Below are 72,089 nucleotides of genomic sequence, written 5' to 3'. Positions count from 1 at the left end.
AATGGAAGTGCATGACTTGGGGCGCAACCCCTTCCATCCGAAAACGTCCCCCCGCACTCCTGCGGTAACTTGGGCGAGGCAACGTCCGGACCGACGCCAGTGGCCGTCAGACATTCCTCCCCGAAGGGAGCCTTCTCCAGAGCCAATGGATGAGGAGCCATGTCCGTGTCAGACTTGTAGGCGCCGACCCCGTCGCGGACGGCGGTCCTGGGGGCGCCGTTGTTCCAACCGAAACTGGGACCAGCCCAGGGGCCGTAACTGGGACCAGCCCAGAGGCCGTACCTTCCATGTGGATGAACCTGCGGCGACTACTCCTGAGGACATGGAGACGGAGGACGACTGCCTGCAGCTGCATTGTGTGGCAGCTCCCCGTGTGGCCCCCATTAAGGTGACAGTACGGGTCAATGGTCACCCGCTTGAGATGGAGTTGGATACTGGCGCAGCGGTCTCCGTGATTGCCCAGAGGACATTCGACCGCATCAAGCAGGGTATACAGACCCTTACATTAACCGACTCACAGGCCAGGTTGGCCACCTACACGGGGGAACCACTGGACATTGCAGGAACTACAATGACCCCTGTTATCTATGGACGCCAGGAGGGGCGATTCCCACTTATCGTCATGCGCGGCCATGGGCCCAGCCTGTTGGGTCGGGACTGGTTGCGCCATTTGCGGTTGTAATGGCTGCACATCCTCCAAACAGTTTCTGAAGGGTTGACTGAGGTGCTAGGACGATACCCAGATGTATTCCAGCCTGGTTTGGGGAAAATAAAATGGGCCGTAGCCCGTATCCAAGTTGAACCAGGAGCCACGCCGCGCTATTTCCGGGCGCGCCCAGTGCCTTACGCCTTGCTCGAGAAGGTAGAAGGGGAGCTCACTCGTTTGGAGAGTTTGGGTATTATCAGGCCCGTCCGTTTTGCTGACTGGGCAGCACCAATTGTACCTGTAATGAAGCCAGATGCCACAGTTCGCTTGTGTGGCGACTATAAACTTACAGTGAATACGGTTTCCCGACTCGACCGATATCCAATGCCTCGCATAGAGGATCTCTACGTGAAACTTGCAGGTGGACTCGCGTTCACAAAATTAGATATGAGTCACGCCTACCTGCAGTTGGAGCTGGACCCTGCCTCCCGACCATATGTAACGATTAATACACACCGGGGCCTGTATGAATATACATGGTTGCCCTTTGGAGTATCCTCTGCCTGCACAATTTTTCAACATGTTATGGAGGGCATTTTGAGAGGTTTACCACGTGTGGCTGTCTACTTAGATGACGTTTTGATTACAGGGACATCGGAGCAGGAACATTTGGAAAATCTGGAGGCTGTCCTTAGACGCCTTTCGGAGGCTGGAGTCCGTTTACGTCGCACAAAGTGCGTATTTCAGGCAAAGGAAGTAGTCTACCTCGGTTATCGGGTGGACAGCGAAGGTCTGCACCCCGTCGCAGAGAAGGTGCGCGCGATTCAACAGGCCCCCGCCCCGACTGACACTTCGCATCTTTGTTCTTTTTTTGGTCTCGTAAACTATTACGGGAAGTTCCTCCCAATCTGGCAACTACGCTGGCCCCTTTGCACCTTCTGCTAAAGAAAAATCACACCTGGGTTTGGGGTCAGCCGCAAGAAACCGCTTTCCGGCGGGTAAAGCAACAATTGTCGTCGTCTGGGTTACTAACCCACTATGATCCTGGAAAGCCTTTGCTCGTCACATGTGATGCATCCCCGTATGGTATTGGAGCCGTCCTGTCCCACAAGATGGAGAACGGGGCCGAGCGACCGATAGCTTTCGCCTCCCGCACATTGACTGCAGCGGAGAAAAAGTACACGCAGATCGAGAAGGAGGGCCTGGCAGTGGTTTTTGCGGTGAAACGCTTCCACCAGTACATGTACGGCCGCCATTTCACTATCGTGACTTATCATAAGCCCCTGCTGGGACTTTTCAGAGAGGATAAGCCAATACCGCCCATTGCTTCTGCACGGATCCAGCGCTGGGCTTTGTTGCTTGCTGCATACGAGTATTCTCTGAAGCACAAACCAGGTACGCAGATAGCAAATGCCGGCGCACTGAGCCGATTGCCTTTATCGACCGGCCCCATGTCGACCCCCATGACCGGTGGGATGGTTGCAACCCTAAATTTTATGGACACCTTGCCTGTCACGGCATCACAGATCCGTGAGTGGACCCAGACGGAGCCAGTCCTGTCAAAGGTTCGGCACATAGTCCTGTATGGTGGGAAGCATAGACAGCACCCAGGCGAGTTGCGGGCATTTTCCTCCAAGCTGTCATAATTCGGCGTGGAAGATGGCATCCTCTTCTGGGGGACGCGTGTGATTGTCCCGGAAAAAGTCCAGGAGCTGATACTAACAGACTTGCACAATGGGCATCCAGGCGTGACCAAAATGAAAATGTTGGCCCGGAGTTATGTCTGGTGGCCAGGCCTCGACACCGACATTGAGAAGGTGGCCCAAAACTGCTCCATTTGCCAGGAGCATCAGAAGCTTCCGCCGGCCGCGCGCCTACATCACTAGGAATGGCCAGGGCGGCCTTGGGCACGCTTGCATGCAGATTTTGCAGGCCATTTTCAAGGATCCATGTTCCTTCTACTAATTGACGCCCAGTCCAAATGGCTAGAGGTGCATAAGATGCAGGGGACAACGTCCTGCGCAACAATTGAAAAGATGCGTTTATCGTTTAGTACGCATGGCCTCCCCGAGGTGCTGGTCACGGATAACGGCACTCCATTCACGAGTGAGGGGTTTGCGAGGTTCACGAAGATGAACGACATCCGCCATATCCGCACTGCCCCTTACCACCCGGCTTCAAATGGGTTGGCAGAGCACGCAGTGCAGACTTTCAAAAGAGGCCTAAAGAAGCAGTCTTCCGGATCAATGGACATGAGACTGGCTCGCTTTTTGTTTACATACAGGACCGTAAGTTCTGTAGCTCCCGCAGCACTCCTAATGGGCTGGAGACTTCGCACCCGCCTTAGTATGGTTTTCCCGGACATTGGCGCAAACGTACGCCGCAGACAAGAACGGCAGGGACAGGGATTTTCTCGGCATCTGCCGATTCGGCAGTTTGCGCCCGGTGACCCAGTGTTCGTTCGGAATTTTGCTGGTGGTGCCCAATAGATTCCTGGCGTAATCTTTCACCAAACGGGCCCTATATCTTTCCAAGTGCAAGCCCAGGGTCGTCCCCAGCGAAAACATGTAGACCATGTTCGGTCCAGAAGACTATCCCCTCAAAAGATTCCCCGCCCCCGGAGCTCATTTCAACAGCCGCAGAGACTAGAGACAAGGGAAGGTAGTCCTCACAATCTTCCACTGGTGCCTCACTCGAAGCCTGCGCAGGTCGTTACGGAACCGAATGGAGATAGAGACGCTGACATGACGGAGGCAGCAGATTCTGACTCCGAAATGGAGACACAGAATGCATCAGAGGGGGAATCCTCGGGTCCACGGGCCGTGGTTGTACAACCGTTGCGCTGTTCATCACAGAAGCGCCGGTCTCCGTCTCGTTACACGCCGCCTGATCCAACGCCGCGAGCAAATGGTGTCCGGCCTGCGGCCAAACGAGTCCGACGCCCTCCTTCGCCAGGATCTTCGGTGGATTCCTTGGACTTTGTGGGGGAGGGATGTTATAACCTGCCTACTTACCATTGGCTGGGGACTAATGACTATCCTGTGGGAGTATGAGCTTCCCCAATGAGGGGGACGGAGAAACCACTTGTAAACTCCTAGTATAAATAAAGCTGGCCTGTTCAGGAACCAGCAGGAAGGAGTATGTAGCAAGGGAAGTTACTGCTACTGTTATGTATATATGTTATAGTAAATAAATGTTATTACTTTGTATCCTTAAAACTCGTGCTGGATTCTTCGTGGCCCTTACAAAAATCTCCCAATCTCTCTCAGTGTATGTCTCTCAAACTCTCTCTCAGTGTACATCTCTCAATCCCTCTCTCAGTGTATATCTCTCAATCTCGCTCTGTGTATATCTCTCAATCTCTCTCAGTGTATATCTCGTAATCCCTCTCAATGTATATCTCTCAATCGCTCTCAATGTATATCTCTCAATCTCTCAGTGTAATCTCTCAATCTCTGTGTATATCTCTCAATCTCTCTCTGTGCACATCTCTTAATCTCTCTCTCAGCATATATCTCTCAATCTTTCTGTCTGTATATCTCGCAATCCTCTCAATGTATATATCGCAATTTCTCTCAGTATATATCCCTCAATCCCTCTTTCAGTGTAATTCTCTCAATCTCTCTAAGTGTATATCTCTCGTAGCCATGATGTGGAGATGCCGGCGTTGGACTGGGGTGAGCACAGTAAGAACTCTTACAACACTAGGTTAAAGTCCAACAGGTTTGTTTCGATATCAATAGTTTACAGAGCGCTGCTCTTTCCTCAGGTGAATGAAGAGCTAGTGATATCGAAACAAACCTGTTGGATTTTAACCTGGTGTTGTAAGACTTCTGACTGTATATCTCACAATCTCTCTCAGTGTATATTTCTTAATCTCTTTCAGTGTATATCTCTCTAACTCACTCTCAGTGTATATCTCTCCATCTCTCTCTCAGTGTATATCTCTCAGTCTCTCTCAGTGTATATCTCTCAATCTCTCTCTCAGTGTATATCTCTCAATCTCTCTCTCAATGTATATCTCTCAATCTCTATCTTTGTGTATATCTCTCAATCTCTCTCTCAGTGTATATCTCTCAATCTCTATCTCTGTGTATATCTCTCTAACTCTCTCTGTGTATATCTCTCAATCGCTCAGTGTATATCTCTCCAGGTTAAAGTCCAACAGTTTTGTTACAAATCACTCGCTTTCGGAGCACTGCTCCTTCCTCAGGTGAGATTAATTCACCTGAGGAAGGAGCAGTGCTCTGAAAGCTAGTGATTTGAAGCAACCCTATTGGACTAAAACCTGATGTTGTAAAACCCTTTACTATGCTCAGCCCAGTCCAACACCAGCATCTCAACATCACGTACATCTCTCAATGTCTCTCTCAGTGTATATCTCTCAATGTCTCTCTCAGTGTATATCTCTCAATGTCTCTCTCAGTGTATATCTCTCAATGTCTCTCTCAGTGTATATCTCTCAATGTCTCTTTCAGTGTATATCTCTCAATGTCTCTCTCAGTGTATATCTCGCAATCTCTTTCAGTGTATATCTCTCAATGTCTCTCTCAGTGTATATCTCGCAATCTCTCTCAATGTATATCTCTCAATCTCTCTCTGTGTATATCTCGCAATTTCTCTCAGTATATATATCTCAATCCCTCTTTCAGTGTATATCTCTCAATCTCTCTAAGTGTATATCTCTCATAGCCATGATGTGGAGATGCCGGCGTTGGACTGGGGCGAGCACAGTAAGAAGTCTTACAACACCAGGTTAAAGTCCAACAGGTTTGTTTCGATATCACTACCTTACGGAGCGCTGCTCTTTCCTTGGGTGAATGAAGAGCTAGTGATATTGAAACAAACCTGTTGGATTTAAACCTGGTGTTGTAAGACTTCTGACTGTATATCTCTCAATCTCTCTCAGTGTATATTTCTTAATCTCGTTCAGTGTATATCTCTCAATCTCTCTCGCAGTGTATATCTTAATCTCTCTTTCAGTGTATATCTCTCAATCTCTCTCTCAGTGTATATCTCTCTAACTCTCAGTGTATATCTCTCAATCACTATCTCAGTGTATATCTCTTAATCTCTATCTCAGCATATCTCTCTCAATCTTTCTGTGTGTATATCTCTCAATCTCTCTCTCAGTGTATATCTCTCAATCACTATCTCAGTGTATATCTCTCAATCTCTCTCTCAGTGTATATCTCTCTAACTCTCTCTCAGTGTACATCTCTTAATCACTATCTCAGTGTATATCTCTCAATCTCTATCTCAGTGTATATCTCTCAATCTCTCTCTCAGTGTACATCTCTGAATCTCTCTCTCAGCATATTGTAGAGGGTGCCATCTCCGCTACTCCACTACTGGGCCTATATCTGGGGTTTGAATATCTGTTCGCATGGGTCCCACCTTAAGGGATTTAAACTGCAAATAGCCCCTGAGGCAGCCTCCAGAATGGGACCCTGCACCTGGACCGGACCAGGGTCTGGGGCTAGAACTACCCCTGCGCTCCCTTTTTCCTGAGGCTGCTCCCTGGGTAGTCATACGGGTTCTTGTGGTGTGGGTGCGGGCAGGCCCTGGCCCGTTGCCATTGCCCCCTGTCCTGAGCCTTGCAAAAGGGCTAAAATTTTACTTATCTCGATGGTTCCCGGGGCAGCTGCTCCTACCGCCGGGGTCTGACTCTCTACTGCGGGAGCCCTCTCCTGCTTGCTAGGGTTTTTACATTCCCTCTTGAAATGTCCGGCCTTCCCACACCCGTAGCATACCGGTTTCTCGTCGGAGGTCCGGGTGCCCTCATGCTTCCACTCTCTCTTAGGGGCTGCTGGCGCGATTTCATGCACCCTACCCTTAAGGGGCTTGTCCTCACCCCTCTCCCCATTACGATATGCAAGGGTGAGTTTCCTAAGGACCTCTGCCTCATTAAGGTCCGGACTCTGCGGGTCGAACCAGTGTTCGGCCTTTGCCCTAATGTGAGGGAGACAGTTAGCTACGAGGGTCTTCAGCCAGTGGGCTGTTCTCTCATCTAAATTCTGCCTATCCGCGGGAGCCCCACACGCCTCCACATAGACAGTCCACAGCCTGTCTGCGAACATAGTGGGAGATTCCCCTGGTTGCTGCTTGGTTTCCCCCACCCTCATGAAAGGGCTCCCCAGATTCAAGCCCATTGCCTCCAGAACAGCAGTCTGTGCTGCCGCCCAGGTGTCAGGTCTTCCCCCATTCCCAGAGGTCACTGTCCTGCATAGCTGGGCATCTAGGGTTATCAGGAGCATCTTTATTTGCTCCCCTTCGTCGCAGTCATTGATGTTGGCAGCCTGTTCCACCTCCATAAAATGCAGCGACGGATCCCCCTTTGGAGTTAGTCTGGGAACGTGGGCCACCATCCCCCTGAGCGCGGATGCCCCATGAGGAACGATAATGTCGCCCTCAACCGGTCCCCTGTTTGCCATCCCCGCCGGGGGACCATACCTTCTTTGCCTGACAGGGCACATCTGCCCTAACTGGGGTTCCTGCTCCTCCTCCCCACTGTCCAGCTCTCCTGCCTCGTTGGGTAGCCCCCCTGTCCCCGGGCTAGCTACCCATATAGGAGACGCCGCTATCTGGGGATACACCACTGACCCCCCTTGGACCTGCCCCTGACCGGGCGGTCCAAACCCTACCTGCTGACCCGGCCCCATCACCGGCATCCCAGGCAGCGGTCTGTCCCCATCCCATGGGGACCCACATACGAAACCAGGCGGACACGCCGCCAGCTGGGGGTACCCTGCCGACCCCCCTTGGACTTGCCCCTGAACGTGCAGTCCGATCCCCCCCTGCCGGCCCGGACACAATCCCGGTGCCTCAGGAGGCGGTCTATTCCCCTTGGCCTTTGGGGAATCATCCGCTGCGAGGAGCACCTTGCCCCTAGGGAACCCCCCTGGACCTACCAGGTGTATCTGTCCCCTGAACCTGGACAAGGCCTCCTCCAACTCCGTTATTCGTGCCTGGCACGGCCCATGGGCACAGTCCCCTACTTCCTCGCGAGCCACTCGGTATGCTGCCTGGATGTCCCGGAACTTCCCCTCCAGCTTCCTACACTGCTCTGTACTCCGAGCATAGAGTTCCTGGAGCCTCCGTTCCTTTTCTTTACCCTCCACTATCTGGCAGTGGAGATAGTCCTTCTCACACCGGTTAGACTCGCTTTCCTGTTTCATTTCTGCCATTTCTTCCCGCAGTCGTTCCGCTACACTCGCGCTGTCCTGTTTAATTTCTGCCATTTCTTCCCGCAGTCGTTCCGCTGCGCGAGCGCTGTCCCCTGCGCTGGCCCTCACTTCTCTCAACTCCTGCTCTAACTCTTCGACCCTATCCTCTGTCTTGACTACCTGCTCGGACAGGCAAACCAGCCAAACTGCCTTCTCCAAGTGCCTTTTGTGCGCCTTGCTTTCTGTCCATGCAGCCGCTGCCATTACCGGTTGCTCCGCATTGATCAATTCTGAGACCCAAGGTTTGGTGAGGTTGACCTTTTGCCACAAATATGAGGATATTCTCTCCTCCATTTTGCTTCGTTCCCTCACCCCCTCTGCCAAGTCACATACTCCAAACCACCGGGCTCCTGCCGCGGTCGCCATTGTAGAGGGTGCCATCTCCGCTACTCCACTACTGGGCCGATATCTGGGGTTTGAATATCTGTGTGTGTCTCTCTCCAGCTGGCACTGAAACTTCAGAGGCCAGGGGATGTCGCACTGGGACACTTCCACTGAAGAGAGCACTGATTCAAGCCTGCCGTTTATTCCTAACCGACAGCCTGAGACTTATATCACACAGATCTCCAGACCCCTACCAATACCCAGGTGATTCTCTCTCTTGCCGGTGGTGCAACAGCCACCCGGTTCCTACTCCACTAGAGTAGCTTTCCCAAGAGAGAGAATAGGACACTGCTGTTTATTCCCTAACCAGCAGTCTGTCCTGAGTGAATCGCTCAAGATGACCCTCGATTCCTGAACCCGGAATTAAGGTGAGGAGTATTTTAACAATGACTTGGTCAGAGGTCGCTGGTGAAAGATTGAAGAATTTAAACGACTCCAATTGTCATCAAATCAAGGTTTATTGTAAAACCCAGGTCAAAATCATCAACAGAAGAAACACAATACAATCTTATGCTCTAATATACACTATGTCTATTCAAAAGTAATATAGCGGACACAACGAAAATTCTTATGCTTACACAGCTTTTAGCAATATCACAAGGCACAAAAACAAGTTCCCTTCCCCAAAGCCTCAACCACTATTAAAGTCAAGGGAGTTTCGTAAGCTGCTGCGGAGTACTTACGGTCACAGGCTGCAGAGGTCAAGTCAGGGGTGCAGAGGTCGAGCCACGAACGAAGAGACCCCTACTCGAAAACACAGCCCTTTTTATATAGTTATACCTGGCTTTGTTCTGTGATCGGCCAGCCCCTTTGCATTGAAAAGGTAAGTTTTTAAAGTTCCCGCTGGTCCCGCCCCCTTTTGAGCCGGTCAGAGCTGTATGTTTCCGGGTATTCCTTGCAGGTCCGCTTCTTCCAGCTAGGCAGACCTGCGCGATTTGAATTTGGCGCTGGCTCCGCCCCCTTCTTTCAGTGAGTTTCTGCCGGCAGCTTCTGTCAAGCTTGGAGTACCTCCCCCAGGTCCGCCTCCAACTTGGTTTTTCTGCCGGTAGCTTCTGTCAAGCTTGGAGTACCTCCCCCAGGTCCGCCTCCAACTTGGTTTTTTTCAGACCTGCGCGATTTGAATTTGGCGCTGGCTCCGCCCCCCTCCTCCCAGTGAGTTTCTGCCGGTAGCTCCTGTCAAGATTGGAGTACCTCCCCCAGGTCCGCCTCCAACTTGGTTTTTTCAGACCTGCTGATTTTCTAGGGGCTTTTCCAGCGCAATATGCTGGACTCAGACAGTCTGCTTTCTAGTTTAACGAGGTTAGGCTCTTCTGTGGAGAATTTCAGTGTCTTCCAGCTGCTCCGGAGATGGCTGCTATTCTCACCTCGCTATGTTGATGGGGTGTTAATTGGATTCTGCTCTGGTGGAGGCCAGGTCATTTACATTTGCATGGGGCTATGACCATCCCATTGTCCTGCTTGCATGCAAGCCTCCTGTGTATTCCCGTGCCCCTTTGTCTGTGTTTTGATGTTATCTTGTTGTCTGGCTCCTTCTTCCTTGTAGCTCCTAGGGGGGTGTTTTGGAAATATTTATGTATTTATGTCCCTACTCAGCTCAGCGGGCCAAGCCTGCTGGGAAAACTGGTTCTGTTCCCTTGGCTGGAAAGTCGGTTTACAGTCTCTGAATTTCTCCAAAAGGGCCGAATTGCCCGAAAACCTTACAATATCTCTCTCAATCTTTCTGTGTGTATATCTCTCAATCTCTCTCAGTGTATATCTCTCAATCTCTTTCTCAATGTATATCTCTCAGTCTCTCTCTCAGTGTATATCTCTCCATCTCTCTCTCAGTGTATATCTCTCAATCACTATCTCAGTGTATATCTCTCAATCTCTCTGTATATCTCAATCTCTCTCTCTCAGTGTATATCTCTCAATCTCTCTCTCAGTGTATATCTCTCCAACTCTCTCTCAGTGTATATCTCTAAATCACTATCTCAGTGTATATCTCTCAATCTCTATCTCAGTGTATATCTCTCAATCTCTCTCTCAGTGTACATCTCTTAATCTCTATCTCGGCATATCTCTCTCAATCTTTCTGTGTGCATATCTCTCAATCTCTCTCTCAGTGTATATCTCTCAATCTCTTTCTCAATATATATCTCTCAATCTCTTTCTCAATGTATATCTCTCAGTCTCTCTCTCAGTGTATATCTCTCTAACTCTCTCTCAGTGTACATCTCTCAATCACTATCTCAGTGTATATCTCTCAATCTCTATCTCAGTGTATATCTCTCAAGCTCTCTCTCAGTGTACATCTCTTAATCTCTCTCTCAGTGTATATCTCTCAATCTCTTTCTCAATGTATATCTCTCAGTCTCTCTGTCATTGTATATCTCTCTAACTCTCTCTCAGTGTATATCTCTCAATCACTATCTCAGTGTATATCTCTCAATCTCTATCTCAGTGTAAATCTCTCAATCTCTCTCTCAGTGTACATCTCTTAATCTCTATCTCAGCATATCTCTCTCAATCTTTCTGTGTGTATATCTCTCAATCTCTCTCTCAGTGTATGTCTCTCAATCTCTTTCTCAATGTATATCTCTCAGTCTCTCTCTCAGTGTATATCTCTCTAACTCTCTCTCAGTGTATATCTCTCAATCACTATCTCAGTGTATATCTCTCAATCTCTATCTCAGTGTATATCTCTCAATCTCTCTCTCAGTGTACATCTCTTAATTTCTCTCTCAGCATCTCGCTCACAATCGTTCTGTGTGTATATCTCTCAATCTCTCTCTCAGTATATATCTCTCTCAGTGTATATCTCTCAATCTCTATATCAGTGTATATCTCTCAATCTCTCTCTCAGTGTACATCTCTTAATCACTCTCTCAGCATATCTCTCTCAATCTTTCTGTGTGTATATCTCGCAATCTCTATCTCAGTGTATATCTCTCAATCTCTCTCTCAGTGTACATCTCTTAATCTCTCTCTCAGCATATCTCTCTCAATCTTTCTGTGTGTATATCTCTCAATCTCTCTCTCAGCATATCTCTCTCAATCTTTCTGTGTGTATATCTCTCAATCTCTCTCTCAGTATATATCTCTCAATCTCTCTCTCAGTATATATCTCTCAATCCCTCTTTCAGTGTATATCTCTCAATCTCTCTGTGTATATCTCTCGTAGCCATGATGTTGAGATGCCGGCGTTGGACTGGGGTGAGCACAGTAAGAAGTCTTACAACACCACGTTACAGTCCAACAGGTTTGTTTCGATATCACTAGCTTACGGAGCGCTGCTCTTTCCTCTGTTTTTGAAAACTCACCACTATTCTTAGAATTCCCCCTATACCAAAACGGGTATTCTAAATGGTGATCAGGGATTCTCACTCCCCGACTCCGATGCAAGCTTCAGTGGGTGCTATTCAGATCAAACTATATTTTCAAGTTATCCCCCGGTATAACCCATACCTTCACCGAAGAATTCATCCACATACCACTTAGTAGCATCGATCCTGGGTCCCGTAAGTAAGTAAAGTAGACTACTAACCACCGTTTCAGGTTAAAACTTTTAAGTTATTTTCTTATTATATATTTTTTTCTCTTTTTAAAAGATGCAATCACTGTCTTTACAGAAAAGTAAAAAGATCTTGCTTCTGGATCCTTCTGGTTGGGTGAAGGGACCTTCAGGCCCAACTTTACAATCAATCTTCTTTTTAAAATCTGGTCTTCTTTAGATGTATTCGCTGATGAGCTCGGTTGCTGTGTCCTATCTTTCCCATGTACCGAAATATGAGAGCTGGCTCTGCTGGCTATCTCTGAGCTGACTCTGTCTACTCTTTAAATTCTAATCTTCCTTAGATGTATTCGCTATTTTAGCTCGGCTGCTTTGCCCTGTCTCTTTCCCATGACCGAGCTGACTGTAATCTGCCTCGGATTCTCCCCTCTCTCTCTGTCTCTCTGAGTTCTGGTTCTGGTTCTCATTGCCCTGGTCCCTTGGTTTATATTCTCTTACTAACAATTCCCATAGCAGCCTCCCCGAACAGGCGCCGGAATGTGGCGCCTAGGGGCTTTTCACTGTAACTTTATTTGAAGCCTACATGTGACAATAAGCGATTTTCTTTTCATTTCATTTCATTCATTAAGTTTTTATGACGTTATTGTAAAGTAACTCTTTATTTTCTTTGATTGTAAATTGTAAAGTATCTTTGATCCAAACCTTCTAATCCAACTAAGTATTCATTTTGACATGACTTCATCTCATAGATCTGATTACATTGTTTCGTTTGTGATGTTCAATATGCTTTGACTTCAAGAGGTGTTACTTTTAATTCCTGTCATTTCTATCGTTTTATTTTCCATTTGTGTCCTCAGCTCAATTTTGATTTTGATTTTGGCTTTGAATAATGTTTCTCGTAGACATAGTCTCCAGTTTTCTTTAATTTACCTGGTATTAGCAAATTTTCACACCTAGAATTATCACCAAATTCAACTGAACCTCATCCATTCTTTTCCAGCTCCTTACTAAGTTAGTTACTTTCAATGAAGGTGTGAGCCATTGTCTTTGGCTTCAGTTTGTCTTGTTTGCTAAGCCTGCTTGACCAAGGATATCTCCATTTTACAATCCTTCCCCGACAGCTGCTGTTAACCCTTTGTGGGATCTTGCCCAGTATTCTCTCATGTTTCTCACAGACCAGATATTGCCAGACATCCATGTTTCAAATGACACATCTTTCCATATTTTCAATAACACCTCAGGTGAATGAAGAGCTAGTGATATCGAAACAAACCTGTTGGATTTTAACCTGGTGTTGTAAGACTTCGTCCTGTATATCTCTCAATCTCTCTCTCAGTGTATATTTCTTAATTTCTCTCTCAGTGTATATCTCTCTAACTCACTCTCAGTGTATATCTCTCAATCTCTATCTCAGTGTATATCTCTCAATCTCTCTCTCAGTTATATTTCTCAATCTCTGTCTCAGTATGTACCTCTCAATCTCTCTTTCAGTGTATCTCTTTCTCTCTCAGTGTATATTACTTAATTTTTCTCAGTGTACATCTCTTAATCTCTCTCTAAGTGTATATCCCTCAATCTCTCTCAGTGTGTATCTCTCAATCTCTCTCAGTGTAATCTCTCAAACTCTCAGTGTATATCTCTCAATCTCTCTCTGTGTACCTCTCTTAATCTCTCTCAGTATGTATCTCTCAATCTTTGTGTATATCTCTCAATCTCTCTCTCAATGTATATCTCCAAATCTCTCTCTGTGTATATTTCCGAATCTCACTCAGTGTATATCTCTCTATCTCTCTCTCTCTCAGTTATATTACTCAATCTCTCTCTCAGTATATCTCTCTCAATCTCTCTTTCAGTGTTTATCTCACAAACTTTAAGTGTATATCTCTAAACCTCTCTGTGTATATCGCAATCGTTCTCACAGTGTATATCTCTTAATCTCTCTCTCAGTGTATGTCTCTCAATCTCTCAGCATATATCACTCAATCTCTCTCAAGTGTATATCTCTCAAACTCTCTGTGTGTATATCTTTCAATCTCTCTGTGTGTATATCTGTCAATCTCTCTGTGTGTATATCTCTCAATCTCTTTCTGTGTATATCTCTCAATCTCTCTCCCAGTGTATGTCTCTCAATCTCTCTCTCAGTATATATCACTCAATCTCTCTCTCAGCATATATCACTCAATCTCTCTCAAGTGTATATCTCTCAAACTCTCTGTGTGTATATCTCTCAATCTCTCTGTGTGTATATCTCTCAATCTCTCTGTGTGTATATCTCTCAATCTCTCTCTGTGTATATCTCTCAATCTCTCTCTGTGTATATCTCTCAATCTCTCTCTCAGTTATATTACTCAATCTCTCTCTCAGTATATCTCTCTCTCAGTATATATCACTCAATCTCTCTCAAGTGTATATCTCTCAATCTCTCTGTGTGTATATCTCTCAATCTCATTTTCAGTGTTTATCTCTCAATCTCTCTAAGTGTATATCTCTCAATCTCTCTCAGTGTATATCTCAATCGTTCTCTCAGTGTATATCTCTCAATCTCGCTGTCAGTGTATATCTCTCAATCTCTCTCTCAGTGTATGTCTCTCAATCTCTCTGTGTATATCTCTCAATCTCCCTCTCAGTGTATATCTCTCAATCTCCCTCTGTGTATATCTCTCAATCTCCCTCTGTGTATATCTCTCAATCTCCCTCTGTGTATATTTCTCAATCACTCTCTGTGTATATCTCGCAATCTCTCTCAGTTATATTACTCAATCTCTCTCTCAGTATATATCACTCAATCTCTCTCAAGTGTATATCTCTCAATCTCTCTGTGTGTATATCTCTCTATCTCTCTCTGTGTATATCTCTCAATCTCTCTCTCAGTTATATTACTCAATCTCTCTCTCAGTATATCTCTCTCAATCTCTCTTTCAGTGTTTATCTCTCAATCTCTCTAAGTGTATATCTCTAAACCTCTCTGTGTATATCTCAATCATTCTCTCAGTGTATATCTCTCAAAATCGATGTCAGTGTATATCTCTCAATCTCTCCCAGTGTATATTTCGCAATCTCTCTCTCAATGTATATGTCTCAGTCACTATCTCAGTATATATCTCCCAATCTCTCTCTCAGTCTATATATCTCAATCTCTCCCTCAGTGTATATCTCTCAATCTCTCTGTCAGAGTACATCTCTCAATCTCTCTCTCAGTGTATATCTCTCAATCTCTGTGTATATCTCTCTGTGTATATCTCTCAATCTCTGTTTATATCTCTCAATCTCTCTGTCAGAGTATATCTCTCAATCTCTCTGTCAGAGTATATCTCACAATCTCTCTAAGTGTATATCTCTAAACCTCTCTGTGTATATCTCTCTCTCAGTATATATCTCTCAATCTCTCTCTCAGTATATATCTCTCAATCTCTCTCTCAGTGTATATCCCTCAATCTCTCTCTGTGTATATCTCTCAATCTCTACCAGCGTATATTTCTCAATCTGTCTCTCAATGTACATGTCTCAGTCACTATATCAGTATATATATCTTAATCTCTCTCTGTGTATATATCTCAATCTCTCCCTCAGTGTATATCTCTTAATCTCTCTTCTCTGTATATCTCTCAATCTCCTCAGTGTATATCACTTAATATGACTCTCAGTGCATATCTCTCAATCTATCTTTCAGTTAATATATCTCAGTCTCTCTCCCAGTGTATACGTCTCAATCTCTCTCTCAGTGTATATCTCTCAATTTCTGTCAGAGTATATCTCTCGATCTCTATCTGTGTATATCTCTCTCAGTATATATCTCTCAATCTCTGTTTATATCTCTCAATCTCTCTCTGTGTGTGTCTCTCAATCTCCCTCTGTGTATATCTCTCAAACTCTCTGTGTGTATATCTCTCAATCTCTCTGTGTGTATATCTGTCAATCTCTCTCTGTGTATATCTCTCAATCTCTCTCTGTGTATATCTCTCAATCTCTCTCCCAGTGTATGTCTCTCAATCTCTCTCTCAGGAGATGTCACTCAATCTCTCTCTCAGCATATATCACTCAATCTCTCTCAAGTGTATATCTCTCAAACTCTCTGTGTGTATATCTCTCAATCTATCTGTGTGTATATCTCTCAATCTCTCTGTGTGTATATCTCTCAATCTCTCTCTGTGTATATCTCTCAATCTCGCTCTGTGTATATCTCTCAATCTCTCTCTCAGTTATATTACTCAATCTCTCTCTCAGTATATCTCTCTCTCAGTATATATCACTCAATCTCTCTCAAGTGTATATCTCTCAATCTCTCTGTGTGTATATCTCTCAATCTCATTTTCAGTGTTTATCTCTCAATCTCTCTAAGTGTATATCTCTCAATCTCTCTCAGTGTATATCTCAATCGTTCTCTCAGTGTATATCTCAATCGTTCTCTCAGTGTATATCTCTCAATCTCGCTGTCAGTGTATATCTCGCAATCTCTCTCTCAGTGTATGTCTCTCAATCTCTCTGTGTATATCACTCAATCTCCCTCTCAGTGTATATCTCTCAATCTCTGTTTATATCTCTCAATCTTTCTCTTTGTATATCTCTCTCTCTCTGTCAGAGTATATCTCTCAGTCTCTCTGTCAGAGTATATCTCTCAATCTCTCTGTCAGAGGATATCTCTCAATCTCTCTCTGTGTATATCCCTCAATCTGTCTCTCAGTGTATATCTCTCAATCTCTGTTTATATCTCTCAATCTATCTCTTTGTATATCTCTCTCTCTCTCTCAGTGTATATCTCTCAATCTCTGTCAGAGTATATCTCTCGATCTCTATCTGTGTATATCTCTCTCAGTGTATATCTCTCAATCTCTGTTTATATCTCTCAATCTCTCTCTGTGTGTGTCTCTCGATCTCAATCTGTGTATATCTCTCTCAGTATATATCTCTCAATCTCTGTTTATATCTCTCAATCTCTCTCTGTGTGTGTCTCTCAATCTCCCTCTGAGTATATCTCTCAATCTCTGTTTATATCTCTCAATCTATCTCTTTGTATATCTCTCTCTCTCTCTCAGTGTATATCTCTCAATCTCTGTCAGAGTATATCTCTCGATCTCTATCTGTGTATATCTCTCTCAGTGTATATCTCTCAATCTCTGTTTATATCTCTCAATCTCTCTCTGTGTATATCTCTCAATCTCTCTCTGTGTATATCTCTCAATCTCTCTCTCAGTTATATTACTCAATCTCTCTCTCAGTATATCTCTCTCTCAGTATATATCACTCAATCTCTCTCATGTGTTTATCTCTCAATCTCTGTTTATATCTCTCAATCTCTCTGTCAGAGTGTATCTCTCAATCTCTCTGTCAGAGTACATCTCTCAATCTCTCTCTGTGTATCTCTGTCAATCTCTCTCTCAGTGTATATCTCTCAATCTCTGTTTATATCTCTCAATCTCTCTCTTTGTATATCTCTCTCTCTCTGTCAGAGTATATCTCTCAGTCTCTCTGTCAGAGTATATCTCTCAATCTCTCTGTCAGAGTATAGTTCTCAATCTCTCTGTCAGAGGATATCTCTCAATCTCTCTCTGTGTATATCTCTCAATCTGTCTCTCAGTGTATATCTCTCAATATCTGTTTATATCTCTCAATCTCTCTCTTTGTATATCTCTCTCTCTCTGTCAGAGTATATCTCTCAGTCTCTCTGTCAGAGTATATCTCTCAATCTCTCTGTCAGTGTATGTCTCTCAATCTCTATCTCAGTGTATATCTCTCAATCTCTCTCTCAGTTATATTTCTCAATCTCTGTCTCAGTATGTACCTCTCAATCTCTCTTTCAGTGTATCTCTTTCTCTCTCAGTGTATATTACTTAATTTTTCTCAGTGTACATCTCTTAATCTCTCTCTAAGTGTATATCCCTCAATCTCTCTCAGTGTGTATCTCTCAATCTCTCTCAGTGTAATCTCTCAAACTCTCAGTGTATATCTCTCAATCTCTCTCTGTGTACCTCTCTTAATCTCTCTCAGTATGTATCTCTCAATCTTTGTGTATATCTCTCAATCTCTCTCTCAATGTATATCTCCAAATCTCTCTCTGTGTATATTTCCGAATCTCACTCAGTGTATATCTCTCTATCTCTCTCTCTCAGTTATATTACTCAATCTCTCCCTCAGTATATCTCTCTCAATCTCTCTTTCAGTGTTTATCTCACAAACTCTAAGTGTATATCTCTAAACCTCTCTGTGTATATCACAATCGTTCTCTCAGTGTATATCTCTTAATCTCTCTCTCAGTGTATGTCTCTCAATCTCTCTGTGTATATCTCTCAATCTCTCTCTCAGTATATGTCTCTCAGTCTCTCTCTCAGTATATATCACTCAATCTCTCTCTCAGCATATATCACTCAATCTCTCTCAAGTGTATATCTCTCAAACTCTCTGTGTGTATATCTCTCAATCTCGCTGTCAGTGTATATCTCTCAATCTCACTCTCAGTGTATGTCTCTCAATCTCTCTGTGTATATCATTCAATCTCCCTCTCAGTGTATATCTCTCAATCTCTCTTTATATCTCTCAATCTCTCTCTTTGTATATCTCTCTCTCTCTGGCAGAGTATATCTCTCAGTCTCTCTGTCAGAGTATATCTCTCAATCTCTCTGTCAGAGGATATCTCTCAATCTCTCTCTGTGTATATCCCTCAATCTGTCTCTCAGTGTATATCTCTCAATCTCTGTCAGAGTATATCTCTCGATCTCTATCTGTGTATATCTCTCTCAGTGTATATCTCTCAATCTCTGTTTATATCTCTCAATCTCTCTCTGTGTGTGTCTCTCAATCTCCCTCTGTGTATATCTCTCAATCTCTGTTTATATCTCTCAATCTCTCTCTGTGTATGTCTCTCAATCTCCCTCTGTGTATATCACTCAATCTCTGTTTATATCTCTCAATCTCTCTGTCAGAGTGTATCTCTCAATCTCTCTGTCAGAGTACATCTCTCAATCTCTCTCTGTGTATCTCTGTCAATCTCTCTCTCAGTGTATATCTCTCAATCTCTGTTTATATCTCTCAATCTCTCTCTTTGTATATCTCTCTCTCTCTGTCAGAGTATATCTCTCAGTCTCTCTGTCATAGTATATCTCTCAATCTCTCTGTCAGAGTATATCTCTCAATCTCTCTGTCAGAGTATATCTCTCAATCTCTCTGTCAGAGTATATCTCTCAATCTCTCTGTCAGAGGATATCTCTCAATCTCTCTCTGTGTATATCTCTCAATCTGTCTCTCAGTGTATGTCTCTCAATCTCTGTTTATATCTCTCAATCTCTCTCTTTGTATCTCTCTCTCTCTCTGTCAGAGTATATCTCTCAGTCTCTCTGTCAGAGTATATCTCTCAATCTCTCTGTCAGAGGATATCTCTCAATCTCTCTCTCTGTATATCTCTCAATCTGTCTCTCAGTGTATATCTCTCAATCTCTGTTTATATCTCTCAATCTCTCTCTTTGTATATCTCTCTCCCTCTGTCAGAGTATATCTCTCAGTCTCTCTGTCAGAGTATATCTCTCAATCTCTATGCTAGAGTATATCTCTCAATCTCTCTGTCAGAGTACATCTCTCAAACTCTCTCTGTGTATCTCTGTCAATCTCTCTCTCAGTGCATATCTCTCAATCTCTGTTTATATCTCTCAATCTCTCTCTTTGTCTATCTCTCTCTCTCTGTCAGAGTATATCCCTCAGTCTCTCTGTCAGAGTATATCTCTCAATCTCTCTGTCAGAGTATATCTCTCAATCTCTCTGTCAGAGGATATCTCTCAATTTCTCTCTGTTTATATCTCTCAATCTGTCTCTCAGTGTATATCTCTCAATCTCTGTTTATATCTCTCAATCTCTCTCTTTGTATATCTCTCTCTCTCTGTCAGAATATATCTCTCAGTCTCTCTGTAAGAGTATTTCTCTCAATCGCTCTGTCAGTGTATATCTCTCAATCTCTATCTCAGTGTATATCTCTCAATCTCTCTCTCAGTTATATTTCTCAATCTCTGTCTCAGTATGTACCTCTCAATCTCTCTTTCAGTGTATCTCTTTCTCTCTCAGTGTATATTACTTAATTTTTCTCAGTGTACATCTCTTAATCTCTCCCTAAGTGTATATCCCTCAATCTCTATCAGTGTGTATCTCTCAATCTCTCTCAGTGTAATCTCTCAAACTCTCAGTGTATATCTCTCAATCTCTCTCTGTGTACCTCTCCTAATCTCTCTCAGTATGTATCTCTCAATCTTTGTGTATATCTCTCAATCTCTCTCTCAATGTATATCTCCAAATCTCTCTCTGTGTACATTTCCGAATCTCACTCAGTGTATATCTCTCTATCTCTCTCTCTCAGTTATATTACTCAATCTCTCTCTCAGTATATCTCTCTCAATCTCTCTTTCAGTGTTTATCTCACAAACTCTAAGTGTATATCTCTAAACCTCTCTGTGTATATCGCAATCGTTCTCACAGTGTATATCTCTTAATCTCTCTCTCAGTGTATGTCTCTCAATCTCTCTGTGTATATCTCTCAATCTCTCTCTCAGTGTATGTCTCTCAGTCTCTCTCTCAGTATATATCACTCAATCTCTCTCTCAGCATATATCACTCAATCTATCTCAAGTGTATATCTCTCAAACTCTCTGTGTGTATATCTCTCAATCTCTCTGTGTGTATATCTGTCAATCTCTCTGTGTGTATATCTCTCAATCTCTCTCTGTGTATATCTCTCAATCTCTCTCCCAGTGTATGTCTCTCAATCTCTCTCTCAGTATATATCACTCAATCTCTCTCTCAGCATATATCACTCAATCTCTCTCAAGTGTATATCTCTCAAACTCTCTGTGTGTATATCTCTCAATGTCTCTGTGTGTATATCTCTCAATCTCTCTGTGTGTATATCTCTCAATCTCTCTCTGTGTATATCTCTCAATCTCTCTCTGTGTATATCTCTCAATCTCTCTCTCAGTTATATTACTCAATCTCTCTCTCAGTATATCTCTCTCTCAGTATATATCACTCAATCTCTCTCAAGTGTATATCTCTCAATCTCTCTGTGTGTATATCTCTCAATCTCATTTTCAGTGTATATCCCTCAGTCTCTCTCTGTGTATATCTCTCAATCTCTACCAGCGTATATTTCTCAATCTGTCTCTCAATGTACATGTCTCAGTCACTATATCAGTATATATCTCTTAATCTCTCTCTGTGTATATATCTCAATCTCTCCCTCAGTGTATATCTCTTAATCTCTCTTCTCTGTATATCTCTCAATCTCCTCAGTGTATATCACTTAATATGACTCTCAGTGCATATCTCTCAATCTATCTTTCAGTTAATATATCTCAGTCTCTCTCCCAGTGTATACTTCTCAAACTCTCTCTCAGTGTATATCTCTCAATCTCTGTCAGAGTATATCTCTCGATCTCTATCTGTGTATATCTCTCTCAGTGTATATCTCTCATTCTCTGTTTATATCTCTCAATCTCTCTCTGTGTGTGTCTCTCAATCTCCCTCTGTGTATATCTCTCAATCACTGTTTATATCTCTCAATCTCTCTCTGTGTATGTCTCTCAATCTTCCTCTGTGTATATCTCTCAATCTCTGTTTATATCTCTCAATCTCTCTGTCAGCGTATCTCTCAATCTCTCTGTCAGAGTATATCTCTCAATCTCTCTGTCAGAGGATATCTCTCAATCTCTCTCTGTGTATATCTCTCAATCTGTCTCTCAGTGTATATCTCTCAATCTCTGTTTATATCTCTCAATCTCTCTCTTTGTATATCTCTCTCTCTGTCAGAGTATATCTCTCAGTCTCTCTGTCAGAGTATATCTCTCAATCTCTCTGTCAGAGTATATCTCTCAATCTCTCTGTCAGAGTACATCTCTCAATCTCTCTCTGTGTATCTCTGTCAATCTCTCTCTCAGTGTATATCTCTTAATCTCTCTGTGTATATCTCTCAATCTCTGTTTATAACTCTCAATCTCTCTCTTTGTATATCTCTCAATCTCTGTCAGAGTATATCTCTCAATCTCTCTCTTTGTATATCTCTCAATCTCTCTGTCAGAGTATATCTCTCAATCTCTCTGTCAGAGTACATCTCTCAATCTCTCTCTGTGTATCTCTGTCAATCTCTCTCTCAGTGTATATCTCTTAATCTCTCTGTGTATATCTCTCAATCTCTGTTTATATCTCTCAATCTCTCTCTTTGTATATCTCTCAATCTCTCTGTCAGAGTATATCTCACAATCTCTCTAAGTGTATATCTCTAAACCTCTCTGTGTATACCTCAATCGTTCTCTCAGTGTATAACTCAATCTCTCTCTCTCTGTATATCTCTCAATCTATCTCTGTCTATATCTCTCAATCTCTCTCTCTCTATATCTCTCAATCTATCTCTGTGTATATCTCTCAATCTATCTCTTCGTATATCTCTCAATCTCTCTGTGTGTATATCTCTCAATCTCTCTGTGTGTATATCTCTCAATCTCTCTGTCAGAGTATATCTCTCAATCTCTCTCTGTGTATATCTCTCAATCTCTCTCTGTGTATATCTCTCAATCTCTCTCTGTGTATATCTCTCAATCTCTCTCTGTATATCTCTCAATCTCTCTGTCAGAGTATATCTCTCAATCTTCTGTCAGAGTATATCTCTCAATCTCTCTCTCTCTGTATATCTCTCAATCTCTCTCTGTGTATCTCTCAATCTCTCTCTGTGTATATCTCTCAATCTCTCTGTGTATATCTCTCAATCTCTCTGTGTACATCTCTCAATCTCTCTGTCAGAGTATATCTCTCAATCTCTCTCTGTGTATATCTCTTAATCTCTCTCTCAGTGTATATCTCTCAGTCTCTCTGTGTGTATATCTCTCAATCTCTCTGTGTGTATATATCTCAATCTCTCTCTGTGTATATCTCTCAATCTCTCTCTCAGTGTATATCCCTCAATCTCTCTCTGTGTATATCTCTCAATCTCTCCCAGCGTATATTTCTCAATCTATCTCTCAATGTACATGTCTCAGTCACTATATCAGTATATATCTCTTAATCTCCCTCTGTGTATATATCTCAATCTCTCCCTCACTGTATATCTCTCAATCTCTCTCTGTGTATATGACTCTCAGTGCATATCTCTCAATCTATCTTTCAGTTAATATATCTCAGTCTCTCTCCCAGTGTATATCTCTCAAACTCTCTCTCAGTGTATATCTCTCAATCTCTCTGTCAGAGTACATCTCTCAATCTCTCTCTGTGTATCTCTGTCAATCTCTCTCTCAGTGTATATCTCTTAATCTCTCTGTGTATATCTCTCAATCTCTGTTTATATCTCTCAATCTCTCTCTTTGTATATCTCTCAATCTCTCTGTCAGAGTATATCTCTCAATCTCTCTGTCAGAGTATATCTCTCAATCTCTCTGTCAGAGTATATCTCACAATCTCTCTAAGTGTATATCTCTAAACCTCTCTGTGTATACCTCAATCGTTCTCTCAGTGTATAACTCAATCTCTCTCTCTCTGTATATCTCTCAATCTATCTCTGTCTATATCTCTCAATCTCTCTCTCTCTCTATATCTCTCAATCTATCTCTGTGTATATCTCTCAATCTATCTCTTCGTATATCTCTCAATCTCTCTGTGTGTATATCTCTCAATCTCTCTGTGTGTATATCTCTCAATCTCTCTGTCAGAGTATATCTCTCAATCTCTCTCTGTGTATATCTCTCAATCTCTCTCTGTGTATATCTCTCAATCTCTCTCTGTGTATATCTCTCAATCTCTCTCTGTATATCTCTCAATCTCTCTGTCAGAGTATATCTCTCAATCTTCTGTCAGAGTATATCTCTCAATCTCTCTCAGTGTATATCTCTCTATCTCTCTCTGTGTATATCTCTCAATCTCTCTGTGTATATCTCTCAATCTCTCTGTGTATATCTCTCAATCTCTCTCTCTCTGTATATCTCTCAATCTCTCTCTGTGTATCTCTCAATCTCTCTCTGTGTATATCTCTCAATCTCTCTGTGTATATCTCTCAATCTCTCTGTGTACATCTCTCAATCTCTCTGTCAGAGTATATCTCTCAATCTCTCTCTGTGTATATCTCTTAATCTCTCTCTCAGTGTATATCTCTCAGTCTCTCTGTGTGTATATCTCTCAATCTCTCTGTGTGTATATATCTCAATCTCTCTCTGTGTATATCTCTCAATCTCTCTCTCAGTGTATATCCCTCAATCTCTCTCTGTGTATATCTCTCAATCTCTCCCAGCGTATATTTCTCAATCTATCTCTCAATGTACATGTCTCAGTCACTATATCAGTATATATCTCTTAATCTCCCTCTGTGTATATATCTCAATCTCTCCCTCACTGTATATCTCTCAATCTCTCTCTGTGTATATGACTCTCAGTGCATATCTCTCAATCTATCTTTCAGTTAATATATCTCAGTCTCTCTCCCAGTATATATCTCTCAAACTCTCTCTCAGTGTATATCTCTCAATCTCTCTGTCAGAGTACATCTCTCAATCTCTCTCTGTGTATCTCTGTCAATCTCTCTCTCAGTGTATATCTCTTAATCTCTCTGTGTATATCTCTCAATCTCTGTTTATATCTCTCAATCTCTCTCTTTGTATATCTCTCAATCTCTCTGTCAGAGTATATCTCTCAATCTCTCTGTCAGAGTATATCTCTCAATCTCTCTGTCAGAGTATATCTCACAATCTCTCTAAGTGTATATCTCTAAACCTCTCTGTGTATACCTCAATCGTTCTCTCAGTGTATAACTCTCAATCTCTCTCTCTCTGTATATCTCTCAATCTATCTCTGTGTATATCTCTCAATCTCTCTCTCTCTCTATATCTCTCAATCTATCTCTGTGTATATCTCTCAATCTGTCTCTTTGTATATCTCTCAATCTCTCTGTGTGTATATCTCTCAATCTCTCTGTGTGTACATCTCTCAATCTCTCTGTCAGAGTATATCTCTCAATCTCTCTCTGTGTATATCTCTCAATCTCTCTCTGTGTATATCTCTCAATCTCTCTCTGTGTATATCTCTCAATCTCTCTCTGTATATCTCTCAATCTCTCTGTCAGAGTATATCTCTCAATTTTCTGTCAGAGTATATCTCTCAATCTCTCTCAGTGTATATCTCTCTATCTCTCTCTGTGTATATCTCTCAATCTCTCTGTATATATCTCTCAATCTCTCTCTCTCTGTATATCTCTCAATCTCTCTCTGTGTATATCTCAATCTCTCTCTCACTGTATATCTCTCAATCTCTCTCTGTGTATATCTCTCAATCTCTCTGTGTATATCTCTCAATCTCTCTGTGTACATCTCTCAATCTCTCTGTCAGAGTATATCTCTCAATCTCTCTCTGTGTATATCGCTTAATCTCTCTCTCAGTGTATATCTCTCAATCTCTCTGTGTGTATATCTCTCAATCTCTCTGTGTGTATATATCTCAATCTCTCTCTGTGTATATCTCTCAATCTCTCTCTCAGTGTATATCCCTCAATCTCTCTCTGTGTATATCTCTCAATCTCTCCCAGCGTATATTTCTCAATCTATCTCTCAATGTACATGTCTCAGTCACTATATCAGTATATATCTCTTAATCTCCCTCTGTGTATATATCTCAATCTCTCCCTCACTGTATATCTCTCAATCTCTCTCTGTGTATATCTCTCAATCTCCTCAGTGTATATCACTCAATATGACTCTCAGTGCATATCTCTCAATCTATCTTTCAGTTAATATATCTCAGTCTCTCTCCCAGTGTATATCTCTCAAACTCTCTCTCAGTGTATATCTCTCAATCTCTGTCAGAGTATATCTCTCAATCTCTATCTGTGTATATCTCTCTCTCAGTGTATATCTCTCAATCTCTGTTTATATCTCTCAATCTCTCTGTGTGTGTGTCTCTCAATCTCCCTCTGTGTATATCTCTCAATCTCTGTTTATATCTCTCAATCTCTCTTTCAGAGTGTATCTCTCAATCTCTCTGTCAGAGCATATCTCTCAATCTCTTTGTCAGAGTATATCTCTCAATCTCTCTGTCAGAGTATATCTCTCAATCTCTCTGTCAGAGTATATCTCTCAATATCTCTCTGTGTATATCTCTCAATCTCTTTGTCAGAGTATATCTCTCAATCTCTCTCAGAGTATATCTCTCAATCTCTCTGTCAGAGTATATCTCTCAATCTCTCTGTCAGAGTATATCTCTCAATCTCTCTCTGTGTATATCTCTCAATCTCTTTGTCAGAGTATATCTCTCAATCACTCTCTGTGTATGTATCTCAATCTCTCTCTCAGTGTATATCTCTCAATCTCTGTTCATATCTCTCAATATCTCTCTGTGTATCTCTCTCAATCTCTCTCTCAGTGTATATCTCTCAATCTCTGTTTATATCTCTCAATCTCTCTCTTTGTATATCTCTCAATCTCTCTGTCAGAGTATATCTCTCAGTCTCTCTGTCAGAGTATATCTCTCAATCTCTCTGTCAGAGTATATCTCTCAATCTCTCTGTCAGAGTACATCTCTCAATATCTCTCTGTGTATCTCTGTCAATCTCTCTCTCAGTGTATATCTCTCAATCTCTCTGTGTATAACTCTCAATCTCTGTTTATATCTCTCAATCTCTCTCTTTGTATATCTCTCCATCTCTCTGTCAGAGTATATCTCTCAATCCCTCTGTCAGAGTATATCTCTCAATCTCTCTGTCAGAGTATATCTCACAATCTCTCTAAGTGTATATCTCTAAACCTCTCTGTGTATACCTCAATCGTTCTCTGTGTATATATCTGAATCTCTCTCTCTCTGTATATCTCTCAATCTCTCTGTGTGTCTATCTCTCAATCTCTCTGTGTGTACATTTCCCAAACTCTCTGTCAGAGTATATCTCTCAATCTCTCTCTGTGTATATCTCTCAATCTCTCTCTGTGTATATCTCCCAATCTCTCTCTGTGTATATCTCTCAATCTCTCTGTCAGAGTATATCTCTCAATCTCTCTGTCAGAGTGTATCTCTCAATCTCTCTCAGTGTATATCTCTCAATCTCTCTCTGTGTATATCTCTCAATGTCTCTGTGTATATCTCTCAATCTCTCTCTCTCTGTATATCTCTCAATCATTCTCTGTGTATATCTCAATCTCTCTCTCACTGTATATCTCTCAATCTCTCTCTGTGTATATCTCTCAATCTCTCTGTGTATATCTCTCAATCTCTCTGTGTATATCTCTCAATCTCTCTGTGTATATCTCTCAATCTCTCTGTCAGAGTATATCTCTCAATCTCTCTCTGAGTATATCTCTCAATCTCTCTGTGTGTATATCTCTCAATCTCTCTGTGTGCATATCTCTCAATCTCTTTGTGTGTATATCTCTCAATCTCTCTCTGTGTATATCTCTCAATCTCTCTCTGTGTATATCTCAATCTCTCTCTGTGTATATCTCTCAAACTCTCTGTCAGTGTATATCTCTCAATCTTTCTCTGTGTATATCTCTCAATCTCTCTCTGTGTATATCTCTCAATCTCTCTGTCAGTGTATATCTCTCAATCACTCTGTCAATGTATATCTCTCAATCTCTCTGTCAGAGTATATCTCTCAATCTCTCTCTGTGTATATCTCTCAATCTCTCTCTGTGTATATCTCTCAATCTCTCTCTGTGTATATCTCAATCTCTCTCTGTGTATATCTCTCAATCTCTCTGTCAGTGTATATCTCTCAATCTTTCTCTGTGTATATCTCTCAATCTCTCTCTGTGTATATCTCTCAATCTCTCTGTCAGTGTATATCTCTCAATCACTCTGTCAATGTATATCTCTCAATCTCTCTGTCAGAGTATATCTCTCAATCTCTCTCTGTGTATATCTCTCAATCTCTCTCTGTGTATATCTCTCAATCTCTCTCTGTGTATATCTCAATCTCTCTCTGTGTATATCTCTCAATCTCTCTGTCAGTGTATATCTCTCAATCTTTCTGTGTATATCTCTCAATCTCTCTCTGTGTATATCTCTCAATCTCTCTGTCAGTGTATATCTCTCAATCTTTCTCTGTGTATATCTCTCAATCTCTCTCTGTGTATATCTCTCAATCTCTCTGTCAGTGTATATCTCTCAATCTCTCTCTCAGTGTATATCTCTCAATCTCTCTGTCAGAGTATATCTCTCAATCTCTCTCAGTGTATATCTCTCAATCTCTCTGTGTATATCACTCAATCTCTCTGTCAGTGTATATCTCTCAATCACTCTGTCAGTGTATATCTCTCAATCTCTCTGTCAGAGTATATCTCTCAATCTCTCTCTGTGTATATCACTCAATCTCTCTCTCAGAGTATTTGTCTCAATCTCTCTGTCAGTGCATATCTCTCAATCTCTCTCTGTGTATATCACTCAATCTCTCTCTCAGAGTATTTGTCTCAATCTCTCTGTCAGTGCATATCTCTCAATCTCTCTCTCTGTGTATATCTCTCAATCTCTCTCAGTGTATATCTCTCAATCTCTCTCTGTGTATATCACTCAATCTCTCTGTCAGTGTATATCTCTCAATCTCTCTGTCAGAGTATATCTCTCAATCTCTCTCTGTGTATATCACTCAATCTCTCTGTCAGTGTATATCTCTCAATCAGAGTATATCTCTCAATCTCTCCTATCACTCAATCTCTCTCTCAGAGTATTTGTCTCAATCTCTCAGTCAGTGTATATTTTTCAGCTCTCGGCCCCGCTCCTTGTTCGAGGCCCCGCCCCCCGGAAATGTCACCCTTCCTGGTTGAAAGACGCTGGAATGCTGTGACGGACGGACTCGGCCAATCAGCAGCGCCCTGGCGGGAAGGGGCGGGGCCAGCCGGGTACTTCCTGGACGGGGTAAAGGTTCAGCGAAGAAGGAGGAAGTGGCTGAATTTGGAGTTTGAGTGTCAGGTGTGTGTAGAAAGTGAGAGGGAGGAGGAGGAGGAGGAGGACAGGACAGGACAGGACAGGACAGGGCAGGGCGATTAGAGAGAGACAGAGAGACGCAAGTGCATTTCGGGAGCGAGACGAGGAACTTACTGAAACAGGACAAGACGCCACCGACCACAGAGATAGGAAGGAAAGGAACACTGATTCAAAAGAGAGACTGGGCAGTGAGCGTGGGATATATACAGGGCACAGCTGGACAGTGAGTGTGGGGCATATACAGGGCAGACTGGGCAGTGTGTGGGGTATTTACAGGGCAGGACTGGGCAGTGTGTGGGGTATATATACAAGGCAGGACTGGGCAGTGTGTGGGGTATATACAAGGCAGGACTGGGCAGTGTGTGGGGTATATACAAGGCAGGACTGGGTAGTGTGTGGGGGTATATACAAGGCAGGACTTGGCAGTGTGTGGGGTATATACAAGGCAGGACTGGGCAGTGTGTGGGGTATATACACAAGGCAGGACTGGGCAGTGTGTGGGGTATATACACAAGGCAGGACTGGGCAGTGTGTGGGGTTTATACAAGGCAGGACTGGGCAGTGTGTGGGGTATATACAAGGCAGGACTGGGTAGTGTGTGGGGGTATATACAAGGCAGGACTTGGCAGTGTGTGGGGTATATACAAGGCAGGACTGGGCAGTGTGTGGGGTATATACAAGGCAGGACTGGGCAGTGTGTGGGGTATATACAAGGCAGGACTGGGCAGTGTGTGGGGTATATACAAGGCAGGACTGGGTAGTGTGTGGTGGTATATACAAGGCAGGACTTGGCAGTGTGTGGGGTATATACAAGGCAGGACTGGGCAGTGTGTGGGGTATATACACAAGGCAGGACTGGGCAGTGTGTGGGGTATATACACAAGGCAGGACTGGGCAGTGTGTGGGGTTTATACAAGGCAGGACTGGACAGTGTGTGGGGCATATTCAGGGCAGGACTGGGCAGTGTGTGGGGTATATACTAGGCAGTGAGTGTGGGCGTGTATACAGGAGAACACTAGACTACAGGGGGGTATATACAGGGCAGGACTGGGCATTGAGTGTGAGTTATATATAGGGCAGGACTGGTCAGTGACTGTTGGGTGTATATATAGGGCAGGATTGGCAGTGACTGGGGTATATGGACAGGATTGGCAGTGACTGGGGGGTATATATAGGGCAGGATTTGCAGTGACTGGGGTATATATAGGGCAGGATTGGCAGTGTGTGGGGGGTATATGTAGGGCAGGATTGGCAGTGAGTGGGGTATATATAGGGCAGGATTGGCAGTGTGTGGGTTATATATATATATAGGACATGACTGGGCAATGAGTGTAGGGTATATATAGAGCAGGAGTGGACAGTGAGTGCATGTTACCTACTGGTGTGTGCAGCACTGGGGATTGGAGGCTTCCTGTGCACCCTGGACTGCCCAGCCTGACTGTCACCCATGTCGTCCCAGTGATAAAGTAACAGGTTGTGATAAATCAGCCAGAATGCCATTTGCAGAAACGGTGGCCAATGTGGCTCTCCGGGTCCCCAGTGTCATGGTGCTTGACCTGCTGTATAAGTGGGATGTCAGTCACTTTGTTGAACAGATCCGAGCTAGGAATGAGGAAATGCTCATCAAGTACAAGTACGTCTTGTGGAATGCGTACTATCTGGGTAAGCAACATTTCTTCTGTCATGCAAAGGATACATACTTACATCCGGGTTAGGTGCAGGAGTGGGCTACTCGGCCCCCCGAGCCTGCTCTGCCATTCAATAAGATCATGGCTGATCGAATTGTAACCTCTTAACTCCACATTCCTGTCTATCCCAGATAACCTTTCACCCTTTGTTAATCAAATCTATCTACATCTGCCTTAAAAATATTCAAAGACTCTGCTTCTACTGCCTTTTGAGGAAGAGAGTGCCAAAGATGCACAAACCCCTGAGCAAAAACAAAATTCTCTTATTTTTAAATAGTGGCCCCAGCTCTAGATTCTCACACAAGAGGAAATCGTTAAAAAAATGGTTTACAAAAGTACGAGGGAAGGAATTAAATACTGTTGCCGTCACCAGAGAATTAGTTTTATGCAAACAAATGGGATTAAAGGTTGAACAGTGCCCTGGACCTGAAGGTTTGCACACCAGGACCTTCAAGGCAGGAGCTACGGCGATTGTAGATACATGGGTGGTCATTTTTCAAAAACCTATGGATTTTGGAACTGTGCCAAAGGATTGGAAAACTGCCAATGTGGTACCCTTGTTCAAAAAGAGAAGGAGGAAAAATGCAGGAACCCTACAGGCCAGTTAGTCTAACTTCGGATATTGGAAAAATATTATTATTACGGAGAGAATAGCAGTGCATTTGGAAAGTCACAATCGGATCCAGCATAGTCAGCATGGTTTCATTGAAGGGGCATGCCATGACAAATTTCCTTGAGTTCTTGGAGGGTGTATCAGCCAGAGTCGATAAAACGAAAACCAATCGATGTTGCATATTTTGATTTTCAAAAGGCATTTGATAGGGTGCCGCGCAAAAGACCACTATGCAAGATCGGAGTTCATGGTGTTGAAGGTAATGTTCTGGCATGGAAAGAGGATTGGCGAACTAACGGGGAGCAGTGAGTAGCGATAAGGCGGTCTTTCTCAGGTTGTACATAGAATCGTACAGCACAGAAAATGTCCACCGGGTCTGCACTTACGTCATCTACCCCTAATATGATGCTAATCCACTTACCAGCATTTGTCCTATATCCTTGAAGGTGACGTTGCTTCAAGTGCTCAACCAAGTGTTTTTTTCATGGTTGAGGTTTCCAGCCTCCACTACCTCCCCAGGCCGTGCATTCCAGATTCTCACCACCCTCTGAGTGAAATTCTTTTTTCCTCAAATCCCCTCAAAATCTCCTGCCCCTCACCCTAACACTATGCCTCGTTGTGAGTTGACCCCCTAACCAAGGGGAACAGTTGCTTAGCCCAGTGGTGTGCACTGTTGCTTCACAGCACCAGGGACCTGGGTTTGATTCCCGTCTCGGATCACTGTCTGTGCGGAGTCTGCACGTTCTCCCCGTGTTGCCTGGGTTTCCTCCGGATGCTCCAGTTTCCTCCCACAAGTCCCGAAAGACGTGCTTGGTAGGTGAATTGGACATTCTGAATTCTCCCTCAGTGTACCTGAACAGGTGCCTGAATATGGCGACTAGTGGATTTTCACAGTAACCTCATTGCAGTGTTAATGTAAGCCTACTTGTGACACTAATAAAGATTAAAAAGCCTAGGCCGGTGCAGTGGTTAGCAGTGCTGCCTGTGGCACTGAGGACGCGGGTTCAATCCCAGCCCTGGGTCACTGTCTGTGTGGAGATGGCACATGTCCCTGAGTCTGTGTGGGTTTCACGCCCACAACCCAAAGATATACAGGTTAGGTGGATTGGCCACGCTAAATTCCCCTTATAGAGTTTCAGAGGAGATGGGGGTAACGGAGAGGAGATGAGGGTAACTGCCACTCAGTTCAAGGGCAATTAAGGATGGGCAACATTTCCAGTGATGCCCACATCCCATGAAAGAATTTTTTGAAAAAAAAAAACTTCCCGTCTCCATATTTCAGAAAGGACATGGAAAGCCTTGGAGGAAGTGCAAATGATGCTACCCTAAATGACAGACTGAACTTCTCTGGGAAAGCAAAGGCTGAGCTACGAGGATCGTTCAAATTCCGACTCAATCTGGGACCTGGACTGGGCGGTTTGCCTTATGAGGCAAGGTTGGGTGGGCTAGGCTAGGCTTGTATCCGCTGTGACAGGCAACCTGATTGAAATATACAAGATCCTGAGGGGACTTGGGGAGGATGCTTCAGAAGAGCATGAGAAATAGGAACAGGAGGATGCCATTCACCCCTTCGAGCCTGCTCCACCATTTAATAAGATCACGGCTGATTTAACACGCACTAAATCCACTTTCCTGCCTTATCTCCATAACTCTTAATTCCCCAGTGAGTAAAAACCTATCGATCTCCGCCTTGAAAATGTTCAAGGACTCGGACCACACAGCTTCCTGGGGAAAAAACATTCACCACTCTTGGAGAGAAATTGTTCCTCAAATCCATCTTAAATGAGCTCCTCCTTATTCTGCAACTATGTCCTCTGGTATTACCCTCTCTCACGAGTCCTCCTCCTATTTACCCTGTCTAACCCCCTTGCATCATATCACCTCTCATTCTTCTGAACACCAAGAAGTACGGACTCAAACCGTTTAATCTTTCCTTGTACAGCACTCCCTCCACACTTGGGATCATCCTAGTAAACCTCGTCCGTACTGCCACCAGCGATAATATATTTTCTTTAATAAGGGGACCAAAACTGTACTTAGTGTGACCTCACTAGTACCTTGTACAGTTGCAGCAACACCGCTTTACTTTCATACTCCAACTCCCTTGAAATAAAAGTCAGTCTTATTTTTGTCTTCCCTGTTACATTCTGCACCTGTGTGCTAGCTTTCTGTGATTCGTGAACAAGGACCAGAGATTTGGTGGAATGGCATCAAGGCTGAGGGACGACTTTTACAGAGAGATTAGAGAAACTGACTCTGCTATCCTTGGAGCAGAGGAGGGGGAGATTTTTCAAAAAATGTATTTGTTCACGGAATGGGTGTTGCGCATCCTTAATTGCCCTTGAGAAAGTAAGTGGTGGTGAGCTGCCTTCTTGAATGGCTGCAATCCACGTGGTCTAGATGCACCCATCGTGTTGTTAGAGGATGAATTTGACCCAGCGACAGTGAAGGAACGATGGACGTCACTCGCTGGGCCCATCCCTAATTGCCCTTGAACTGAGTGCATTTTGGAAGGCATTTTAAGAGTCAACTACATTAAGGACAGAAGATAATCTTTATTAGTGTCACAAGTCGGCTTACATTAACACTGCAGAAGTTACTGTGAAAATTACATCCCTAAAGCATATTAGTGAACCAAATGGGTTTTTATGACAATCGACAATTGTTTCATGGTCATCATTCGACTTTTAATTCCAGTTTAAAAAAATAAAAAATAAAATAAATGAAATTTCACCACCTGTCGTGGTTAGATTTGAACCCCAGAGCATGACCCTGGGTCTTTGGATTACTCTTCCAGTGGCGACACCATTGCCTCCCCATGGAGGGGAGCTTCCTAGTGGTGGTGTTCCCATATATCTGCTGCTCTTGGTCTTCTAGGTGGCAGAGGTCGAGGGTTTGGAAGGTGCTGTCAAAGGAGCCTTGAGTTCCTGCAGTGCATCTTGTAGACGGTATACACTGAACCAGTGATCATCAGTGATGGAGGGAGTGAATGTTTGTGGGTGGGGTGCCAATCAAGCGATCTGCTTTGTCCTGGATGGTGTCTGGCTCCTCGAGTGTTGTTGGAGCTGCACTCACCCAGGCAAGTGGAGTATTCCATTACACTCCTGACTTGTGTCTTGTAGGTGCTGGGCAGGCTCGAGGGAGTCAGGCAATGAGTTACTCACTGCAAAGTTGCCAGTCTTTGACCTGCTCCTGCAGCCACAGTATTGACATGGGAGATTTAATCAAGGTCTTCATGATGCAGTAAATAGAAGAGAGAATGTTTCCAGTGTCCAGAAAGGTCAGTAACCTGAGGGCACAGGATTAGAACTGTAGCTAGAGGAGACTTTTTTTAAATGCAGTGAGTTATGATCTAAATGCACTACCTGAAAAAAAAAATGTTAATAGATCCAGTGGCACCTTTGCAAAAGATATCAGTTAAGTAAAACAACAACATTTTGCATTTATATAGCACCTTTAACATAATGAAATGTCCCTCGGCGCTGCACAGGAGCATTATAAAACAAAATATGACACGGAGTCACATACGGTATTCGGGCAGATGATCTGAAGCTTAGTCAGAAAGGTGGGTTTTAAGGTGTGTCTTAATGAAATGAAAATCGCTTATTGTCACAAGTAGGCTTCAAATTAAGTTACTGTGAAAAGCCCCCAGTCGCCACATTCCGGCGCCTGTTCGGGGAGGCTGGTACGGGAATTGAACCGTGCTGCTGGCCTGCCTTGGTCTGCTTTCAAAGCCAGCGATTTAGCCCTGTGGCTCAACCAGCCCCTGCCTAACGGTCGAGAGTCACCCCTTGCTCCCCTTGATGGCCGTTGGCCAGCGCCTCCTCCTCACCTCACCTTAAGAGAGGGAAGCGAGGGGGAGGTGGGGAGGTGTAGGGAGGGAATTCCAGAGCTTGGAGACGACACACCTGAAGCATGGCCAACAACAGGGGAGCTAGAGACCAGGATTAGAGGACCTGGGTACAGGGGCTGGAGTAGATTGCAGAGATGGGGAGGGGGTGAGCTTTGAAAACAAGGATGGGAATTGTAAAATCACAACGTTGCTTGACCGAGAGCCAGTGTGGGTCAGCGGACACACCGGTGATATGGGGAGGGGATTTGCTGCAAGTTAAGATGCAGGCAGCAAAGGTTTGGATAACACAAAGTTTACCAGTGGTAGAAGAATAATCTTTATTAGTGTCACAAGTAGGCTTACATTAACACTGCAATGAAGTTACTGTGTGAATATGGGAGACCCAGGTGGAAATACGTGGCAATAGTTGAACCTTGAGGTAGTGAAGGCATAAATGACGGTTTCATCAGCAGATAAGTTGAAACGGGTGAAGTTTGATGATGGTATTGGCGGGCAAATAGGTCGTCTTAATGAAGGTATGGATATGAGGTCAGAATATAGTGTGTAAATACTTGCCCATGGAAGTTTTGTAGGGCTATGGGGAAAGAGCAGGAGAGTGAGACTAATTGGATAGATCTCTGAAAGAGCTAGTATAGTTATGATGGGCAGAGTGACCACTCCCTGTGCTCCGAATTTCGATAATACTTACAAGTTTCGATTTACTACTTATAGTTGAACACATTTTGAAGCAGACTATTCACATTGGGAGAAATAAAGATTTGTATTTCTATACCACCTTTCACCACCTCAGCACGTTTCAAATTGCTTCACAGTCAGCTCCGTATGTCTTGACCTGGACCACTTGCAGGAGATGCAGAAACCAATTTGCCAACATCAAACTCTCACAAACAGCCATGCGATAAAGGACAGAGAGTCCGTTTTCGTGAAGCTGGTTCAGGGATAAATATTGACCATGACAGACTCGGATGCGAGTGAAAATCCGGAGGTTTGGGGAACTGAAGGCTCTTGATGCGGCGAATGGCTGGGGAGCAGGCGGTGATGGGCCTTCTCTTAAAAGGAGGAGTGAGGGCTGGGAGCAGTCATTACAATGAGGACTGATTGGCTGCGGGGTGTTGCTAAGGCACCGAGGGAAAATCAGGTGATTATTTGAGATACAGGGCCAGGGGGAAGAGCTTGCACAGTGGGACAACTTTTGGACTGCTCTATTCGAGAGCAGGCCGAAGCAAAATGGTGGGGTGGTTGCCACCTCCCCATGCTGAAATTTCGAGCAACTGCAGAGACTCTTAACTTTGTGCCTCCGTATATGGAGCAGTGACTCTAGCAACTGGGCCGTCAAACAGATTTTTTTTTTTACACTCTTAATGTATTTTTAAATTGAAGGCAGCAAATCAATTCCGCCATTTTTGCTGAGCGTTGCCGCACTTCTGGTTTGCAGGTCACCTTCTGGGTCTGTTGGTGCTGTTGCTGCCCCTCCAGTATTTGGTGAAGCTGTACCTGTATTCGCTCACTGCCTCGCTGCTCTACATGGGACACCAAACCTGCAGGTGAGTGTTGGATGAGTTTGGTAAAAGCCAAGCGAATGGGCCTTGTCGATCAGGCATTCCAACTCCTCGCCTCTTGTTTCAGTGGAGGAATTTGGTGCCCCTTAACGCTTAATCTCAGCAGGTGGGAGGCAGGGGGAATTCTGGTGCATGGGGGGGGGGGGTTTAAAGGTGGAATCACCATCCAGAGAGTTGAGCCCGAGGGCAGTTTTTTCCGGTGAGCATTTGGCATTGGCACGATTCTTTTGTCATGGTTTTGAGAGCATTTAAAGGTGGACTTTGTGGTTTGTTTTTGCAGATTCACTTCTCAAATCAAACCCCCAAAATGGGGAGATCAATGTAGTGCCGTCCCCCATCAAAATTGTATAATATCTGCAGTACTGAGGCTGCCCATTTATCCACCTCGATCAGCACCGCATCGTCCACCACTGGCACACAGTGGCAGCCCTGTGCGCCATCTACAAGATGCACTGCAGCAACTCACCAAGGCTCCTTCGACATCAACTTCCAAAACTGCAACCTCTGCCACCTAGAAGGGCAAGGGCAGCAGGCGCATGGGAACATCACCACCGGCAAGTCACACATCATCTTGACTTGTGCGTTCCTTCACTGTCGCTGGGTCAAAACCCTGAATGAGGAGTAAATGCTGGCCGAGCCTGTGATATGCACATCCTGTGAAAGAATGAAGAAAGTCTGGTCTCTGCTTTTTAAGATAAATTTAGAGTACCCAATTCTTTTTTTTTTTCCCCAATGAAGGGGTAATTAACGTGGCCGATCCACCTACCATGGACACTTTGGGTTGCAGGGGGTGAGACCCATGTAGACACGGGGAGAATGTGCAAACTCCATTTGGACAGTGACCCGGGGCCGGGATCGAACCCAGGTCCTTGGCACTGTGTGAGGCAGCAGTGCTAACCACTGCTCCACCGTGCCGCCCTTGGCCTGTGCTTCAGAACAGCCTCCTCCCATAGAATCAGGCACTGGTTACAGCTCATCTCCCATCCGCAAATCATTTTATACACTTTATAATGTGGAGTTCACCACCAAAAGAGTGGTTGAGATGAATAGTATCAACACATTTAAGGGGAAGCTGGGTAAATGCATGAGTGAGTTGCACACTAAGAGGAAGGATGCATGAACATTAAAACACAACATAGACCAGTTGGACCTAATGGCCTCTTTTTGTTTTGTATTCGTTACAATAAATTACTTGGAAGTTTGGCACAAAGCAACTTGCAAAAGTAGTATTTTGGGAATTGGTTTGATTTTGTTTGATTTGGTCTTGGGATTTGGGGGCATTGTTGGCTACGCCATCGTTTATTGCCCATCAACTAGCTTCCCTTGGGGAGGTGATGGTGGTGAGCTGCCTTCTGGAACCGCTGCAGTCACTTGAGGTGTAGGTACACCCACCGTGCTGTTAGGGAGGGAGTACCAGGAATTTTGACCCAGCGACAGTGAAGGTACAGCCGATATATTTCCCAGGCAGGATGGTGAGCGGTTTGGAGGGGAGCTTCCAGCTGGTGGTGTTCACATGTGTCTGCTGCCCTTGTCCTTCTGGATGGTGGCGGTTGTGGGTTTAAGGCTGTGGAAGGAGCCTTGGTGAGTTGCTGCAACGCACCTTGCAGATGTTGCACACTGCTGCCACTGTGTCAGTGGTGGAGGGAGTAGATGTTTAAGGTGATGGATGGGGTGCCAATCAAGTGGACTGCTTTCTGCTGTCCCGAATGAATCTGAAATTACAACATGGAGGAGGCCATTTGGCCCATCGGGTCTGCACCAGCTTTCTGAATGGGTCGTTCCTTGATGCCATTCTCCCCGCAACCCTGCACATTCTTCGTTTTCAGAAAACCATCTGATTCCCTTTTGAATGCTTTGATCGAACCTGCCTCCACCACACACCCAGGCAGCACTTCTATACCCTAACCACTCCTTTTACCAATTATTCTAGATCTGTGCCTGCTCGTCCACAATCCTTTCGTGAGTGGGAACAGTTTCTCCCTGTCGACTCTGTCTGGATCCTCATGATTTTGAACACCTCCGTCAAATCTCCTCACCGCCTTCCTTTCTCCAAGAAATACAGTCCCAATTTCTCCAAGCCGAACCTGAATGGGTGGGGTTTGTGAGTTTTTGTCGCCGCACTCATTCAGGAGAGTGGGATGTCTTGTGGATTCCTGGGTTGAAGCGGTTGACGAATCCTCTGCTGCTTTGTTCTCTTCACAGGAGCTATGTCCTTGGAGAACTTGAATCTGGCTATGATGGGGTTGTGTATCTGGACCTCATGGCAATGCAGCGCTTCCTCGGAGCGCTAACAGGTAGGGAAAGAGTTATTGTGCCCTTGCTAAACGGGGAGGCTGTCTATCATTGGTGTGTCTGAATTATGGCTCTGCAAAGGTGCCTAAAAATTCTCCAGCATAGAAAGAGGCCATTTGGCCCATCATGCCGGAGCTGGCTCTTTCCAAGAACTTTCCAATTAGGCCCACTCCCCATGCTGTAGGGTGTGACAGCCAGATTTCTAGTGTTGACCTCTGATTGGATCAGACCCTCGGGATATTCACCTTGTCCGGTTTTTTTTCTTTTGGTTTTTTTTTTTTCTTCTTCTCCCCTCCTCAAAGTGATTTGTTTTGATGTTTGCCACTGTTTTCCAAATGTTGTTTTTCATTAATCTAGCAGGAGGTTTTAGTGCCAGTAAACAGAACCTGGCCTTGGAATCCTTCCAAAATCTCCACACTCCTTCAGTTCTGGCCTCGTAGACAACCCTGATTTTAATTGTTTCAGTTTTGGTGGGGGTGCTTTCAGTTTCTTGGGCCCCGCGTTCTAGAATTCCCTCCCTAAACCCCTCGACACCTCCTCCTTCAAGACACGCCTTAAAACCTGGCTCATTGACCAAGCATTTGATTCCTGCCCTAGTACCTCCTTTTGGTCATTCAGAACTTGGGTCTTGCTGAAAAAGGACAAATGTTGTCGAAGCTTTTCTTCTTGCACTCATCAGGTCAGAACTCATGAGGGAACAACAATTTGCACTTCATGAGAAGAGAGTGCTGATTCTTTGGCAAGTGGGCTCTGATTGGTAGAGGTGTTGCCATGGAGACTGCACCAGTTAACTGTCCGGTACCTGTCGGTGCAAAACTTCGACCAACATGTCTCTTTCCTGCAATATTTAGTTTCTCCTGATGTGGCTCAGTGACAAATTTCTGTTTGATAATGATCCAGTCAAATGATTTGTGATGTTTTACTCCACTGAAGGGACTATATAAATGGAGATCATTAGTGTAGAAGTCTTTCCAACATTGCTTTCCTGCACACTTGAATTAGGTGTAAGCTCAGGCAGCTGTTGGGAGGGAGGTGCGGACTTCAGATAGCCTGTTCTTTTTTGAGCTGCCACTGCCAATTTTCAGAGGCCCCCAAAGCCAGATCTCTCTCTCTCTCAGCTTATCGTGAGGTAACCAACCCCCGGATGAACAGTGAGCCAGTTCACCAGTAGGTTGTCCCTTGAAAATATTAACCCCTGCAGACCCCTCCTCTCTCTGCCTGACAGATGGCTAATGCTCCAAGGGACTTCATGGTTTGTGGTTCAAGCTGCCAACCAGGCCTATTAGAAGTGCAATTGGACCTGCGCTTAAGTAAGCCTAGTGGTTATTACTAGATTACAGCACTCAGTGGGGTTCATCGTGGCTTAGTGCGATAGCGTACATGTTTAACTCACACAGAAAAGCTTTTTTAAAAAAATAACACTTTCAACCGAGCAGCTGAGCACCTGGCAGGAACGTTCCCAATGCTTAATGTGACCAAAGCCAAATTTGCAGTGAAACTTTGCTGAGGAGTTTTGATTTTAACAGTTAGTTTGACATCTTTCCCATCTCCATCCTCTTTGCTTTGACCAGCCATACTCAAAATCATCTCTCTCTCCCCCCCCCCCCCCCCCCCCCTTCACTGCTCGAGACAATAAATGTCCTGGCCGCTTCCTGTGACGTTAATCTTCAGCTTTGGTTCAGCATTTGCAGCATGAGGTCTCCTAAGTGATACTGAACAATCACAGTTTTAATCCCTCTTTCCCTTAAAGTTGAATTGAGGCAGAAGGTGATTTTAAAAAAAAAAAAAAAAAAAATGTTTTAAACTAGAGCAACTTGCATTAATGTGGCGCCTTCAGTGTCCTAAAGCTCTTGACAAGAACAAGATTTGACATTGAGGGGCGCGAGTGGAGATTCGGTCAGGGAGGTAGATTTTAAGGAATATCTTGAAGGAGGAGAGTGGGGCAGAGAGGTTTAGACCGAGAATTCCAGAGCTTAGAGCCTCGGAAAGCGAAGGCCCGGATGCCAGTGGTAGAATAACTGAGTGGGTGATGTGGGAAAGGTCAGAGGGCCTGTGGGACTGGAGGAGGTTCAATATTTAGATGGGCGAGGCTGCAGGGAGATTTTGTGAGTTCATAGAATCATAGAATTTACAGTGCAGAAGGAGGCCATTTGGCCCATCGAGTTTGCACCAGCTCTTGGAATGAGCACCCTACCCAAGGTCAACACCTCCTCGCTATCCCCATAACCCAGTAACCCCACCCAACACTAAGGGCAATTTTGAACACTATGTGCAATTTAGCTTGGCCAATCCAGCTAACTTGCACATCTTTGGACTGTGGGAGGAAACCGGAGCACCCGGAGGAGTTGTGAGGAAGCAGTTTGTGAGGAAGGAGTTTTGGAGGCGTTGGGTGTGAGACCCTCCTCTGACAATGTTTTTTATGTACCTGCAGGTCAGCTCCTGGTCTCGTCCCTCTGTTCTTTCTTCATGAAACCCAAACCGTTCTGGTTGTTCTCAGCCCACTTGCTCCCCTTGCTAGCCAGGCTCTGCCTGGTCCCCCTCACCATGCTGCTGGTCCTCAACAAGATAACCATCGTCTTCACCAGCCTCGAGGTGATCTACTTCCTGCTGTGCAACATGTTTGTACCTTACAACCTGGCTAGATCTGCCTACCGAGAGATTGTGCAGGTAGGGTTGCTCCAAACCTTGGGGTTGCTTGAATCAGTTAATGGGTTACTTTGGTGGTGGGACGGACTCCACAGTGAGATGGCATAACCTTGGAGCTAGGCCATTCAGATTTGATGCCAAGAAGCATTAACAAATCTAGGTAGGGGCAAAATCATGACCAAGGTTTTCTGGCCGTTCCCGGTGGGGAAACCCCCGCCGTGGGTTCCCCGGGGCGAGGGTGTGCACGATGGGAAAACCTGTTGACAGCGGTGGGACCACCCATAGTCTAACTAATCTGCGGAAGTTTTTGAAGCAGTGAGGGCAATGCTGTTTGTTGATGTGTTGAACGTGGACATCCGAAATGCATTTCATACAGTACCACACAACAGGCCTTTGAGAAAGGTTTCAGTCCATGGAATAAAGAGAAGTACAAACATGCTAACAAAATTGGCTGAATGATGGAAAATAAAGAGTAGTGGGTATTGGAGGTTTTCCGTACTGGAGGGAGGTGTGTCATGCAGGAAACCTCCCCGGTCTGACGACGGTAATTTGGGGCTTTCACCACCGTGGCCCGGGTTTGATTCCCAGTCAGGTAACGAAGATTCATATCTGGGGTAGGTGGAGTTGAGGCCACAATCCGATCAGCCATGATCTCACTGAATGACGGAGCAATCGAGGGACTGAATGACCTACTCCTCCTCATGCGCATGTTTGGAAGTAGGTGTGTGTTAGTGGAGTTCCGCAAAGGTCAATGTTGGGATCCTCAATTTTCCTGATATATATTAAGGACCAAGATTCTGCCATACATGGCACAATTTCAAAGTTTGTGGCTGAGCCACGCTTTTGGAAGCATTGTGACCTGTGAGGAGGATGGTGCAGGACTTCCAAAGGACGCAAACTATTTGGTGGAGTGGACGGTCAGTTGTCAGTGATGTTAGCGCATGGGTTTATTGCCTCCTCTGAACACTGTTCCTCTGAAGCGCGCTCAGTGCCAGCCCGGTGTGTCGGTCTGCATTACACGAGTCTCTGGAGAGGAGCAGGGGCTTCACCCCCACCACCTCCTGATAGGGAGAATAGAGTGCCACCGACCAATGTTCCCTCTGCTGTGCGTGGCCCTTTTGGTGCACTCTGCGGTCCATTTAAGATTTTTAAAGAGGCCGCTGTTTGTTGCCCGCGTAGCGCATTCCAGATTGCCACAAAGCTTATGGGAGCGTTGCTACAAACTGATGCCCAGATGTGAGGCAGCAGCGAGGTGACATCCGACATTGTAATCTTTTATTGTCACAAGTAGGCTTACATTAACACTGCAATTAAGTTACTGTGAAAAGTCCCTAGTCGCCACATTCCGGCGCCTGTTCGAGTACACTGGGAGAAAATGCAGACTCCACACAGACAGTGACCCAAGCCGGAATCGTACCTGGGACCCTGGAGCTGTGAAGCAACAGTGCTAACCACTGGGCTATCGTGCCGCCACCCAGATCTCTCTGCTGATCAATACTCCTAACGGTTCTGCCATTTACTGTATATTTCCCATCTGTATTAGACCTTTGAAAATGCATTACCTCACATTTGTCTGGATTAAACACCATCTGCCATCTCTCCACCCAAGTCTCCAACCGATCTATATCCTGTAGTATCCTTTGATGGTCCTCATCGCTATCTACAATTCTACCAATCTTTGTGTTGCCCGCAAACTTAGTGATCAAACCAGTTGCATTTTATTCAAAATCACTTTTCTCTCTCTCTCTCTCTCTCTCTCTCTCTCTCTCTCTCTCTCTCTCTCTCATATATATCACAAACAGCAAGGGTCCCAGCACTGATCGCTGAGGAACACCACTAGCCACAGCCCTCCATTCAGAAAAGCACCCTTCCACTGCTACTCTCTGTCTCTGTGACCGAGCCAGTTCTGTATCCATCTTGCCAGCTCACCCCTGAACACATTTTCTTGGTTACCGTTCAGGAAAGGAGGTGGCGGTCAGGCCGTGTGTTGGGCCGGGGGTGGGGTGGGGGGGAGCGTGTGGTTTCTGGCTAGGTACGCGACAAAGGACTAGAGATGAAGGGCGCATTTGGGCATGAGTAGCGTTCCTGCGGACAGTTGTTCTGAAGTGGTGGTGGTCGGTGTTGTTGACTCCTCGCTGGTGGTTGTGCTTTGTGTGTGCAGGAGAGTGAGCTGTACGGAGTACTGGGCTTGGGGGTGAGGCTGTGGAACCAGTTTGCAGTGCCAGTGCTCTTCACCACGTTCTGGCTGGTTCTGTTTGTCGGTGAAATCTACTTCTACCTCAGCTCTCGCAACCAGCTGGCAGCTTCCCACGAGGGCATAATCTTCGCCTTCCTCACCAGGTACTGTTGGGATACTGTGTCTCCGGTTAAAGAAGACTTCGGAGATATTGTCTCCTAGATTAAGCATGTCTAAGTACACATGGTCTGTACAGTGGAAGTGTGAATGGCTCATTAAATCAGTTATGGTTCCTTTGACCGCACCAAATATAATTTGGGTAACTCTGATAATTCTAGAGCTAATATATACGCACATCTTAATTATCTTTAGTTTTCCCTGTTTATTTTTCATGTACAATTTTTATTTCCCCGAATCACCCTTTTCCCAGAAAGGAATTTTGTTTATTGTTTATATCAATTTTGGTTGCCATGTGGATTCTAATTGGTTGAGGTGTTGCCAGGCAGCAATTTGTTAAAGAGCAGGTGACCTGTTTTTTTTTTTTTGCATGAGAGATAAATATTGATCAGATTACCTGGGAACAACTTCCAGGCTTCTCTTCAAAGTAGTTGCTTTGGCCAACCATCCAAATAAAGCAGCAGCTCTGACAATGCAGCAGTCCCTCAGTACTGTTACCAGATGCCAGCCTGGCCGTTAAGCTCTAGTAGGGCTTGAACCCACCGCCTTCTGACTCGGGAGGTAGGATTGCTGCCCACTGAACCGCAGCTGACTCTTCACAGTTGACGGAAAGTGGATGGGTGCAGTGAGTGCTTCCGCACACATCGATCGCTGGGAATCAGTGATCTGACCGAATGTGGGAGGTGACCCAGCTTGGCCCGATTGCTGCCTTTGCCAGTGGTTAGCAACCCTCGACTGCCTTTTGGCTTTGCACCCTGAGACACGAGTGAACTGATAATAATCTTTTTTAGTGTCACAAGTAGGCTGACATTAACACTGCAATGAGGTTACTGTGAAAATCCCCTCGTCGCCACATTCCTGCGCCTGATCGGGTACACACAGGGAGAATTTATAATGAGAATTCACAAGGGCAGCACGGTAGCACAGTGGTTAGCATTGTTGCTTCAGAGCTCCAGGGTCCCAGGTTCGATTTCTAGCTTGGGTCACTGTCTGTGCGGAGTCTGCACCTTCTCCCCGTGTCTGTGTGGGTTTCCTCCGGGTGCTCCGGTTTCCTCCCACAGTCCAAAGATGTGCGGGTTAGGTTAATTGACCATTTTAAATTGCCTTTGGTGTCCAAAAAAGGTTAGGTGGGGTTACTGGGTTAAGGGGATGGGGTGGAGATGTGGGCTTGGGTCGGGTGCTCTTTCCAAGGGCCGGTGCAGACTCGATGGGCTGAATGGCCTCCTACAGCACTGTAAATTCTATGATTCTAAATTGCCTAACAGCATGTCTTTTGGGATTTGTGGGAAGAATCCGGAGCACGCGGAGGAAACCCACTCAGACACAGGAAGAACATGCAGACTCCGCACAGACAGTGACCCAAGCCGGGAATCGAACCCGGGTCCCTGGTGCTGTGAAGCCGCAGTGCTAACCACTGTGCTACCAGAGCAATGCTATCTCTGTAACCTTTGGAAGGGAATCGGCTGTATACTTGAAATGAGGAAACTTACAAGATGATAGGGGGAAGGGGAGTACTATTACTATTCTGAAGCTCTTTCTCAGAGATGGTACTGACATGATGGGCTGAATGGCCGCGTCCTGTCCTGTCTTGTCCTATCCTTAACGAGTTGTGTATTTGTGTGTACTCTGCCCTGTCCTCAGATCTCTCTCTGTTTCTGCTTTAACATATCTGAAGGCACAGACTGTTGAATAGAGCTGCAATGAGCTTGTCAGATGTTTCATGTACCGTTGACCTCCTGCCTTTGACCTCTTACAGTGTGGCCGGGTGCTGCGTTACTCCGTACTCTCTGGTGGGCCTGACGTTCACGGTCTCTCGCCTGTCACTGGGCTTACTCGCCCTCTGCAAGTTTTACCTGCAGGGATATTCGGCCTTTGTCAATGGCAACCTCATGCACAGGTAAGGGGAGGACAATGGTTTGGACCACTCCTGAACCTATAAAGACCGAGTGGAAAAACCTGCCCATCTCTTTTTTTTAAAAAAGAAATCTGCATTATTGTCACACGTAGGCTTACATTCACACTGCAATAAAGTTACATCTCCTAGTCGCCACATTCCAGCGCCATTCGGGAGGGAGAATTCAGAATGTCCAATTCACCTAACAAGCACGTCTTTCGGGACATAGAACATACAGTGCAGAAGGAGGCCATTTGGGCCATCGAGTCTGCCCCGACCCACTGCAGCCCCCACTTCTACCCTATCCCCATAACCCAATAACCCCTCTTAACCTTTTTTATCACTAAGGGCAATTTATCGTGGCCAATCCACCTAACCTGCACGTCTTTGGACTGTGGGAGGAAACCGGAGCACCCGGAGGAAACCCACACAGACACGGGGAGAACGTGCAGACTCCGCACAGACAGTGACCCAGCGGGGAATTGAACCTAGGACCCTGGCGTTGTGAAGCCACAGTGCTCCACTTGTGCTATCGTATTGCCTCACAAGTAGGCTTAAATTCCAGGTTTGATTGATTGAATTTAAATTCCACCAGCTGCCATGGCAGGATTTGAACCCATGTTCCTGGAGCATTAGCCTGGGCCTCTGGATTAGGAGATATTTCCTCTGATGCGAGTGAATCTGTTGAATTCTTTACTGTAGAGGGTTGTAGAAGCTGGGTGGTTAAGTATGTTCAAGGCTTAGATAGACATAGTTTTAATCCGTAGGGGTATCAAGAGTTAAAGGAAAGTGGAGTGAGGATTATCGGATCAGTCATGCAGTCATGATCTCATTGAATGGTGGAGCAGACTCGATGGGCCGAATGGCCTACTTTTGCTCCTATGTCTTATGGCTAGACCGAGTCAGTACTGAGAGGCTATTTCCCCCTGTCATAGTCTCGCTCAGAGGCATAGTCTCAGAGTAAGGGATCTGCCTGTAGGACTTAGGTGTGACATTTTTTCACTCCCGAGACTTTGTGAACCTTTTGGTATTCTCCACCCCACAAGGATATTCTGTTTCCACTAGTTGGTATGTCAGTGACGGGAGGTCACAATTTCCAGATGGTCAGCAAGAGAGCTGGGAGTGAGGTGAGGAGAAACTTCTTTACTCAGAGAGCTGTTGGGGTTTGGAGTGCGCTGCCTGGGAGAGTGGTGGAGGTGGATTCCGTAAGAGGTTTCAAAAGAGAGCTGGATCTATATTTGAAAGTGATGAATTTAGAGGGCTACGGAGATGGGGCTGGGGAATGGGACTAGGTCGGTTGCTCTTTGGGAAGCCGATGCAGGCACGATGGACTGACTGGCCCCCTTCTGTGCTGTAACATTCTACATAAGATTCTGAGGGGGTTTGACAGGTTGGACGCTGAAAAGATTTTTTGCTTTCATTTTTGTGGGATGTTGTCACCTTTGACTCGGCCAGCATTTATAGCCCATCCCCAATAGCCCTCGAGGATGTATGCCCTCGTGGGGTAATCTAAATTTAGGGGGGTACAGTTTAAAGAAAATGAGCTTCCCATTTCAGACAAATAAGAAGAAATTTCTTCTTATTAAAAAGGCGAAGCGGATTCGAGGAGCTGAATAGCCTGCTTCTCGGATCAATGTTCTTAAATCAGTCTTTTGAATTCTCTTTTCCAGAGAGTAGTGGAGGCTGGCTCGTTGAGCATATTCAAAGCTGAGTTAGACAGATTTGGAATTGACAAGGAAGTCAACAGTTAAGGGGGAGGAGAGGCAAGAAAATGGTGCTGAGGCCTGAATAAAATCAGCCATGATCATATTCTATGGGGGAGATGGCTTGATGGGATGTTGCCTCCTTTGACTTAACTACCCTATCTCAGGGAAGCAGATTACATGGGAGAGAATGAGGGAAGTGCCTGGCTTCAGCATTTCCTGTTAATATCGTACCTTCATATTAAAAATGATAATTCCACACAGAAGGGTGATGCTGCTTTTTACTCACTGTCGTTTTATTCTCTGCGCAGAGGTGTGACAGAAGGGGTGACCTTTCTGCTGTTGGCCCTGCAGACAGACCTGATTAACCTGCATGTTCTGCAGCGCACCTTCCTAATCAGCGTCATCCTCTTCATCATACTGGCCTCTATTCTGCAGTCGATGCTGGAAATCACCGACCCCATTGTCCTTGCGCTGGGAGCATCCAGAAACAGGTGAGTGAGATTGGAGGGCGGGGAGGACTCCCTCCGGCATTCTCTTCTCGACTTTCTCCCAACTTGCGCTATGGTGGACTTTGGATCCCGGTGACCTCCCTGAATCTCTTCGCAAATAACTATTATTCTTCATTGAGCGCTAATGGTGATCGCGAAGCTGGTTGACCACTAGAGGCATCACAACCAAACCTGATTTCCCCCCCACGGGTCTGTTGTTTTCTGTCAGGTTACTGGTGAGTTGTTCAGTACTGGTCAGACGTTTGACTTGTTCACCCTGTGGGACGGTGTAGGGGGATGGGGATTGGGGGGGGTGGGGGGGGGGTCTCTCCCCTTGGGAATGCTTTGGGAAGTCTCAAGCCCCCCCCCCCCCGTCTCGGTGAGGGATTGGGGGGCAGTTGGTCATGCTTTCCAGTTTCCCCAGGGGTGAGGAGTGGGGGATGGAGTGTGTCGGGCGGGAGGGGAGGGGGGGGGGGGGGGTGGGGGGGGAGGTCCCGATCTCCCCCCAGGAAGCAATCTTCCTCTGAAACTAGTTCACTATTCCCAGTCGTGGGGTGTGATATGAATGATGTTTAATTGGGGCCAATCACATGTTTCTGACTGGAATTTGTTATTTTCCCCCCCTCTTTGTGTTTCCACCCCCCTCAGGAGTTTATGGAAGCATTTCCGTGCCGTCACTATGTGCCTTTTCCTGTTGATGTTTCCCAGTTTCATGGCCTACAGGATTGCACAGTTCTTCGAGCTGGACTTCTGGTTGTTGATTATCATCTCCAGCAGTGCCCTGACCTCTCTCCAGGTGGGTGGGGGTCAAAGGGCCTGTTGGTATATATTAATAAGCGGGGCTTGGGTACACGGGACACAATCTCCAACTTCGTAGATGACAGAAAACGTAGAAATGTCGTCAATAATGAGGAGGTTGGCAGTAGACTTGAGGAAGACATGGACAGGCTGGTGGAATGGGCAGGCACAGGACAGATTTGGCGGACTGTGACGTGACCATGGTCGAAAGGGTGAGGAGAAGCAACAGCAAATGTGTGGTATAATTTTAAAGACCGCACAGCAGTGAGATCTGGAGGCTACACGCAAATGTTGGCAGGTAGAGGTACTAGTTGAGAAGGCTGTTTTCAAAAGTCACATGGAGGCACAGAGTGCAGAAGCAAGGAAGCTTTGGTGAACTTTACCAATCCCTGGCTAGGCCTCAGCTAGCTTAGTGTCTCTAATTCTAGGCACCGCTCTTTAGGAAGGCCTTGGAGAGGATATGGAGGGGAGATTTACTCGAATGGTGCCGGGGAGACGAGGGGCTTCAATAATGCGGAGAGACTGGAGAAGCTGGGATTGTTCTCCTTCGAGCAGAGAAGGTTTAACGGGGAGATTTAATCGAGGTGTTCTTATTTATTCTGTCAGAATAAATAAGGAGCAACTTAATGCAATGGAAGAAAACTTGGTAACCAGAAGAGACAGATTTAAGGCCATTTGGATGTGAACCAGAGGAGAGATGAGATTTATTTTTAACCTAACTACTTCTGCTGCTCTGGAATGTGCTCCCGGAAAGTATGATGGAGAGAGATTCAACAGCAACGTCTGTCAGGCAATTTAATAGGTTCTTGATACATAGTTGAGGAGCTACAGTGACCACTCGATATGGCGAGCAAATCCGTATCAGCAACGGGAATGGTATGGGATTACTCCTCATTTCTAACGTACACTTCTCACTAGCCTCATGCACACAGGGTGACATGGACACCAGGATAAAGTCTGTCATTGCGAGCTACAATCCTTCCCACTTAGATTTAAGCAGGACTAATAGGAACATCGCTGAAGACCTTTGCACAAGAACAGGAAGTGATGAAAAAAGCTAATGGAATGTTGGCCTTTATCTGAAGTGCACTGGGATGCTATTGAGAAGGAAGTGACGTTTCACTATTAAGTAACCTTGGTCAGACTGAGGGGCACTGTGTTGAGCTCTAGGCACCATATATGAGGATGATGCATTAGTCTTGGAGAGTGTACAGTGGAAAATCAGTTTAGTTCAAACCCCGTGCTGTACCTGTCCTGGGAGTGTTTGATGGGGACAGTGTAGAGGGAGCTTTACTCTTATCTAACCCCGTTATGTACCTATCCTGGGAGTGTTTGATGGGGACAGTGTAGAGGGAGCTTCACTCTGTATCTAACCCCGTGCTGTACCTGTCCTGAGAGTGTTTGATGGGGACAGGGCAGAGGGAGCTTTACTCTGTATCTAACTCTGTCCTGTACCTGTCCTGGGAGTGTTTGATGGGGACAGTGTAGAGGGAGCTTCACTCTGTAACTAACTCCGTGCAGTACCTGTCCTGGGAGTGTTTGATGGAGACAGTGTAGAGGGAGCTTCACTCTGTATCTAACTCCGTGCAATACCTGTCCTGGGAGTGTTTGATGGGGAAAAAAATGAAAATCGCTTATTGTCACAAGTAGGCTTCAAATGAAGTTACTGTGAAAAGCCCCTAGTTGCCATATTCCAGCGCCTGTTCGGGGAGGCTGTTACGGGAATCGAACCGTGCTGCTGGCTTGCCTTGGTCTGCTTTCAAAGCCAGCGATTTAGCCCTGTGCTAAACAGCCCCTGGGATAGTATAGAGGGAGCTTCACTCTGTATCTAACTCCGTCCTGTACCTGTCCTGGGAGTGTTTGATGGGGACAGTGTAGAGGGAGCTTCACTCTGTATCTAACTCCGAGCAGTACCTGTCCTGGGAGTATTTGATGGGGACAGTGTAGAGGGAGATTTACTCTATCTAACCCCGTGCTGTACCTGTCCTGGGAGTGTTTGGTGGGACAGTGCAGAGGGAGCTTTACTCTGTACTTAACCCGGGTTGTGCATGTCCTGGGAGTGTTTGATGGGGACAGTGGCGAGGGAGCTTTACTCTGTACCTAACCCTGGGCTATACCTGTCCTGGGAGTGTTTGATGGCAAGGTGCGAGAAAGGAATTTTAATGAGTAGGAATGATGTTGTCGAATGTAAGAATAATCTTTATTAACGTCACAAGTAGGCTTACATTAACATTTGTAGCCACATTCCGGCGCCTGTTCGGGTACACTGAGGGAGAATTCAGAATGTCCAATTCACCTAACAGCACGTCTTTCGGGACTTGTGGGAGGAAACCGGAGCACCCGGAGGAAACCCACGCAGACACGAGGAGAACGTGCAGACTCCGCACAGACAGTGACCCAACCTGGGACCCTGGTGCTGTGAAGCAACAGTGCTAACCACTGTGCTACCTTGCCGCCCACGTGCTGCATGTGTGTAGCGAGGGAATGTGAGGCATCGATAGATTCTCCTATCTTGGATGTCAAGGTGGCAGAGGAGTAACAGCATCATCTGACATGCACTTAGAGAGATTAAAGAATCAACATGTAATCAGTGGGTGGATGTAGTAACAGCATAGTACGTGTCAGATAAGCGTGCTCTTGTACTTACAAACTGTATATGGGCAGTAACGTAATGGCATATTGTAACTAGTACACAGGAGGAGTAGGCCATTCGGCCCCTTGAGCTAATTATCTACTCAACCTTCCACACTCTCCTTATTCCTTGATTCCCCAAAGCCCGTCAGTTGTAAATATACTCCGTGACTGAGCAGCCACAACACTCGGGAGCGGGGGGGTGGGGGGGGGGAGATTAAAATATTCACAACCCTTTGAGTGAAGAAATTTCTCCTCCGCTCAGTCCTAAATCCGTGTGCTGAGACTATGACCCTTAGTTTTGGACTCTCCAGCCAAGGGAAACAGCTACTTTGTGTCTCTCACTGGAAATTCTATCCATTCCAATGGGATCATCCACCTCCTGTTCTTCTAAACTGCAGACACTAGGGGTACAGGATGATGTTAGCGGGATGAGATTAATCTTGGAAAGATGCAGTGCCGTGGTGACCCTGAGATCCCGTCTTGTTCAGGTTGGCGAGAGCAGTACAGACGGTATGCTTTCGATACAACTCTGATTGTGGGTAACGTTTTGTACCAATCTCATGGGCACTGCACGTAATGGGTTGGATTAACATTTTGATTAATAAAAGATATTCAGCAGCATTGCCAGCCCTTCAAACTAGTCCGAAGGACGAGGAGAAATGATGACTCCTAAGAGGCCAACATTGTTGGCACCTAATGGTGTGGCACAGGCGGCATAGTGGCACTGCTGCCTCACAGTGCCAGGGTTCAGTTCCGGCCTTGGGTGACTGTGTGGAGTTTCCCGTGTCTGCGTGGGTTTCTGCCGGGTGCTCCAGTTTCCTCCCACGGTCCAAAGATATGCATCTTGGGTGGATTGGCCCTTAATTGTCCAATGATGTGTAGGTTAGGTGGGGTTACGGGGATAGGGTGGGGGAGTGAGGCCTAGGTCGGGTGCTTTGTCAGGGGGTCGGTGCAGACGCGATGGGCCGAATAGCCTCCTGCAGTGTGGAGATTCTATGGTTCTGTGGCTACCCTCCAATAACGAAATGCTACGCCTGAAACTTTCCCTTTCCAGGTGACTGGGACTCTCTTCATCTACGGGCTTTTTGTGACAGAGGATCTGAGGAGGGAGGCTATCGAGAACCTGGAGGACATCATCTACTACATAAACAGCTCATGCCGTGTCCTGGAGTTCCTTGTGGCTGTGTGCGTGGTGGCTTATGGTGCAGTGGAGTCCATCTTCGGCGAGTGGAGCTGGATGGGGGCCTCTGTCATCGTCATCCACTCTTACTTCAACGTCTGGCTGCGAGCCCGTGCCGGCTGGAACAGCTTCTTCCTCCGCAGGGAGGCAGCCAAGAAGATCAACTCGCTGCCCCGTGCCACCAAACAGCAGGTCCAGGACTATGGTGACGTCTGTGCCATTTGTTATCAGGTACGGTCTCCCTCTCTGAGTGTATTCCCTGTTGTGATGTTACGAAATATGGTACACAGCAAGATATCACCAATAGCAATGGGATAATCAGATCATCTGCTTGGCGGTGTGGGGGAGGGAAGGGACGTGAGTGGGTATGGGTGTGAGTGTTAGATCTTACCTGAAAATGGCACTTCAAGAGGGGCAGTGGCGTAGTGATATTCTCACTGGAGTAGTAATCCAGAGGCTCAGGGTAATGCACTGGAAATCCAGGTCCTCGAATCCCACCATGGTAGTTGGTGAAATTTGAATTCCGTAAAAATCTGGGATTAAAAGTCCAACGATGATCATGACGCCATTGGCAATTGACGTAAAACCCCTGTCTGGTTTATGAATGCCCTTTTAGGTTAAAACAAATCTGTCATCTCTACCTGGTCTGGCCTACATGTGACTCCAGATCCACAGCAATGTGGTTGACTCATAAATACCCTCGGTTTGAGGGCAGTTAGGGATGCTGGTCCTGCCATGAATGAGTTATAAAAAAAAAAAGGAAGGCAGTGTAGCACTCCATCAGTACCGCACTGGGAGTGTGGGGCTGGACGATTGTGCTGAAGGAGTGGGACCCACCCATCTGACTCTGAGGCAAGAGTGCTGCCATTGGAACCGCAGCTGGCACCGATAGGGTGCAATGTTGGCACAGTGGGTTGGATATCTTTCACCTCTCGGGAGTGTTGGTAGCGCGGGTCAGAGTTCAAATGTAGCTCAGATTGACGGTTCTAAGATGTTTGTGAAAGGAGTTTGGTCCTCTCTCTCTCTCTCTCTCTCTCGAAGGAAGCCTTCTGAAGTGGGCGAGCCAGTCACTGTTGTTGAGGAATGGGTCGTACATGCCAGCTTTGCCAGCCACCTTCACATCATTACTTTGCCAATTATTGGGAAGTTTTAAGAGATGGGATGGCCAGGAATATCGATGTGGGAGGCAAAGCCACATGCTACGCTTCCTGTACAGTGTTCTTGGATTTTAAGTGTGCCGTCCTTTATTCCGTTCATTCCTCAAATCTTCCCTCTTTCCTTTCCAACAACCTGGAGACCTTTAAAACTCAAATTTTGTGTTGCTTTATTTTGTTAGTTATTGAAAGTCTAAAATCACAAAGACATTCTGAGAATGCTCTGCCAATGGATTTCAATGCAGCCAGATATGAAGCCAGTCACATGGATACTGGAAGGAATGAGCAGGTCATTTCCTCAATGATGAAAGCTAGAAAGGGTGGAGATTCAAGGAGACTGGAGGGAGGGGTGGGGTGCCAGGAGATTGAGGTACATAGATCAGTAAAATGTCATGAAGAGATACAGAAAATAATCAAAACGGCTAATGGGAAGTTGACCTTCATATCTCGAGGACTAGACTACAAGTCATGCTTCCGCTGTACAGAGGCCTGGTTCGCCCACTCCTTTTTGTTTTAGGCTTTCATGGGCATTGCTGACAAGGTCAGCATTTGCCGTCCATCCCTAATTACCCTTCAACTGAGTGGCTTACTAGGCCATTTTAGAGAACAGTTAAGAGTCAACCACATTGCTGAGAGTCTGGAGTCACTTGTAGGTCAGACCAGATAAGGACAGCAGATTTTCTTTCCTAAAAGATAAGTAATACCGTAAGGTGCAGGGGCAGAAGAAGGCTATTTGGCCCATCGAGTCTGCTCCACCATTCAATGAGATCATGACTGATCTGATAATCCTCAACTCCACTTTCCCGTCTTATCCCCATAACTCTTGATTCTCTTACTGATTAGCTCAGCCTTGAATGACTTACTAACCCAGCCTCTACAAACTCTCATCAGTAAAGAATCCCACAAGTTTGCGACCCTCGGAGAAGATATTCCTCTTCATCTCCGTCTTAAATGGGTGGCCCCTTACTCTTAGATTATGCCCTTTGGTCCTCTGACCCCCCACAAGGAGAAACAACCTCTCAGCTACTACCCTGCCAAGCCCCCTGAGCATCCTATGTGCCTCAATAAAGTCACCTCACATTCTTCTAAACTCCAATGAGTACTGGCCCAACCTACTCAGCCTCTTCGCCGAAGAAAACCCGTACAAAGAACAAGGAAGAGTACAGCACAGGAACAGGCCCTTTGGCCCTCCAAGCCTGTGCCGACCATGCTGCCCGACAAAACGACAATCTTCTACACATCTGGGGTCCGTATCCCTCTATTCCCATCCTATTCACGTATTTGACAAGATGCCCCTTAAATGTCACTATCGTCCCTGCTTCCACCACCACCTCCGGCAGTGAGTTCCAGGCACCCACTATGGGTCCATACCCGGGATCAACCGAGTGAACCTTCTCTGGACTGTCTCCAATGCCAGTATATCTTTCCTTGGATAAGGGAACCAAAAATGTTCTCACTATTCCAGACGGTCTAATTTTATACTCTATTCCCTTTGAAATAAAGGCCAACATTCCATTTGCTTCCCATATTGTGAACTTGCATGCTAGCTTTTTGTGATTTGTACAGAAGGACTCCCAAATCCCTCTGTGCTGCAGCTTTCTGCAGTCTTTTTCCATTTAAGTAATATTCAGCTCCTTTTTCCTTCCGACCAAAGTGCATAACTTCACTTTACATTTATGTTCCATCTGCCAGGTTTATGCTCACCCACAGGTCCAGGTTCGATTCCCGGCTTGGGCCACTGTCTGTGCGTGATCTGCACACGTTCTCCCCGTGTGCGCGTGGGTTTCCTCCGGGTGCTCCGGTTTCCTCCCACAGTCCAAAGATGTGCAGGTTAGGTGGATTGGCAATGCTAAATTGCCCTTAATGTCCAAACAAAAAGTTAGGTGGGGTTACAGGGATAGGGTGGAGGTGTGGTCTTAGGTAGGGTGCTCTTTCCAAGCATCGGTGCAGACTCGATGGGCCGAATGGCCTCCTTCTGTACTGTAAATTCTATGATTCTATGTCGACTCTTTGTGTCATCTTCACCACTTGTCTTCCCATTTTTTTTGTGTCATCTGCAAAATTGGCAATTTCGCTTCTCTCGTATTGTAAATAATTGTGGCCCCAGCACTAATCCCTATGGCACTCCACTAGTTACATGTTGCCATGTTTCTGTCTTCTATCAGTTATCGAATCCTCTATCCATACTAATATATTACCCCCAACACTATGGACTCTTATCTTATTAAGTAGCCTTTTGTGCAGTGCCTTTTGAACACATTTTGGAATTCCAAGTATAATACATCCACTAGTTCCCCTTCATCTATCCTGCTCGTTGCCACCTCAAAGAATTCTAATAAATTTGTCCGGCATGATTTCCCCTTTCGTGGGGCCATGCTGACTCTGCTTGAATATATTATGTATTTTTAAACGGTCTGCATTTCATGAAATAGGATATCAGTGAAACCAGGTGGGTTTTTACAACAATTGGTGATGGTTTAATGGTCATCATTACTGAGACTAGCTTTCAATTCCAGATTTCTCAATTGAATTTAAATTCCACCGGCTGCCTTGATGGGATTCAAACTCATGTCCCCCAGAGAATTCTCCATGGCCTCTGGTTTACTCGTCCAGTGACCATTCCCTTCCACCTGAAATACTGGGAGCAGCTCAGTGCACCGTAGGAATATAGGAGCAGGAGTAGGCCATTTGGCCCTTCCGGCCTGTTCTGCCATTCAATATGATCATGGCTGATCCGGCTGTGGTCTCGAGGCCACTTTCCTGTCTGCTCCCCTGTAACCTTTGACTCCTTTGTTGATCGGAAAGCTGTCCAACTCTGTCTTGAATAGGCTCAATGGATCAACCGCCACTGTTCTGAGGAAGCGAATTCCACAGACTGACTAACCTCTGAGAGAAGATAGAAGGGCCTCATCTCAACCTTAAATAGGAGGCCGCTTAGAAAGAGCACCCTACCCAAGTCCACACCACCACCCTATCCCCGTAACCCCACCCAACCCTTTTGGACACTAATTGCAATTCGGCATGGCCAGTCCGCCGACCCTGCACATCTTTGGGCTGTGGGAGGAAACCGGAGCACCTGACGGAAACCCACGCAGACACGGAGAGAACGTGCAGTCTCCGCACAGCTCGTGACCAAAGCCGGGAATCGAACCTGGGACCCTGGAGCTGTGAAGCAACTGCGCTAAATCACTGTGCTGCACATGTTAATTTTCACTTTTTGGTGTTTAATTCTATTCAGGGTGATGGGTATTTATTGGGAATTCAGTCAGAATCATATAATCTCTAGAGTGCAGGAGGAGGCCATTTTGCCCATGGAGTCTGCACCAGCCCTCCGAAAGAGCACCCCACCTTGATCCACTCCCTGGCCCCATCCCCGTAACACCGTAGCCCAATGCCTATCTTTGTAGAGTAGGCCAAAACTGGCTGTTCGTCAGGAGAGGCACGATATGTAAGGTGTGTTACTGAGATAGGAAACAGTTCCTCAGTATACAGACATTCAGGTTCTAATTCTGTCTTATGCTGCCTGGCTTTCTAAACTGCAATAACAGGGCCTCAAAGGGTTAAATTGCAAGGAGAGATGACACAAATGGTTGTTGTGGTCTCTAGAAGGTTAAAGGAGGATTTGGTTGAGGTTTTCAGGATATTAAGGGTCAACAGAGAGAAACTATTTCTGCTGCTTGGGAAATCTAAAGTAGCTCTCAAACAAAGTCTTCAAGTGAAGGTTCTCCCACAGACCTTTGAACTCTTTTATGGGATGTGGGCATCGGCGGCGAGGCCAGCATTTTTATCCTTCAGGAGGTGGGGGTGAGCTGCCTACTTAAACCATGTGGTGTTGGTACATCCACGGTGCTGTCAGGAAGGGAGGTTAACCCAGCAACAGTGAAGGAATGGTGATATAGTTTCAAGTCAGGATGGTGAATGACTTGGAGGGGAATTTCCAAGTTGTGGTGTTCCCACCTGCCCTTGTCCCCTACATAGCAGTGGTTGGGTGTTTGGGAGGTGCTGCCTAAGGAGCCATGGTGAGTGGCTGCAGTGCACCTTGTAGATGGTGCACACGACTGCCACGGCAGACTGATGGTGGGGTAAACGGAGATTGAAGCCTTTGCATCTATGGTTGCGATATATTTGTTTGCCCCTTGTGATTTTGTTTTTTATACCCCTTCAGGCCATGAGAACAGCCGTTATAACTGTGTGCGGACATTATTACCACTCTTCCTGCCTCCGACGGTGGCTCTATGTGCAAAAGACGTGTCCCATGTGCCACCAACTCATCAAGCCATCGCCCCCCCCACCAGAACCTCCCGAGCAGGCCAGGGAAGAGGAGCAGGCTCGTAATCAACAACAGACCCTCCCAGGAGATGGCGATGTAACGGGTGTTGCTCCACCTTCCAGAGGTGGTGAGGAGCAAACTGAGGTGGCAGGCTTCGGGCCTAGTGCCACTGAAGTCGGGAAACTGCAATGTGACTGTCAGGAGAATTCAACGTGCCCGCACCAAGGCCAGGAATCTAAGCACAGGACAGAACCTGGAGAAGCTGAAACTCCTGGGGCCGACTGGGCTTTCGGAATTCCAGAATTGGAAGAAAATAAGCCCGGGGAGGAAAGGGACTCTGTAGAAAATGCAATGGCAAAAGAGAGCCCTGACTGCGACGAGACTCCTTCCGAAGAGTTAGCCCCCAAACCTGGCATAAATGGAGACAACAAAATGGACGCTGTGTGCAGTGAGTCACCAAATGTCGATCAGGAACTTAAACAATCTCCAGACATAACAGGAACACCAACAGAGAGCAGGGAATCTTTACCGTTTTCCGAAAGGAACGACCCCTCAGGAATAGCATTAACTTTACAGGATGAGGAGAGTTGACCATGCTAAGACTTGGAAAATGAGGGAGAAAATAGAAAGATATGAACTATGTTACTGTTAAAACACAATTGGCTTATGTTGACAATCAGACCGTGTGTGTATGTATATAAATATATATATATATATATATATATATATCTCTATAATAATTTCAGTTTGACCATAATTCACTGGCAGCCATTTTGGAAGTCACTTGTTTTCACAGAAGTCAGGAAAAAAAAGTGGCCAAAGTTGAGCCCATCTATTCGTGGCCTCATTTAAACCTGACACATTAAGTGTTGGTTCTTATCCAGTGAGCATATTTCACCCAGGTTGCTTTACTGGTAGCACCACAGAAGGAGCCCGAGCTACCCAGGAGTCACAAAGTGAAAATGGGTGTCCCTCTCTGCCGCCTAATGTAAAAAAAAAAACTGTTCATGGGTTATAAGCATCACTGGCTAGGCCAACATTTGTGGCTCAGCGCTAATAGTGTTTGTGATGGTGATGGTGAGCCGCCACCATGAACTGCTGCAGGTGTAGTTACATCCACAGTGCTGTTACAAAAGGGAATTGAAGGACTTTGATCCAGTGACAATGAAGGAATGGTGTGATAGCTCCAAGTCGGGATGATGTGCAGTTTGGACGGGAATTTGTAGGTGGTGGTGTCCCCACCCATTGTCCTCAGTGGGAGAGGTCGTGGAGTTTGGGAGGTACTGGCGAAGGAGCCTTGGCGAATTGTTGCAGTGCATCTTGTAGATAGTCCACACCACCACCTCATTTTTCTTCTGTTCCAGCATCTCCTGCCCATCGATGCACGGTCCCATCTTAACGTATCTCAGGGCAACCAGACTTACCTCTACTAAAATGGGAATCTGAATTACCAGCAGGGAATGCCTAGCTCAATTTCTCTCTCAAATAAATAATGTTTCAAGTGGATGACCCTTGGTCAGAACTGATTAGCAGGTTAACTTGTTAATATCCGTTTACGGGATGTGGGTGATGCTGGGGGGGGGGGGGGGGGGGGCAGCATTTATTGCCCATCCCCAGTTGCCCCTGAGAAGGTAGAGACGAGCTACCTTCTGGGACCACTAAGCACAGCGGCAGAGAAAGTGAAGGAGGGGAGAACAGCGCTACAGGGAAACTCTGACAGGGTAGGAGGAGGTGTAAATGGCAACAGCAGAACCGTGTTCTTGCTATCTGCAAACATGGAAGCAAATGGTTGTGACCTCAAATTATCGAACTGAGTGTTGAATCAGGCAAGGTTGGAAACTGTCTGGAAACGGGAACAGACACCGGTCCCTTGAGGCTGCTCCACCATTCAATCCAATCCTGGCTGATTCGTGTTTGACCTCTGCCTTGGCTCTGTGACCCTCAGTAGCCCCACCAGACCAAAATAAAAAGATGTTCTTACTCTCAGATTGCAATTGAACCCACGGCCCTGTCCAGGTTTTTTGAGGGGTGAAAGTTCCAGAGAGTTGTTTCTTGATCCTTCGGGAATGATGAATATAACAGATGAATCATTGGGTCGCTGCTGTGAGCAACTCCTGGAGAAAAATCATTAAAAAAAAACAAAAAACATATTTTTTCATTTTCTTTGGCCGATGTGGAACATTTGAATGACTAATTGAGAATTATCACAATCCAATTAGTGAAAGAGGTGGCGATTGGCAGGTTAAACTACCAATGGTGGAACTGTGTGTGTGTGTGTGGGTGGTTGAGGTCATGTGATGAAACCTCCACTGATGTGTCCCAAGGAGCTGATGACCCTCACACCCATCCTTCCCCCACCCCACCAGGTTCAACCCATTTGATCCTTCCGCAGGTAGCAAGAGCTTGGGTTGGGGGAAGCAGGGGAGGAAGAGATGGGTGCTTTGCGGGTTATTTATCTCCCGTGGCACCTTCCAGATGGCTGAAGAGAAAATGGAGGCAATGGCCAATGGAAATCCAAGAATCTCAAGTCGTTTGACATCCAGGTTCAGCGCAGGGAGGGCCGGGAGTTGCCTTGTTGCAATTGATTTTTGAGATGCAATAGTTGACCCAATATTTACTGAAGTACGCCAGATTTGTGCCTTTGTATTGTTGATGTCCTCTCAATCGGTATGTCTTGTACTCCGCATTTTTTAATGTTTTACATGAATGTTTTGATCTGTGCATGATTTTGGGGAGTCGAATTGAACTGGAAATTTATTTTATTCCTGCTGAAGTTCTGGCTGTGCTTATTCCTCCTGCTTCTACAATTAAATTATACCAGTGACTACACCTCAAAATGTATCCGGTCGTGTGTGAGGACATCCCAAAGTCACTGACGGTTTGAATTAGGAGGACGGTTTACATAAACGCGGCTACTTTTCCCCGAACGATTGGCGATTCAAGGGGGTAATCTGATTGAGATTTTAAAATGTTTTGATTTGGTGGGATAGGTGGAGAGAAATTATTCCCTCTGACACGGAATCAAGAAGGAGGGAAGTAATTTTAAAATCAGTACTTCCAGTACTATCCTTGGCCAAAGATCCCATCGTGCTTTGATAGCATTGGCTAAATTTCCCATCATGCCCAGAAAGAGCTCTTGCTGCATTTTATCTATTCCAAAGCTATGAATGCACATTTTAGTATCAATCTTATTTTGTGTTCCATTCGGTTAGCCCACTTCAAAGGCTAGTGGGCACCTGGAACGATGACTCAATATGCTGGCCAATATTTATCGGCTGCTAACCTCAGTTAGTCAAGGAAACTGGCCATTATTTCATTGCTGTTTGTGGGAGCGTGCAGCGTGTCAACTCGCTGCCATTAGTATTAGTGTCCAGAAATTGTATCGATTCCTGCTTTTGAGTATGCTCAATGACTGAGCTTCTGCAGCCCTCTGAGGCAAAGAATTGCAAAGATTCACCACCCTCCTGAGTGAAGAAATTCATCCTTGTCTTGGCCTGCACCTGATCCGGACATTTTGGCCTTTGGTTCTCGACCTCCCCAGCTATAGGAGAAACCGCCATTCTGCAGCTACCCTGTCTCACCCCTTATAAGATTTTTCGTAAGATTCAATGAGATTGTGTCACGTTCTTCTAAACGCCAAAGAATACAGATCCGGTCTTGCAATCTCTCATAGCCACCCCAGGTATCAGTTTGATGAATGTCTGCTGCACTCCCTCTGTGACAAGTATATCTATCCTTCTTTCGATAATGGGGTGAAACTGCACTCAATACTCCGGGTGCGGACTCATCGGGGCTCTATATAATTGAAGCAAGATTTATTTACTCAAGTACTCAATTCCTCTTGCGATACAGGCCACCATACCATTTGCCTTTCTAATTGCTTGCTGCACCCTCATGTTAACTTCCACGGAATAGGACTTGGTGTGAGTTAGGACACATTCAGCAGTATTTCGGGTGAGCTAGGCTTTATGAGGCTTGAAAGATAGGAGGCCTGCCTGGGAGCATTGGACTAGTCATGTCTCGAGCTAACAAATGGGCAGGGGGGGAATAAGGGTCACTGCTTTGAATGCGTTAAAGCCAGTGTGGAGTGATGCAGTGTTATCGAGGTGGAAGTAGGCAGTCTTCGAGATGGAGACTATATCGACTTGGAAACAGTTAACAGTCCCGGGATCAAATTAAGTCACCGAGTTTCTGAGTGGTCTGAGCCATTGATTTTGGGAGGGCCAGTCCTGGAGTAGCACTTGTAAACATTCTCAACAGTGTCTCCAACTGAGGAGCCTGGAGATGGGGAAGTGGGGAGAGGAGGCAGTGGGGTATGTCGGCATAAATTCTCACTCAATATGTCACAATTCCCACCCACTGGAAGTACTTTTGAACTGAGGTGATTGTTTTTGCAGTTTCTGTTCTATCCACTAGATGGTGCAGCTGAACCAGGGTTAGGTATTCCTTGAGAAAATGGTATCTGTCTAAACAGGGATACGTCCCTTAAACCGATTCTCCACCACAGATGCTGGCAGCATTTAAGGTCATGCACCTTGACCTTATGTAAAGGAATTCGGGGCGCTATAAAATGTCTGAACTGAATAACCAGTGACCTTTCCAAGAATCCACCTTTGGGGTGAGATCTGGGTCCATCTTGAAAAGATGCAAATGATTTTACTTATTAAAAGAGTGAGGGAGTTTGCCCTTGTGTCCTGTATTATATCTACCCCACAACGAGCAATATTAAAGCTAATCTGTGTGCATTATATTTCTTCAGACAACGTAACCTTGTATACCAGTGTTTCCAACGTGACTTCCTTTCTCAACTTGTTTCTCTCTCTCTCTCTCATTCCCCACATTCCGCTCTCATCCCTTCCCATCCCAGGTTGAGGATGGAGTTCCCAATATTCTCACTGGCCACCTCTGCAGCCTCCACATTCGAGGGATCACCCTCCGCCTGTGTGGGACCACCACCAAACAGATCTTCCTCTACCCTCCCCACCCGCAGTACGCTGAACGGACTGATCCCTCCGCGGCATCTTGGTCCATGCCTCAATCGCCCGCCGCACAATATCCGCTGTGCCCCAGCACCTCCATGAGCAAGAGAGGCACCAGCTACACAAGAATGCAAAACAGGAGGAGGCCACCAGGCCCTTCAAACCTGCCCCGCCATTCAACACAATCGTTGCTGATCTATGCCGGCCTCCACACCCTTTTCTGTACCATTTCCCCATCGCCCTCTAATCCTCCAACTATCAAATATTTATCCACCTCCACTTTAAACACTGAATGATCCAGGTTCACCACCCTCTGCTGGAAGAAATTTCTATGCACCTCCGTTTCAAACGACCAGCCTTTTATCTTGTAGCTATGTCCCCTTGTCCGAGACTCTTCCCCCTGGTGGCAACATCTCGCCACCTCCCCTGCCAAGCCCCCTCAGGAAAGCTACCCTTTCCACCTCGCTGTTCAAGGCTCCAAACACTCGAATGGGAATTCGGGTGTGCTTCTTTCAGTTTAGTTGCTGTGTCTGCTGCTCATGGTGACGTTTGCCCTCCACTGGGAAAACCGTAAGCTGATCGGTGACTGCTTCGCCAAGCCCCTCCGCTCAGTCCGCAAACGTGACTCTTGAGCTTCCGGTTGCCCGCCACGTTTCCGCTCCGCCCTGCATCCAAAGGGGCGGCACTGCTGCCACATAGCACCGGGGACCCGGGTTTAATTCCGGCCTCGGGTGAGTGTGTAGAGTTTGTGCTTTCTCCCCGTGTCTGCGTGGGTTTCCTCCGGGTGCTCCGCTTTCCTCCCACAGTCCAAAGATGTGCAGGTTAGGTGGATTGGCCACGCTAAATTGTCCCTTGATGTTCAAAGGTTAATTGGGTTACGGAGATAGGGTGAGGGAGTGGGCCTCAGTGGGGTGCTCTTCAGAGAGTCGGTCCAGACTCGATGGGCCAAATGGCCTCCTGCACTCCATGATTTGCCCTTGGCCTCCTTTCCTCTTCTGGTGATGCTCCATGTGAATTGGAGGAACAGCACCTCCTCTTTCAATTAAGCTCTTTACACCCTTCCAGGCTCAACACTTGAGTTGACCCATTCTCTAACTCCCTCCGGTTCTGATGAAACCTGAAATGTTCACTTTATTTCTCGCCCCACAGCTGCTGCCTGCGCTGTTCCAGAATTTTCTGTTTGGGAATTTCAGCAGGGGTGGTATTTTGTTTCCCCGCTATCTGGTCATGACCACATTTTGGTTTGTGGGATCCTCCTATGCATAGAGCGGCTCCCATCATTGCAACAGTCCCCGCACTTTGCAAAGTACTTTGTTAGCTGTAAGGGTGCTTTGGGAAGGCCTGAGATTCAAGAAGCTGCCACAGAGATGCAAGAACCTCCAGGATCATCCAGGAGTGCAGGATTCCAATGGTGATCCATTGAGATGATTCTGCAAAAGGAGAGTTCCAAATGTAAGCTGACCGCCTCTGGATTTGTGAGTCACTCGGCTAAATTGGTGCTGTATGTGGGGGCGGCTTTGTCAGACCAAATTGAAATGATTCAACCCACAAGAAGCTGGAGCAGGAATAGACCCATCCGCCTCGCCAACCCTGCTCCAAAATTCAGTATGGTCATGGCTGACCTGCCTCGACTCTACTTTCCCCCCACTCCCCGGGCGGGATTCTCCCCTAACCGGCGTGTGCTGGCGTCATCCCCGCGCACGCGCAGAGGTCTTCGCTTCCGCACCGGGAATGGCGGAGGCCCACAGCCTCCGGTGCGGAAGGATAGAGTGCCCCCACGGCGCAGGCCCGCCCGCGGATCGGTGGGCCCCGATTGCGGGCCAGGCCACTGTGGGGGCACTTCCTGGGGCCAGATCCCCCCCTGCGCCCCCACAAGAACCCTGGAGGCCGCCCGCGACGCTAGGTCCTGCCAGTAAGGGTCCTACTCTAATTTACGCCGGCGGGACTGGCAACGAACGGGCGGGACTTCGGCCCATCGAGGGCCTGAGAATTCGTGGAGCCCCGGGTCCCATTGAGTCGCGCTGGTCCCCGCCATTCTCCGAGGACGGCGGCGCAACTCAGGCCGGGGCAATTTTTTGGGGGCATCGGGAGAATTTGGAGGGGGGCGGGGGCGGGATTCACGCCGACCCCCGGTGATTCTCTGACCTGGCGGGGGGTCGGAGAATCCCACCGCCCATGTCCCATGATTACCCGTGAGACCAAATATTTTTCTATCCCAACCCTAACTGTATTCGACAATGAAACATCCACAACCCTCTGGGATGAAGAATTCCAAAGATTCACAACCCTCTGTGAATATGTACAATGTGGTTACCCAGCCAGGAGAACGTGGGCCACATTATTTTTCGGGCACCTTTTCTAGCTCGCTACCCATTGAGCAGAGGGTATCCTGAAGTATGGCCCAGCCACTGATGCTGCGACACAAAGGCATCTCTGTTCCAACAGGGGTGTCCACGGACCGTCATGCACCTATCGCCGTGAATTCAGAATTTCTTTACCGAGGACTTCACAGCCCTGCCCATTGCCAATTCCCCACCATCGCCAATTCTCCCCATTGCCCACCCCACCCCATCACCAATGGCCCCCCCATCGCCAATTCCCCCCACATCACTAATTCCCCCCATCTCCAATCCCCTCCATCACCAATGTCCCCCCATCACTAATCTTCCCATCGCCAATCCTCCCCTCATCGCCAATCCCCCCCATCGCCACAGGACCTGACAAATAAACTCTGGAAGAAGCCTGTGCTTGAATCTGTTTAACAAGGGGACCTTGGTTTTTCGTAACTTGTACACACCATAAGACATAGGAGCAGAATTAGGCCACTCGGCCCATCGAGCCTGCTCCGCCATTCAATCATGGCTGATATTGTTTCTCATCCCCATTCTCCTGCCTTCTCCCCATAACCTCGAATCCCCTTATTAATCAAGAACCTATCTATCTCTGTCTTAAAGACACTCAGTGAATTGGCCTCCACAGCCTTCTGCGGCAAAGAGTTCCACAGATTCACCACCCTCTGGCTGAAGAAATTCCTCCATCTCTGTTTTAAAGAATCGTCCCTTCAATCTGAGATGGTGTCCTCTGGTTCTAGTTTTTCCTACAAATGGAAACATCCTCTCCACGTCCACTCTATCCAGGCCTCGCAGTATCTTGTACGTTTCAATAAGATCCCCTCTCATCCTTCTAAACTCCAACGAGTACAGACCCAGAGTCCTCAAACGTTCCTCTTACGACAAGTTCTTCATTCCAGGGATCATTCTTGTGAACCTCCTCTGGACTCTTTCCTTAGATATGGGGCCCAAAACTGCTCACAATACTCCAAATGGGGTCTGACCAGAGACTTATACAGCCTCAGAAGTACATCTCTGGTCTTGTATTCTAGCCCTCTTGACATGAATGCTACCATTGCATTTGCCTTCCTAACTGCTAACTGAACCTGCACATTAACCTTAAGAGAATCGTGAACAAGGATTCCCAAGTCCCTTTGTGCTTCTACTTTCCGAAACAATTCCCCATTTAGAAAATAGTCTATGCCTAGATTCCTCCTTCCAAAGTGCATAACCTCACACTTTTCCAATTGTATTTCATTTCAACAGGACAAATGGCCCACCACAGACACCATCACCCTGAGTGGCTTCACCGTCCACATACAGCAAGGATGTATCACAGCTCCCGTAGCCATTCAGATAGGGAACATTAGCACCAGACACACCGTCATTTTAGTTGACTTACCCCAAACAGCAGAGCAAATTCTAGGCATTGATTTTATGAGCTCCCTTAACCTTTCGTTTGACCCAGTAAACAAATGTGTCTGACGAATGGCCAAAACAGTTAGGGCCCCCACTACGCTCACAGTAGGGGATTATGAAAACAGGATTTGCTCAGTAGGGGACTATTGGATTAATCCGCAAACAGTTAGTGCGGACCAGACGATTCGAGAGATCCTCATAAAACACAAAGCTTCGTTCGCACAACACAAACACGACTGTGGGAAGATCCCAGGTACAGTGAAGATTTCAGGTCCCGATCCAAAGCCGCAAAAGCAATACGGTTTCTCACAGCAAGCCGAGGGTGAGATTTCGAAGGTTATTAACAGTTTGTTAGACCAAGGAGTTATTAGACCCGTAGCGTCCACAAATAATGCCCCAATTTGGCCCGTAAAAAAGCACGATGCTTCATGGTGACTAACGATCGACTACTGAGAACTTAACAAGGTAACCCCTTTAGCAGCCCCCACTGGTGCCACGAGTCCCGAGACAATGCTCAAACAGTGTTGCCAATTTAATGGAATAGTACCCACCAGCGTCACCAATAATGTTGCTCTTTAGAGTCGCCAATATGATACCGAGGCTCTTTTTGTGATATGATGTTATGTCCCAACAGCGTCAACAATACTGTGGGTGTTTCTATTTCTCTTACTGAACCAGAAGGCTTTCCCGTATATCGGTCAAATGACCACACAACCAGTTAGTCAGTTCAAGTTCAAAGATGCTTTATTTACGCACCAGGGTTACTTCGACATGCAAGCACAATGTACTACAAGTTGAACTACACCTATCAACCTCAATAACCTATACTTAACTTCAGGCGACCGGCACTGTGCAAGTGGATAAGGCCTTTATCTTGATCTCACGTGGCTGGTTTGAAGAAGTGGCTCTGTCTCTGCTGGGCTCATCCGTCAGGTAGCGATCGTTGGTCTTGAACTTGGCTGTCTGGTCGTTATGCTGCAGTTGGGCTGGCACAGGCCAGATTCAAAGGAGGCTGGCACAGACCGGGTCCAAAAGAGACAGAACACATGGTTGTGTCCCCTTTTATCCCTCTGGGATTTCGCGCTCTTTGGGGCGATCCTTAACCTTGGATCCAATAGTTCGACAGAGCTCTAATCACTGCCTTCGATTTCGGCCAATAAAGGGGCGGGTGCCTTGGTGGCTGGGTGGGTCCTTAGCGGTCATTGATCTTGTCAGTTGGGCTTTCTGAGTAAAGGGAGCAGCTCTGATCAGTCTGTGGCTGTACCGGTTTCTTGATTGGAGTCCTATTGTCCAGGGGAATGGGCCATTAAAATGCAAACGAGCAGGGGTTTCGATCAGGTCGAGCTACCTGCATTTCAAATACACAGAAGCTTTGTATCTGGCGGAGTCCTGGGTTGGCCATAATTCCCAAGGTCCTTTGCAGGTGGCCATCTCAGATGGCTAAAACAGGGAGTGCAGGCAAAATATTTCACAGTGCTGGACATCAGCAATGGCTTTTGGTCCATCCCGTTAGACAACGCCTGCCAGTATAAGTTTGCGTTTATGTTTCAAGGGCAGCAATACACGTGGACATGCCTCCCACAAGGATTCCAAAACTCCCCCTCCATTTTCCACCGACAATTGGCCAACGGACTTTCTAAATTTTCCCGACCCAAATGCCTAATACAATATGTAGACGATCTGCTCTTGCAAACGGACACAAAAGAGGAACGCGTAGAGCTCTTATCGGGATTACTATGCCTACTGCAATCCATCGGATGTAAGGTAAACCCCCAAAAGGCCCAGATTTTAAAGGAAAAGGTTCTTTATTTAGGCACCATCATCACCCATGGGAAGAGAGAAATTGAGCAAAAACGCATTGAATCCATCGTCAAATTGCCCCTGCCCCAAAACGTCACTGCACTCCGGTCATTCCTAGGTTTGGTAGGATATTGTAGAAATCGTATAGATGGTTTTTCCACTAAAGCAGCCCCACTCTGAGAACTCCTTAAAAAGAACGCCCCATGGGAATGGCTTCCGCAGCACACAGACGCCATTGATGATTTAAAACACACCCTAGGCACAGCCCCCGCTTTACAAGTTCCAGACCCAGACTTGCCCTATGCCATCGAAGTGGCAACCACCAACCGAACCCTGTCAGCAGTACTCCTGCAAGAACAACACGATCACTTAGGACCCGTAGCCTACGCCCCAAGAGTATTAGACCCCATAGAGCAAGGATTCTCAGCCTGCGAACAGCACTTGCTTGCAGTCTTTTGGGCAGTACAGTACTTTGCTTACATCACAGGCCTCAACCCAGTCACGATCTTGACTGAGCACACCCCCACTCAACTATTACTAGACGGTAGATTAAAGGACGGTTCAGTCAGCCAAATCAGAGCAGCTCGCTGGACACTACTGTTACAAGGCAGGAACATCACGGTAAAACGCACCAAGACCCACACATTTCTGGCCGATAATCTCCAATATACAGGGACCCCACATGAGTGCCAGATCATAGCAGCCCAACACCACACAGGACCCTTTATCCCAAAGTCACTACATCCACGAGCAGGCAGTAAGACACAGGATTCCCGAGCCACAGAGGATACTTAAAAAATGTATGTAGACGGTTCCTCCACAATCGAAAACGGAGTTAGGATAACTGGTTGTGGAATTTACGTAGAAGACGCGCAGGGACGCCCACTAGAAGAGATCTCTTTAAAATTGCCCGGCCACCGAGGTTCACAAGCAGCAGAACTCGCAGCCATAGCTATGTAGTTCAGCACCCCGATTCTTTTCCAACCCCCGCAGACATATACTCGGACAGCCTGTATATGTGCAACAGTTTAACAGAATTCCTGCCCCTGTGGGAATCTCAAGGTTTTGTTTCAGCCAATGGAAAACCCCTACCCTCTGCCCCGTTGTTAAAGCACATTCTCAAGACAGCCTCAGATCGCACATACCGTATCATTAAAGTAAGAAGCCATCATCGCTCCTCCCTACCCGCTAATGTAAAGGCAGATGCCTTAGCCAAAGCAGAGTCACGCCATGGTCACTTCTGGCAGCCACCCGAAAGCGAACCGATACACTCAGTCCCGGTTTCCTAGACCAATATTGAGAATCTATCCCAAGCCCAAAAAGCAGACGACACCCTCAAACAGATTTTAGACGGCAACTTCCCAGCCCCCTATGATGAATGGAAGGACGCACTGACTGTACAGGACGGCATAGTTTTTAAAAATTGAATTTATGTGGTCCCCACCCAGGACAGAAAGCAGCTCATTTAGCAATTTCATGACGGACACGGACATCAGGGGATAGACAAAACCATTGCCCAAAAAAAGGACAATTACGTCACACCCGACCTGTGAATGGTAATTGGACAAATTTGCAACTCGATTACATTGGCCCCCTTCCCCCTTGCAGAAATGGATCCAAGTACGTGCTGGTTGTAATCGACACCTTTATTAAATGGGTAGAAGCATTTCCCTCATGGACAAACACAGCAAAGGCCACCGCTAAGATTTTGACCCAACAGCTATTCACACGCTGGGGTCTCCCCCGCAGCATTGAGTCAGACCAAGGCTCCCACTTCACCGGCAGAGTCATGCAAAATATTTTAACAATTTTTGGGATCAGGGAGAAATTCCATATAGCCTATGACCCCCAATCCAGCGGCATGGTTGAGAGAATGAATCGAACTGTTAAAGTGACCATTAGAAAGATGTTGCAACAGAACAATACCACGTGGGACGCAGTCCTCCTATTTGCTCTCATGTTTATTCGGAACACCGTTTCCAGTTCCACAGGTTTCACCCGCCCCACACTCATGACCAGACGGCCCATGAAGGGTATTGAATATTTATTAGGCCTCGATTTGGCAAGCCCCACAGTGACCGCCCTCACCCACGAAAAAGCAGTCCAACAGGTTACAGATAACATTAAAACGACACAGCTCGCTGCAGCTGTCCGATTAGGCACTAGAAGGAAGCAGAGTAAAGCCTGCTTTGACAAAACCATGCCAGCATTTATCCCTTGTCCACGCCCACAGACCCGAACTTGTCTCCGCCCACAGGTACGGACTTTCACCTTGAACTTGACTCCGACGACAGCGAGAGCCTCCGGATGTGATTACTATCCCTGAACACTGGCGCAATCTCACTGCCCCCCGTCACCCCATCCCCCGGAATCACGACTTAGATATCTTTGATCCCCTATGTGCCCTGCCCCAGCCACCGCCATCGCCACAGCCACCGCCCGACCACAGTAACTTGCCCTCTACTCCCACCGCCCCTACGCCTCACGACAATCAAGCCTCTCTTTGGCACCGCGACAACTCTTGCAGACTAGTAAGGCACGACGATTCGGACCATCCAACGGCCCACGCGGCCATGGCACAGAAATGGCAGACACGAGTCTGGCAACCGGGAGATGGTGATGATTCAGCTACTGACTCTCATTTTGGTATTGCTTTTACAACACTGTTTGGTACAGAACCCTGAGGTGTCCAGATGATGAGAAAGAGACACCGCCTAAGCATCTGCTGTCCAAGTTCTGATGCAGCCTGCCCACCTTTTTCCTTATTCTTTTCTACTACATGGTTTTAATTCATGTCGCCCAACACAAAATTACTCTTCTGATTCGAGGGTACGATGCCCTATGACAGTTAAAGGCACAAGTTTGTCGGAAAAAAGATCACTGTTCTCCCAGTCTTTATGACACGTTTAACCCGACTACAAACTATTATGTCCACCCATGTCACCCAGGTAGAGAGTAACGGCACTAGTCCCCGCCCTACCTGAGGACCCCAAATGCATCCGGTCAGTTAAGCTCGGGTAGTGGAGTACGGCACTAACCCCTGCCCTACCCGGGATCCCACCCATTCTTATCCTGCAGCCCACATGCATCTCATGTTCCCGTCACTTCATACGCTCTGGAATGACTCTCTACACTCTGCACCGTCTTTGGCAGGCCTTAGTTTCACCTTCTTTACTCTCCCTTTGGTTGTGGTTTAAAGAATGCATTTTGCCATGTTCTGTACGCTCACCCCTTCTTTCCTTTACTTTCCGCGATCCCCTGGTGACTCCCCACCTGCTATTTACACATATGACACAATTGGTTGCTATACACGCTGCTACACGCGAACTACCTCTGAACCCTGGGACGAAACTCTATAACACTGGCCGCCCTGAAATTCGGCTGGTTAAGATAAGCCTCAACCACCACTGGTTGCAAGTAAAGAAAAGACTGGTCGGAGAAATTGTCCTCCCACTCCCCGCATCGACCACAAGCTGCGAGAATCTCTGTACTTTGAAAATTTGCATTTCTTGTCTCTCCAAAATGGTATTTAAAAAAAAAAAAATGAGGGGGTCACACATGGTGACAATCATAACGTTATTGGAGTAAGGAGAGAAAGACTAATAAAACGAGATATTAACCGAAGATAATAACAGATACTATGCTTGCACCCCCAGGATTACACGGAAAACAGAAAACACAGGATGAAGCAAGGACTGCTGACAAGCGTTTGGATCATCGCTGAACTTCTGCAACTGCGCGCGGAACACACGTTCGTTACAAACCCCACA

The 72,089-nt window shown here is 46.0% G+C and overlaps 1 protein-coding gene across 2 annotated transcripts; it reads left to right on the top strand.

The window, feature by feature from the left end:
- Positions 1 to 28,680: 28,680 nt before the first annotated feature.
- LOC140409305 (RING finger protein 145-like) lies at positions 28,681 to 60,620 on the top strand. Of its 2 annotated transcripts, XM_072497696.1 has the most exons (10): positions 28,681 to 30,325; positions 36,253 to 36,361; positions 38,579 to 38,670; positions 41,100 to 41,335; positions 43,476 to 43,654; positions 45,424 to 45,564; positions 47,576 to 47,758; positions 48,404 to 48,551; positions 52,242 to 52,598; positions 57,687 to 60,620. In XM_072497696.1, the coding sequence occupies exons 1-10, from the start codon at positions 30,157 to 30,159 to the stop codon at positions 58,380 to 58,382; spliced, it is 2,310 nt and encodes a 769-aa protein (XP_072353797.1). In that variant the 5' UTR covers positions 28,681 to 30,156; the 3' UTR covers positions 58,383 to 60,620. The 2 variants fall into 2 exon arrangements, with proteins under 2 accessions (XP_072353797.1, XP_072353798.1); XM_072497697.1 differs by lacking the exons at positions 28,681 to 30,325; positions 38,579 to 38,670 and having other exon boundaries at positions 36,282 to 36,361.
- Positions 60,621 to 72,089: the final 11,469 nt, after the last annotated feature.

The sequence above is a fragment of the Scyliorhinus torazame genome, chromosome 3 (genome assembly GCF_047496885.1).
Source record: "Scyliorhinus torazame isolate Kashiwa2021f chromosome 3, sScyTor2.1, whole genome shotgun sequence".
Lineage (NCBI taxonomy): Eukaryota > Metazoa > Chordata > Chondrichthyes > Carcharhiniformes > Scyliorhinidae > Scyliorhinus > Scyliorhinus torazame.
Note: the sequence above shows the minus strand (reverse complement) of the source record. Positions and strands in the feature narration are given on the sequence as shown.

Bases quoted from the DNA above. Each gene is read 5' to 3' on its own strand.
- LOC140409305 (XM_072497696.1), top strand. From the start codon at position 30,157: ATGCCATTTGCAGAAACGGTGGCCAATGTGGCTCTCCGGGTCCCCAGT. The intron at 36,362-38,578 runs GTGAGTGTTGGA...TTCTCTTCACAG, and splicing joins ATGGGACACCAAACCTGCAG to GAGCTATGTCCTTGGAGAAC. The intron at 48,552-52,241 runs GTGGGTGGGGGT...TTCCCTTTCCAG, and splicing joins GTGCCCTGACCTCTCTCCAG to GTGACTGGGACTCTCTTCAT.